This window comes from Hibiscus syriacus, unplaced genomic scaffold (assembly GCF_006381635.1).
Source record: "Hibiscus syriacus cultivar Baekdansim isolate YM2019G1 unplaced genomic scaffold, ASM638163v2 tig00117000_pilon, whole genome shotgun sequence".
In the NCBI taxonomy this organism is placed as follows: domain Eukaryota; kingdom Viridiplantae; phylum Streptophyta; class Magnoliopsida; order Malvales; family Malvaceae; genus Hibiscus; species Hibiscus syriacus.
This window is the reverse complement of record NW_024063516.1, coordinates 1596158-1668246: the sequence shown is the minus strand read 5'-3', so window position 1 is coordinate 1668246 and position 72089 is coordinate 1596158. Positions and strand designations below refer to the sequence as shown.

Genomic DNA, 72089 nt, shown 5'->3' with positions numbered 1-72089 from the left:
TGTTACTCTTGTCTATCGTACAAGATTTGTTCTTTCCATAATCAGTAAAAGTGTAGAACCTAGATAGTGTAAAAGTAATGGAAGATGTTGAGGCAAAATCAAGGACTGATTTGTTAACAGTCCCGTGGGTTGTTATATTTATATACACACACAATCTCGTGAAGGGTTACAGAGTATTATACAGAGTCAAGTTTGACTCTTGTAGTGAAGGTATATAGTAATATTTCTATCGTCACAATTACTTGCAATGCAGGATCTCAAGGAGTGAGGCTAGATTTTGCCATATATATATGCACTGAAATGTGTACAGCTTTTGCAATTTTTTATGCTAAAATGAGTTGAGCTTGCGCATGCCTGTCGGTTTCCCACAGTTTTTTTCTCCCATTTGTGCACTCCTTTATTGATTTTGGTTAAGAAATTACAGTTGAGGGGATAAATAGTAAATTTTGGATTTTTAAATTGAACAAATAATAATTAGAGATCCGTAATTTATTTTTTTATTAATTTAGAGTAAGTGTAAATAATATATGTTCAAAGATTATTTTCAATCATTTGATATTGAACGTTCATATTTTTTATATTCTTGATCTTCGAACTTAAGACTTCAAAAAATAACAATAACTTCTTTACTAGTAAGGTCACTCGATTCGTGAAAATATTAATTAATTCTCGTATTGCGAGCAATTTCAATAGGAGGTAAATAATTGGTCATGAACTTTTCAGATTACTCAATTTAATAATATTATTTAAAACATTGTGTTTCCCAGATTGTGAATTCACTGGGATATTGGTAAATTATCGTCAACATAAGTTTTGAAATTTAAATTTTCAAAACATTCCTTGTGTCTCGCTCTTCATAAAACGCGAGATACTCTTACCTCGCATCGGGGGCAGTGCTAGAGGACCACTATAAATAGTGCCTCCACACCACCCTAATTTCTCATACCATAAAAAAAAACTCTCACAAATATTTTCTCTCTCATATTATTATAGTGAGACTACCGATGATTGATCTTCCGCATGTATACACCTATTGGCAGGATAATTCGGCGATAATTTTTATTTATTGATTTGTTTTAAAATTTTAAATTATTTTGATTAATTAATTTATTTCTCTAATAATTTTGTTCAATTTATTTATTTATTTATTCATTTATTTAGAATCTATTTGTTTTTGACTTTTTTATTCATTCATTTATTTGTTATTCATTTTTTATTTTGAATTTATACATTTATTTATTTTGAAATTATTTATTTGTTTGTTTCAAATTTATTTATTTATTTATTTCGAATTTATTCATTTATTTATTTCGAATTTATTTATTTATTTGTTTCAAATTTATTTATTTATTTGAAGGGATATGAACGTTCGTTGATAAGTTTTATCAATCGTTTTCCGTCTCTTGATGACAATATTTATTCCATAGTTGCACGGAGCCGATTTTGGTTACATTGACACTATAATTGGTGGTACAAAGTTGCACCCTCAATTGATAAACACGTTGATTGAACAGTGGAGACAAGAGAAGCACACATTTCATTTTCCTTGTGAGGAGGAGATTATTACCCTTGAAAATGTTGCATACCATCTTGGGCTGCATGTTGATGGAAATCCTTGTAACACCCCAACCCGTACCCGACTCGGATACGAGTCTGAGCTGTCGTATTGACTTTTCAAACTCTGACTCTTGACGAAAATCAAGGAAATTTAAAACTTTCATTAAAATAACATTGTTATTTTACATAAGTTAACCACAACAAGACAAAATCGATCAGAACATTCGTAACTAACACTTTTCTTACATGCCAACCCACTATACACGATCAAAATACATACTTTCTTAGTTACTTCTGATATGATCTTCTAGCAATGATGTCGTTCTTGTCACCGCTATTTCTGCTCTTCTGAATTCTTGGTACCTACGTGTAAATCACTTACACGCTAAGTCACAGACTTAGTGAGACATAAAATAAACATACAACAATAATATCATGAATACACACTACTATTAATCCACTAAGACATTGCAATGCACCTGTAGATATCACACTATGACATATAAGTATGATATGCATGAATGAACAATTATGTTTTATAAGAGTTTTCCTTTAATTTATCTTTGAATGCCCATGTACATTATTGAGAACAGAAGGTACGCGAGTACACTGAGGTTGTGCACAATGCTGTCACCACAGCTCGAATAAAATCACACTAGGGGCACTGAATATTTGTCCCGAAGGACCACTATGTCCCAAATGACCACTGATAATCCCTCGACTCTTGGCATGCCAATTATACCTACAGCTCTCATATTAAATAACATGTGATTAATTACCAATACATTTCTTATTTCATATCTCTTTCATCACTGTCCATGTAAACACATAAGTTACTTCACATGATCATTTCCATTATTTCACATACCTGGAAGGATTCTCTGATAATGGCATTCATTCATATAATATCATGTTAAATCATGAATGAATTATGCATGGAATCACTATAACATTAACACGTATATATGTATGCATGTGCATGAATATGGAATCATAAATTCAATTATAAGAGATAGACTTATCGCAAGTCTTATCTTAATACAATTCTATCTAGGATATGCACTCACCTTAGCCTTGCTTGATTTGACTCGATCCTAATCCTTCGATTGTTCCAGAATAAGACTACGTTCACTATCTACATAATTATATATTTATACATATTAGTAATCCAATTGTATACTCTAGTCTTCCAATTCTTAAGCTTAAGGAAATGTAATTTCCATTCTCATTTATAATAGGTATCGACACCCCCATAGGGTATTGGTACCCCTACAACAATCTGAAAATTTCATCTTAAGGGGGGGTATCGATACCCCCTATAGGGTATCAATACCCTTATTGTATTATGTTATTTTTCGTTCAATGGGGGTATCGATACACCTTAATAGGGTACCGATATGCTCTGCCCAGAAATTACATTTTGAGCACGAAATTTACTTCATTTTTAGCTCAACACTTCATATTTCACCTCCTTTAATTTCTCTAACTTGCATACACCAACTTAAACTAATTTATACCCATTCAATACCTCTTAAACTTAAAAATCCAATCCTCCACATAGAATTCAAGAATCTCACTCAAATTCCAACATGTTCTAAATCTAATTCTAACACTTCATATTACTTAATCAAGTTGGTGACAAGTCAAATTCAACTTCCAACTCTCATTATGAACTTTATTTCAAAATTTCATTCAATAACTCTTAACCTTTAATTCTTCCTACTCCCTTCATCTTGTTGTTTTAAGATAAATTAAGCTTTCCTTAAGCTTAATTATTATCTAAGGATCAAAACCAAAACTTAATTTCAACTAATAAGCAACTAATAAGGATTCTTACCTTTAGCTTGGTTATCACGTAGGAAGGAAGATGAATAAGAGGAGAACTCTGGAAATTGTGTGTTTCCCTCTCCACTCCACGTGGGTTAATATAATCCATAACCAAATTTAATTATTTTCCTTGCAAATGACCATTCTATCATTCTATTCCTCATTCTTTTCAATTTGATCATACACCATATTTTTCATATAAGTCTTTAAACTATCTAATTATTCTACTTTAAGTACCAAATTCCATAACTTTACAATTTAGTCACTAACCCAACATTGAGGATGTTACAATCCTATTACCGGTATGGCTCATAGGGACTAGGAAAAGTTGTGTGGGGAACTGCTCGGAGTTACTCTAATAAAGGATGATTTGGATGGATGAAAGATCTACATTAAATTTTTGGACAATAATTTTAATCAGCTCCCCATCGACGCTGCTCTAGAGATTAAACATGTAATTTTTAAATCAATGTTTATTTATTGTAATTTATTTATTTATAATATTTAAATTTTGTTTTAGTTTATGTTAATGTATTTTTTTGACGATAAATTTTTAATGTATTCACACCATTTTTATTTTACAACAATTTACTCTTGCTCATATTTTACAAGTTATTGGGGGATCTTGATGCCTAATAAATCCCGAAACAAAGTGCATCTGATGTGATTTCCACTACTTAGGAGGTAATTACAAATAACATACATTTATATTTCTTACTACATGTTTTTTTTAGTTTTACAAATAATTATATTTTATTATATGAATGGTATGTGAGTCGTCACACTTAGTCATGGCCACCTACCAAAAAGTCTATATGATTTTAGATTATCGATCGATAAGATGACAGACGAGGTAATCAATTTTATAGTTTTAATTGTAAATTAAATATCAATTTTAATTTGGGTTTTTTCTAACATAGTTTAAAAATATTTGTATAGTTCATGTGGACGCCGTACAATGATGGTTCTATTACATTGTGTACTCCGGATGAGATACGCCACAGTTTGCATGTTTGGATGTTGGTGGTCCCGTTGATAATCTATGAGATCGTCGAGGCTGATCCCGTGTTGCGGTAATTTGGTCGTGTCCAAACAATTATGCCACCACCAATAACCTTGGACGATGCCTTACATCGCCTAATGCGACAGGGGAAGATTTTTTTTTTTGAAAATAACAACAGGGGAAGATGAATGTTAATTGAGAGGTGTATCATATGGATTGGGTTATGCAGTGGATGTCAAGGTTTGTTACGCAGCTCATTTCTAAACCCATCTTGGCCTATGTTGTTTCATATGATTACATGTCGTGGTACGAGCAAAATGAGATGTCGCATATACTGATCGAGGAGGAACAAGCATGAGAAATTTATAGGCCTACCCCAAACCGTCCACCCATGCAACGTCCCCCGACGCAACGCGGTGCAAGTCGGAGTAGACGAAAACATGCTCAAGCCTCATCATCGAGAACGACACAGGCACCTACAGAGCATTAGACATCGCTGACAGCACCTACATTGACTCATTCGACATTTCAATATATGGCGACTCCGTTATTTATTCAGAATATGACGCCACTGATGGAAGGTTTTTTCATCGATTCATTTCGTTCCTATATGGCGTTCGTTGTCCATTCTCATTGCCCTCCTGCACCAGCTGAACCATAGTATCCATCACCTCCGTGTGCATCTGTACGACCATTGCAATAGACTTCAAATCCAACAGTGTTGAGCAGACGTTGTCGTAAGGCATGTTCTACACCGGGCTTGGTCCCTTGGGCAATGGTTGTAACACCCCTAACTCATATTCGACCCGAATACAAGTCTGAGATGTCACATTGACTTTTCAAACTTTGATTCTTAAAGAAAAATCCCGGGAATTTAAAACTTTCATTAAAACAAAATACTTTAATTTACATAAAAAAGACCACTTAATACAAAATCGATAAGAGCATTCGTAATTAACCAATTATTACATACCAACACTTTATACACAACAAAATACCTACTTTGTCAATTACTTCTGATCTGATTTCTTAGTAATGTTGCTGTTCGTGCCACTGCTATTCTGAATCTTCTTATTTCTTAGTACCTACGTGTAAATCACTTACACGCTAAGTTATAGACTTAGTGAGGCAATAAATGAATATGCAACAATATCTTCATGAATATGCATTCTTACCATTTCCTTCATGACATTTCAATATGCATGTATCTATTACACAATAACATATATAATCATATCATGCATGTACAAAACTTACCTTCTTGTACCACTTTCACTTTGCTTTGTATTTCAATTGCCCATGTATATTATTGAGAATAGAGGTATGTGAGTGCATTGAGGTTGTGCGCTAATGCTATCACCACAACTCGTATCAATTCCCTCATGGGGCACCGAACCTTAGTTCAGTATTCGTCCCGAAGGACTGTCATATATGTCCCATAGGACCACTACATCCCGAAGGACTACGTCCCAAAGGACTATTATACCCTCGACTCTTGGCATGCCAATTACACATATAGCTCTCATATCGTATACTATGGGCATTATTCTTATATTTTATATGTTCATGTACTCATGTCATTTCTCTTGTGATCATGTAGTTCATGTCATTTCTCTTGTGATCATGTAGCTCATGTCATTTCTCTTGTGATCATGTAGCTCATGTCATTTCTCTTGTGATCATGTAGCTCATGTCATGTTCTCATATCACATGTGTATTTGAATCTATTCATATATATACATCATTTATCCAATCACATGAACATATATATGCCTTATGCATGTATTACAATAATTATCATGTATGCATGTTCACAACTATTGTACTATGAAAATCAATATAGGAATTAGACTTATCACAAGTCTTATTCCATTATACTATACATATAGTATGCACTCACCTTAGGTTTGCTTTGATTCGATTCTAATCCTTTGATCGTTCCGGAATAAGCTTACTTTTAGTATCTACATAATCACTTACACGCTAAGTGACATAATCACACATGTAAATCTTTATACTATTCATTCATTTTATTTTAACCACCAAATTTTGAGACTTTACAATTTAGTCACTAATCTGGTATTGAGGATGTTACAATGGTGGTACTGGCCATATAGATGATGATGATGATGATGTTGATGATGTTGATGGTGATGGTGGTGATGATTGTGGTAGTGGTGGTGATTATCAAAGTGTTGATGATGTCTCCGAATATAGATTTATTCGTAGAAATCCTCGTTAGACTCGTCATCTACCATAGTACAATATGGGTGGAAATAAGCATCATTAGTTGTTTAAATTTGTAACTTTTTTTAGTTATTCGAACTGCATTGTTTTAGTTATTCGAACTGCATTTTTTTAGTTAATCGAACTTCGTTTTCTTTCTTTTTAAAAAAAATAAATAAATAGTATTCCAAGCAAATATTGGAGTCTTGAAATGTTGCGGTGTGCACGGAAGCCTCGGTGCACACATCTCCAAGGTGATTAATGTGTTAGCTTGTAATGAAATTTTATTTTCCATGGAATGATCTCTGATTGCGGAAACAAATTAGGGATTTTCTGTCGGTTATTATAAACATAGTTAATTAGTTGTATAATTTCTAGTAGGCAGTTTACTTTTCCAAGCTTTGGCATATAAGGTGCAACGAATTTGATGAATAAGTAAAAGTAGTTGGATCCAAGTATGGGGTAAGGTGCCTTGATAACAGAACCAACAGTGTGCCTATGAATTTTACGTAGTTTATAGACAAAACGTTTTAGGTTATAAATGGGAAAAATAAATAAATAAATAAATCTAATCGATTAATATGCTAACTAATAGTCTACTTCTAGCCTGTAATCATTTATTTATTCAGAGCGTGTGTCATTGTTAGTTCACATACGTGTCTTTCTTGAAAGCTTCTCTGGAATCAATCTGGTTTATTATTCGAGGAACATTTAGGGATCAAGATTAAAATTTAATTATCTTGAGGATTAATTTCATTTCAACTAAGGTTTGTGAGATGCACACTGTTATGCAAAGCTGATAGGTGGCACAAAAACTTTTATATGTCAATTGTGACATTTGAAAATCAAGCCTGAGGTAGTTTGTTACGTTCTGTCTAAAGGAAAAGAATAAAAAAATTATAATTTTTTTTATAAGGGTTAGAAATGTTGTGTGAATGGTTCTATATGATTTGGAAAGTTGTATAAGTTTAGGGACCAATTCGAAAGTCTTGGGGAAAGTTAGTGATGAAATGGTAATAGTATAATGTTGAAGCACAAGTTTGGAAGTAATACGAGAGTGGTTAATTATGAGAGTGGCGCAAATAGCAAGGGACCATTTTGGAATATTTCGAAATGTTTGTTAGAAATTTTATACGAATACAAGTTTATTTCGTTAGTTAAAATACTAACATGTATTTAAAATTTTATGTTGGGTAAATTAATTTTCGGGTAGATAATGATCGATATCGATATCAAAGCGAATTGAAGGCGAAGAATCAAATATTAGAGTAAAGATATCAATTAAAAATGTTCGATAGTGAAACAAAGGTGAGTGCAATTTATTCATTTAATTATTATGATCGAGGAAGACTTGCGATAAGTCAATCTCATATTATTTTTCTTAAAATATGATTTTATTTTATTTATGGAATATTTCCATAATGTCGTATAAATGATTTGTGATTATTTTGGGTATGAAACTACCCAATATATTTTTAAATTATACTTTCTGAAAAGATATTCAAATGAATTTTTTAAAGTGATTTTAAAGAATGTTTTGGATATTTTTATGAATCAAATATTTCCTTAATGATTTCAGAAATGTTATTTAAATTATTTTGGGGTATGAATTGTCCAAGTTATGATTTTATGATGGTGAATGGAAAATGATTTTGATTTGGAAATAATTATGATTTGAAATGTATGATTAATAAATGAATATAATATGATACAGAAGCTCATTGTATGTTGCATTGAGAGTCGTATGTACAATTGACATACTATGAAGTTGGGTAAAGTTAAAGTAAAGTAATGTTGTGGTACATTCGTGTACTTTATGAAAGGCATCGTTGGTGCAAATAATAAGATAACACTTGGAGTGCATTTTATAATGATTATGATGATTGACACCGTAAAGTTCCTATTACACACATTATGTTTGACTAACGTGCATTGCATTCTCTTACATATACATTAAATTATTAAAGTAAATATGAAAAATGAATGTGAAAGAGCATGAAATGATTTTCATATTTGATATTGATTATAATGGTTTTTATAGAATCATGAGATGATGATTTTTAGGTTTCCGAAGAGGATAATGGCTTGAAATGTTCGGCTTAAAAGTTCAATGATTTTATTTAAATTTCATTTTTAATGTTTTGAAGTACTTATGATATTTTACGTTTGAATCTCACTGTAGTTGTGCTACTGCCTCACTAAGTTTTACTTTGCATGTGATAATTTTCATGCGTAGGTATTGGTAGAGATAATGACTTGAAGTGAGGAACATTTCAAGCATCTATCTCTTGTGAAAATCATACCGACTGCAGTATCAATAAGACATCTTTACTTATTAGTGTCATGTATATTATAAATGTTTTGATTATTCTTATAGAATTGTTTTAAAAGTTAATTGGTTGATTTTAAATTAGGAAATATTTTGGCAATTTTATATATGTTGAGAAACAAAATTGAACTGCCTAATTACTATCTAAAACCGGATTAAAACTTGACGATAAAATATTATTTTATGTTTTTTACGTGAGTGATTAATTGTGTTTTAAACGATAATGTGATTTTTAAATGAAACAAAATTTTATGGGTTTTTAAGTTTAATGTTATAAAAGTCAATGTGACATCTTTAACTTGTATTTAAGTACGTACACAGGTTAAGGGTGTTACAGATTTGTTACAAATCGATAACGTTAATGACCAATTTGTTACTTTTAAAATTTCAGTAGGAAAAACAAAAACTTACTTAAACATTAATAATCATTTGTGTAGTTTACCCTTTTTTTAAGTATTACGTGATAATTATATATTCCTTTGTATAATATTTTCTATGCAAAAGGGTACATGAGGCCCCCATATTTGTCCAAAAAAACCAATGTGGCCCTCGATTTTTTTTGCACTCAATGTGACCATCAAACTTATAAAAACAACCCAATGTGGCCCTTTGACTAACGATTTCCATCGTTGATCGTTATGATGTTGACGTGACATTTCACGATGCTAATGTGTCAATCTACAGTATTGATGTGACATTCCACAGTAATTGGTGACGTGAATGATAATGTGGCAGATGGGTTAATTTTTTTTTCAAGATTGAGGGTCAAATTGATTTTTTTTCAAAAGTTTAAGTATTTATTTGATTTTAAAAAAAATAAAAATATTTTAAATTTTAAATATAAAATATAAAATATTTAAAACCTTAAATATAATAATACCAAAAATAAAAATTAAATTACTAAAAAATTAAAAATATATATATATTATTACTTTTTTGCCTCGAATTTAACTTAACTTTTATTTATATAAATCTAAATTTGTTCTTCCTGCACAAATTTTATTTTATGTATTTACATCTAATTATCTTAAATTCTAAATTTCTTTTTAAATTCCATTTCACTAATTTTTTTAATAAAAATGAATTAAATAAATGTAACACCCTAAACTAGTACAACACATAGTCGATTGATTAGAATGCCACACGGAACTACCAGAGTGGCTAACCCAATTTTTTCTTATTTCTTAATCAAAACAATCATTTTAAAACCATTTTAATAAGGAAATCCATCCATAAAATATAATTGAAATTTTACATCGGGAGCTCCCAAAATAAATATATACATCAAAATATACATACCAACTTTTCAAATAAAGTTACGACTTGACTATACAATAGAGTCTATAAATATACATGCCCTTCAAGAAATAACTCGAGACGTACTCTGCTCTGCACTCGGTCTGGATCTCGGTTACTCAAATGCTCCTCGAATGCTCCACATACTAGTCTGCGTAAGAAAATAAATTCCAAACGTTGAACTAACTAGCCCAATGTCACACTAACAACTAAATCATACTAAAATTGAATCAATAAATGCTAAAGCTATCAAGTCTAATGCATCAGTGAGTATAATTGTATACTCACTCTCTACATATGATAGACATTATGGTGGGCTAAGGGTTCTGTATCTCAAAGCTCATACACCCCTCTAGTCTACCGAGGATGAGGCCCGAAACTCTACATCGGACACAACACCCTCGACTAACTCACCCCTCATGAGGATTGGGCCTCGACCCTAGTTAGTCAGTTTAAAGTGCCTCATACACTACCTAAGGATATCCAGACTGATTCTATTTCTCGATACTATTATAATATGCTAAAATGACTAAGGTATCCTGATCGTTTCACGAGCATTCAACAAAGCTAGTTTTATCTCACCCTAATTGATTTCGTTTCTAATGTAATTAGACATTTTTCTTGTTCTCACTTGTAGTCTTATTTGGAAGTAATTATAAAGTTTTTGGGAAACCTCGTCTCTTTTTAAAGTCCATGGAATTTCATGCCAAAAAATATACCTTGGTATCGATACCAAAGCCTCCCAATATCAATACAGTTCTTCGAGTATCGATACTCATCCCAGGCTATCGATACTCTACTACTATATTTTATTAAGGGGAAAAATGAGTAGCATCGATACTCGACCTTTGGTATTGATACTCCCTAGAGTACCGATACCAAAATTAAACACTGGAAAATGGGTTACGATACCAAACCCTTGGGTCTTGAAACCGGAACCTTAGTATCGATACTCCTTTAAAAGGTATTGATATTGCCCTTTAAAAACTCTTCGTTTTATGCCTTTAATAAGAACAATATCGATATTATTCTTACAGTGTCGATACTCACCCTTAAAAATGTCCTACTTGGGTATGCATTTGCCCCTCAATCTCCTCTAATTTGTTATCTTGAGGTTCCCATTTAGTATTTAAGTTTTATGTGATAAAAATGGATTATAAATAAGGCTTTGAAACATGCTAAAACACCATTACATAGAATCTACCTTGGAAATTTACTTAACATGCTTCAATCTCAACTCTCAAGCTAGAATGCATTTCTAGTGACCCACAAATGGTATGAAGAAGTCGTAAATGTGTTACCTTGCTTCCTTTGCTGCTAGAACCTCTCCCAAATCAACTAGGAGTCACATTCTCTTTCCCCCTTTCCTTAGAACTTTCTCCCACCTTTCTCACTAAACAAAGGTAAGAAAAATAATTACTAACTTATCTAAGGCTTGAATTAAAGTTAAAAAAACTCTACATGACTTAAATTCACTAGAAACAAGCTTGAATCCTTTGATTTCTTTAAACCTCCCTAAAACCCATTTTTGAAACTATACCCAAAACTTGAGATATAGGGCTTAAAATGAAGCTTGGAGGATGAGGATTAACATTCTTACATTGGTTGATCATACTTAAACTTGAAGTCCTTAAAGCTTTGATCTTTGGATATGAAGAAGAAGTGATGAAGGATGAAGAGGAAATAAGAGTATTTGGTAAGTTTAGGGTGGGAGTGGTTCACGTGAAAATCACTTAAATAATGGATTTTCATCCATTTTAGCCATAAATAGGTAAATTGCACTTTTGGTCCTTCTTCCTTTTCGGATTTTCATCCATTTTAGCCATAAATAGGTAAATTGCACTTTTGGTCCTTCTTCCTTTTCTCTCAAGTTAAAATCACCACCCAAATCTCAAACTCTTGGCCCAACCTAAGCTCAATCCAACTTAATTTAGTCCAAACTGTTTTTAAGAGGTCTATTGGGCTCAACTTAGGGGTCTCGGTTGACCCAAACTAATGACCTGAGATTCAGGATGTTATAATAAATATTATAAATTCTTATAAAAATGATTTAAAAATTATGAAATTTAAAGTTATTTACAAACTATCATGAAACTATATAATTAAAAAAATAAACAATATTTATCCGATTAAGAGAAACGTTTTTAGTGAATATAACATGATATAAGGAAGTAAACTTCACCTAAACTTGGTATTATGAAAAAGTGAGAATATCGACTTATGTCTCCAATTTCTATTAGATGGAACTCTATAAAATCAAAGTAGATATGAACTTCACGTGTTCGAGTTTTTTTTGTCACTCTAATATTTACTTTAAAAAAAAAGAAATAACAAATACGTCTCAACAAAATAAATATAAAATAAAATTCACATTAGAATTTAGAAACAATTCTTATATGAACTTTTGAATTTATTTAGTAATTTAATTTTTATTTTTGATATTATTATATTTAAGTTTTTGAATATTTTTATGTTTTGAATTTAAAATATTTTATTTTTTAAAACAAAATCAAATAAGCCTTTGAACTTTTGAAAAAAATCAATTTGACCCTCTAACTTGAAAAAAAATCAATTTATCCAATTTGTCACATCGTCAGTCACATCATTAGTCATCGTGGATTATCACGTCAGTATTATAGATCTCCACATCAGCATCGTGAAGTGTTACATCAGCATCGTGAAGTGTTATATCAGCATCATAACGATCAACGACGAAAATCGTTAGTCAAAGAGTCTCATTAGGTCCTTTTTATAAGTTCGATGTCACATTGAGTGTAAAAAAATGTTCGAAGGCCACATTGATTTTTTTAGAGAAGTGCAAAAACCTCATGTACCCTTTTGCCTATTTCTACTTGTATAATAAATGTGATGAAATCTATTAATTATTAAATTTATTTAATACGTTATTCCTGATAAGTAACCTTGTTAACGATATAAACCAAATGCGCTAAACCATCGCTTTTGCAGTGTCCAAAAGCAACAACACTGAGACTTGTGCAGGTAAACAAGAAGAAAAAGAAAGGGCTTAGTTTAGTGGCATTCACGTGTTCTTCGGTTTGCTAAGCTTCATCAGATGCAGCTCGGTTGGCATTAAAAGAAATCTGGCTAAAGATTTTGGGAATTGATGATTGCTGCTTCAAAATATTTCTTTATAACTTTCATAAGGAAAGCAATAATTTAATGAATTTAATTTTCACTGCATTTTCTAAATTTATTTATCACTATTGAATGGTGGCTAATAAGTTCAATGACTTATAGTTTTGTATAGTGAAAGAAGACGATCAACATCGGAGAAACTAAACAATCCCAGTAATGGAATATAAGCAATCCCCAAAAGATTATGAGCACGTGGCATGTTACAATTTGACGTCTCAAGTCCTGGTTGAGATTCATTCTGTTCCAATCTATGGTTCTTCCTACATCCCCACTCGGTATCTCACCCTTACCCGAACTAAGAGCCTCTAAAAGCTTCTTTTACTACTTCAAAAACATTGATGGATCTTTATAACATGGTTTGTCATGGGCTATTTTTGTCTACAACCGAACTGTCAGAACAAACATTTGAGGTCGTATCCCACCGTGGATTAACTAATATTCCAAGTTTTGGCCCTCATCAATCCTCTACAAATCATATCCCACCGTAGGATTAACTAATAATCCAAGTTTGGCCGTCATCAATCCTTTACAAATCGTTTTAAAACTGTAGTCCTTCTATGGCTGAGATTCTAGGGTCTGTTGGTGCTGGGTTTTATCATCACTCTGCTCACTTCCATTCTCTCTTTCGTTTCTGTATAATTTCAAGTTTTGTTTTTTTTCCTGTTAAGAATTATTTTGGATGTGCAGGGTTGTTGAGAGGGATCAGAGTTATTGAATGTATCAGCTAGCTGTAGATCTCAGTGAAGCAAAAAATCTCCATAGAAGCAAAACTTCAACTATAAACTTTCTATTTCGTGTTCTGTCAATTTATCCATGGAAGTGTCTTTGCAATTGCAGAGACCATTGAGATACCAATCTCTGCTTAACCACAGGACTGATTGTTTCCAGATCAACTCCTTGCCTTTTGCGAGAACTGTACTGGTAAAATTTCTATCTATTTCTTCTTCTTTTGCTTGTTGTGTTTGATTCTGAGTACAAGGGTTGGGTTTGTAGGTGTATCTGTTCGTTGGTTTCTTTCCTTAATTCAAATGATAAGTTGATAAGTGGTACTAATTAATAATTATTCGTCTTTGGTGGTTTTGTTCACTAGGTCGGGTTATTACATTTCTATTTTGTTTCATATACAAAATGATTGTTCTCCCATTGTGTTCAGCTGAGCATTTTATTTCCAGTTTATTATTATTATCCGTAGAAATCTCGTTTCTTTTTCATAGTACGCCTGGTTCTGTAGTGTTATGTCTGTTGTTGGCATTTATCGGAGAGTATAATTTCAAGTGGAACTGTATTGGGGTCTTTTTTTACGTCGTATGCTTGTTTTTGTAATGATTGATTTCAGTTCACTCCTTGGCGAAGGGAGTGCCTAGCTGGAAGGGTTCCACATAAAGTTACTGTTAATGCAGCAGGTTAGTTGTTGCCAAGTGATGTGCTGTGGGTTCAAGTTGACATTTTCTGACAATCAATCTTTGATTTATTTTTATTGAAAATTTTGGGACTTTCTACAGATTTTTCAAAGAGGAGACAAAGAAAATTGTCTTCCGGTTCATCTCCAAAGGGCTTCACCCCGAAAACACAAGCAGGAACAAGTGACAAGAAGAGGGATCAAAAGAATAATGACGAGGAGGAGGATTCAAGCATTCCGACATCGAGAGTGTCTGAAAAGCCCAACAAGACAGAAATTGAATCAAAAGTTGACGAAGAATTGACCATTGGATATGTAACATCAACTGGAAAAGAGCTAGCTGTTGCCGAAAGCAATTTGAATGCAGAAAGTGGAAGAGTAAGTAAGTTTGTTGAAGGTGTTGCGGGGTTACAGAAGAAAGAAGTAATTTTGGAAAATGATACTGTGAGTACATCAAGAGATATAACTTCTGAAGGAACGCAATTGTATGGCACAATAACTGATGACACTTTCATTGAAGGAAAGCATTTTGATGGTACAATAATTGATGACACTGCTGCTGAAGGGAAGCATTTGGATGGTGCAATAGCTGATGATACTGTTACTGGAGGAGTCTATTTGGATGGTAAAAAAACTGATGACAATGATATTCTAAAGGATGAAAGTGTTGAGCCTGATGAAAAAACAGTTGAAGATCTTTCGGCAAAAATGAAGTTGGAGATGGAAGAAAACTTGCGTAAACAGGAAATTGAGGGGCTTGCAGATGAAAACTTCTTGAAGGGGAACAAAATTTTTGTTTATCCACAGATTGTAAGGCCTGATGAAGAAATAGAAGTGTTCTTTAATAGGAGTTTATCCCTTTAAATGATGAGCCAAATATTCTAATCATGGGAGCCTTCAATAGCTGGCGATGGAGATCCTTCACTATAAGGTTGAATAAGACTTATCTCAAACCGGATTGGTGGTCTTGCCAGATTCATGTTCCGAAGGAAGCTTACAAGATGGATTTTGTATTCTTTAATGGGCAGAATTTATACGACAATAATGATAAAAAAGATTTCTGCATTACCGTGGAGGGTGGAATGGATGAGTTTGCATTTGAAGATTTCTTGCTTGAGGAGAAGAGAAGGGGACTAGAGAAACTTGCAAAGAGCAAGAAGAAAAGAGAAAACAGGAAGAAGAGCAAAGAAGAATAGAAGTAGAGAAGGCAGCAAACGAAGAAGACAGAGCACAAGCAAAGGCGGCGGTTCAAAAGAGGCGAGAAATATTGGAACGATTGATGAAAAATGCTGTAAGATATGTTGATAACATTTGGTTCATAGAGCCTAATGATTTCAAAGGGGCAGACAAGGTCAAGTTATATTATAACAAAACTTCAGGTGCTCTTGCTCATGCCAATGAACTTTGGATTCATGGAGGGCATAATAATTGGAGTGATGGATTAACAATTGTTGAAAAGCTTTTCAGATCAGAGAGAGAGGGAGGTGATTGGTGGTACGCAGAAGGTATGTTTGACAATTTATCTTCTGTTTAAATTTTAGTTAGTACTTGCGTATGATATTAAAGGTGATCTCCTTTAAGTCTAAAATTTAGAATCAATCTCGACATTTGGTATTTCTTTTATCTGGACACTTTTCCAGTATTTATAAAAAAAAATGCTATGGAACGTTGCTTGATGTAGAAGATATTGGATATCTATGCTTTCGGGGACAAAGTTATTGTTATGGCTATGAACATGCTTGCTTGATTGCTTTTTTTTTTTTTTTTTTTTGGGGGGGGGGGGTTTGTTTGCAGTAAATCACGTAATGCTTGCTGCTTCTATTTTGGATTTCTTTTATGTCTTGATTTGATTGGCTAGAGAACCATTTAATTCCTTCTAAAATGTAGTTGTTTATCAGTCACTGATTGGTCTTGCTGCATTGTTGATTGGGATCATACATTGTAATTAGAGGGACATTCCTGGGCTGTTTATCGTGTGATTGAGATTGAATTTTTCTGCAGTTGTTATTCCTGATCGAGCCCTCGTGTTAGATTGGGTATTTGCTAATGGACCACCAAAGGTTGCCACTATATATGATAACAACAATCGTCAAGATTTCCATGCTATTGTCCCCAAAAACATTCCTGAGGAGCTGTTCTGGGTCGAGGAAGAACACCAAATTTTTAGGAAGCTTCAAGCAGAGAGGAAACTAAGAGAGGAGGCCATATGTGCAAAGGTTAGTTTCCATAAAATGATATTCTGAATAATAATAGTCAATTTCAGCAGTATAGAATGCAGTTAATACTCAAATATTACTCTATTAAAGGTTTAATTTTCATGGCAAGATGCAGAAAGGTTAGGGTAGTCAAATTTAAAAACATTGTAGTGAAAGATCAAGGTTTTTGTTCATCAACTATGATGGCAGAGGCAGATCTTATTGGATGAGTTATTTGCTGCTGGCTTCTTTTTGACGTTATTTTGTTTGCCTTGTGACAAAAATGTATATAAAGATCAAGGTTTTTGTTCATTGACTATGATGGAAGAGACAGAGATATGATTGCTTGGATTCTTTATTGCTGGCTTCTTTTTTCCGCATTTTTTTCTCTTTTGACAACAATTTTGTATTTTGGACCATTGTCAGAATGCAAAGGTTGCTACTGGAAATGCATTTCCAGCATATTAATTGACTGATATGCATTTATTTAATTCATTGATCTCGGTTGTATTTACTGATTTATTTTTGTTTTCTTCTCGTCTTAGGCCGAAAAAACAGCACGTTTGAAAGCTGAAATGAAGGAAAGAACATTGAAGAGATTTCTGCTTTCTCAAAAACATATAGTTTATACCGAGCCTCTTGATGTTCATGCAGGAAGCACCATTATAGTTTTCTACAATCCTGCAAATACTGTACTTAATGGAAGACAAGAAGTATGGTTCAGATGTTCGTTTAATCGTTGGACTCACCGTATGGGTCCATTACCACCTAAGAGAATGTTGCCTGCAGAAAATAGTTCTCATTTAAAAGCAATTGGTAAGTGTAGTCAACTCTCTTGGGATTTTGAATGCAGATCTGCTTTCAATTCCAGTTATAGCTTTCTCTATTTAACATGGAGAATGAAGCCTGTCTCTGCGTGTCTTTGCAGTCAAGGTTCCATTGGATGCATATATGATGGACTTTGTATTCTCTGAGAGGGAAGATGGTGGATCTTTTGACAACAAAGAGGGTATGGATTACCATATACCTGTTTTGGGAGGAATTGTGAAAGAGCCACCTATGCACATTGTGCATATTGCTGTTGAGATGGCCCCCATTGCAAAGGTAACTTTTGGACACTGAGGGAGTGGACACTTTATGAAAAAATTTCATTGCCCTGATTTGTCAAGGTTTTTCTAGATTTTTTTGGCTTGTGAATCCATCCAAATTCTCTCATAATGAAGAGAATATTCTTTAAAGACAACATGCACTGTTGAAAAAGTATTCCAGAAGTGAGCCTGTTAAGTGTTAAGGGAGAGGATGCTGCACCTCTTACAGAAATAGGACAATGCATTTATCTGGGCTTTTGACCTGATAAAAGCCATATAACTGATTTTAATAGAGCGTTTCATATGTGAATTTTGTAGAGTATTAATCTCCATTTGTGGTCATATCTGTAGTAAAAATCTCAGTTACTTCCCTCAATAACATTGCAGGTTGGAGGCCTTGGTGATGTTGTTACTAGTCTCTCTCGTGCTGTTCAAGATTTAAACCACAACGTGAACATCATTCTTCCAAAGTATGACTGCTTGAAACTTAGCCATGTAAGCTTCATTGCTGTTTCTTTAACAAGGTTTTTTTTTTCTTTCTTTCTTGATTGTTTTCATTGGAGGTGCTGCCTGGATTTCCTTAAATTATGGATTTCTGGTTTTAATTGTTGCTTACTTGGCATGTGGCTTGTTCGCTTGCACGTTGCGTTAGCAATTGTCCATTAGCTGTCTGAGGTGCACTTTTCCTTTAATAAGATATTGGTGCAAAATTGTAGCATGCATCGCTCTTTTTGTATTTTTAAAAAAAATGAGTGGACGCTATTTAAAAATGTTTTGTATCATTTAATCTGCTTCTCATTGTTATTCGTATCTTAATAATTAGAAAAGGGAAAAAAAGAAAAAAAGCATTCATTCTTTTCATTTTTTTTTATCGAAGTCGTCTTTTAGTAATTTCAGATCTGTCAAATGGATATTTTATGATACAGGTGAAGGACTTACATTACCAAAGAAGTTATTCTTGGGGTGGCACTGAAGTTAAAGTTTGGTTTGGTAAAGTGGAAGGCCTTTCAGTCTATTTTCTGGAGCCACAAAATGGGTAATTTTAATATCCCTATGCACCTTTAAGAATTAAATGGTTCATTTTAATAAGCAAACTACAGCCATATGAATGCTTTGGTGTATTATTGCCTGCAGAATTGTCTGGAAAGGTTGTGTTTATGGTTGCAATAATGATGCAGAGAGGTTTGGCTTCTTTTGTCATTCTGCTCTCGAATTTCTACATCAAGGTGGACTTCAGCCTGTAAGTTTAGATTTAACTTATATTTATGCTTAAATTTTTTGTTTTGGTACATTGGATAATTTGGGGATGGGGTGTTGATGCTTGGGTTTGAAAGCTCTAATGCTTCACAAGTTTCTTGCCACTGGGCCAACATTTTTATTGCATTTTGCTTAACTAGTTAAATGCCCATTCATGGCAGTATATCATGCAAACCTCCTACATGCATGCCAGTATTTTTTTTTAGCTATTATCAATGCCCATCTTGTTTTCCTGTTCATCTCTATAGGCCCAACAATTCATTCATAGAAGAATGTTATGGGTACACCATTCTCTTAAAAGACTGTCTTTCTTGAATGTGTGGACTAAAAAGTAATTCCAAGGATTAACCATTTTAGTGTGATTTACCTTTGGCAGGATATCATCCATTGTCACGACTGGTCTAGTGCCCCCGTTGCGTGGCTATTTAAAGACCAATACATGCATTATGGTCTTAGCAAAACTCGAGTTGTCTTCACCATACATAACCTTGAATTTGGAGCACACTTTATTGGGAAAGCTATGCAGTATGCAGACAAGGCTACAACTGTATGTACCTAAATTTCCTTGTGTCTAATTTAGTTTATTTAATGTAGTAGCTCTATACATGTATAGATATATTCTTATAAATAGTGTATTTATGATCAATTACACATGGGTTTTTGACTATATTTTGGTTCTTTTGGTTGTCTTGTTTCTCTTTATTTAATTTAAATGTTTTGAAGGTATATAGTTTGGTCAATTTAGGACCATGTCCTTGGTTGCACTTCCATACCGATATGCATTAGCTTTCTCCATTTTCTTTTGAAGAGATATAACTAATTGCTAGGTGGTTCATGAATTTAATCTTTTTTTCAAAGAAAAGTTCTGTCGTCTTTACTTTTCTATCTGAATTTGAATTGTTTTTGTAAAGATGATTGAGTTTGATTCACTAGATTTGGAATATATTGATCTAGCGATGCATCTGTAATAACCTTTTTTCCGATGCTTCCAATCCATTCAGATTATAATTTTCTATACTACATTGTATCAATTCATGCTTGGTATCTCAGACAAGATATTTGATGGTCTTTTACCTTCCATGTTTCTATGATGGTGTCTTAGAGTTTATTCACATTATGCAGGTATCACACACCTACGCAAAGGAGGTTGCAGGAAATCCTGCAGTTGCTCCTAATCTTCACAAGTTCCATGGAATATTAAATGGAATTGACTTAGATATTTGGGATCCGTACAACGATAAGTTCCTTCCTGTAAGTAAATATACCATTATTTGATAAATAAATCTCCTATGAGCTTTTGTCCTATTTTTGCAATTATTATTGTTCTTAATGTGAGATGCTGGTTGTTCCAGATACCTTACACTTCAGAAAATGTTGTTGAAGGCAAACGAGCTGCCAAGGAAGCTTTGCAGCAAAGGCTTGGTTTGAAGAAATCTGATCTTCCCGTGGTTGGAATTATTTCTCGCTTAACTCACCAGAAAGGAATCCATCTTATCAAGCATGCCATTTTGCGCACCTTAGAACGCAACGGACAGGTTCCCTCCTGCCCTCCTTTTACCATCTCCTGCATGATCTCATGTATGATTACACACTATTTAGTCTTTATCAGCCTGAGTTTCATGGTAGTGACATTGATGTGATACTCCATAGGACATTCCTTGGCCATCCTTTTTCTTGCATTCTTGAAATGAATGTGCTTGCATAATGCAGTTCAGAGATCATTGTCTGATGTATTCTGATAACAAGGAAGTTTAGTGCCTCTCGTGGGCCTCCTTGACTGTATACTTGTACTTAATGCATCTTAGTAAGTGCTTGATGGAATTTTTGGTGGCAGGTTGTACTACTTGGCTCAGCTCCCGATCCTCGCATCCAAAACGATTTCGTGAATTTGGCCAATCAGCTGCATTCAAGTCATTGGGATCGAGCTCGCCTTGTTTTGACCTATGATGAACCTCTCTCTCACTTGGTTTGCACTATCAAAGTCTACTTCATTTATTATTATTCTTTGAAGGAGAATACCTATATTTTGCTTTGCAATATGACCTCAGCAGTTTAAACCTGTTCTTTAATTTTTATTTTCTTGTTTGACTATTTTTAACAGATATATGCTGGTGCTGATTTCGTTCTGGTTCCCTCTATTTTTGAGCCTTGTGGACTGACACAACTGACAGCAATGAGATATGGTTCCATACCCGTTGTTCGTAAAACAGGAGGTGCGTACTATCTTACATCCATAATTCTGATACCTCTGAATGATAATCTTCTACGTTTTGATTATGGAGGCTGTTGGATGAACTATTACGGTGGGCATTGCAGCTTGTAGCCAATATGAATTACAGACATAAAGATTTCCTTTATGTTCTACAATTTCATTTAGTTTTTCTTTTCTCTTGGATGGAAAATGGAGATGTTATATTATATGAGTCTTGTTTAGCCTCTGTTCTTGGAAATTAGACCATGTCGGAGAGTATTGACCTTGTGTTTCCTTTACTTCTGTTTCAAGGACTGTATGATACTGTATTTGATGTTGACCACGATAAAGCTAGAGCTGAAGCACAAGGTCTTGAGCCCAATGGATTCAATTTCGACGGAGCTGATAGTGGTGGAGTCGATTATGCCCTCAATAGGTGAGGTTATCAGCACCGTTGGAAATGCACTTGTTCATCCATTCCTTCGCTGTCATTTAGTTTCCGGAGTTCCCATAATTCACATGGAGACATAACTTTTGCTGCAGCTGTTTTCTCATTTCCTCCTGTTCATACTCATGATTGATTCGAGTTGTTCATTTTATCACTGAATCATATAGGGCAATCTCTGCTTGGTACGATGGTCGGGACTGGTTTTACTCATTGTGCAAGAGAGTGATGGAGCAGGACTGGTCATGGAATCGGCCTGCGCTTGATTATATGGAGCTGTACCATGCGGCAAAGAAGTACTAAAGCAAAGATGCAAATGATTAGTATCTCCAATAGCGTGTGCATTGTTTAGTGATCCTATCTTTCACTTCCATAGTTTATCTTTCACTTCCATAGTTTATCTTTCACTTCCATAGTTTTAGTCCTTCAAATACCGTTGCATCCATTTTTGTGTATCATAAGCAATAGGTTTTTTTTTTGTATATAAGAACTAATTTTATTTAAAATAAAAAATATCCCAAATTACAGTAAAGATTTCATTTAAAACTAGTAACATAAAATCATATAAATATCATATCATATCAGGTAATATTAAATTTAACTAAGAAATTCGAATAAAGATAGATATAAACAAATCTGATTGTATCGACAAATAAACCATAAAAAGAGATCAAATTATTGAAAGGTTATTAACAAATTATAAATTAGACTCGAGCGACGTGAAAAGTTATTTACGAACGTAAATTTGGCATTTAAATCTAGTTTGAGGGTAAAAAGCAAGAAAGAACATAAAATATTATATAAGTATTATTTTAATAGGTTATAACGATGTCAAATCAACTTTTAAGAAAAAGATAAATAAAAAACGGTTAAAGAATAAAAAAAAATGCTAAAAAAACATAAGAAAACATACCATAAAAGTCGATGAAAACATATCATAAAAGTCGATGAAAACGTGCAACAAATGTATACTTATTGAAAATAAAAAAAATAAAAGAAAATAAATATACAATATAAAAAATAGAAAATAAAGAATATAGGTGATCGATAATTAACATTAAAATTGGTGTTATCGCCGATAAGTAAAGATGAAAAAAAAGAATTGAGTAGTTGGTGTTACTGTCGATCAACAAAGACGAAAAAAAAATTGAATAACACACCAACGAGAAAATAAACTAGGTTTAACAACAAATTCCTTTTTACGGTTGTTAATTATGTTCTATGAAATGATAAAATAACGGAAAATAGTAGAAAAAACACAAATATGATTGAATAACTAATGGCTATTAATATGTAATTTTATGGTGATGATTAACAACAAAGTGGTTAAACACTATTTAACAAATTGTATTTTTATATAAAAATATTATAGATTATATAAAAATTGTATTTTTTTATATAGATATATTATAGATTATAGATAAATAATTATCGCATTACAATTAAGATATTTATTTTTAAATATTTTAATAAATGATGTAACACTGACAATCTTGGTTTCGTGTTGAGCTCCAATTCAGGTAGTAGACCCTTAGAAGGTTTCTTGCTGCCTTCCTTCTATAAATTTTAATTTTTCTCATAAATTTCTTAGCTTGAAATCGATCCTTTAATCAAGTGTTTCTTAATTGAAACCCTAATTTCTCAAAGCCTCTCCTTTCTTGTCCGGTATTCATTTTTCTTCTAATGTTTTTTTGGACAGATTTTATTATGATATGTTCTCTCTTTTTATTCTCTCCAATTTAGAAAAAAAAAATTATTTTCAGTTGATATTTAAATGTTTGAAATTCGCAGTAGCTAATCAGAGACCGAGTCATGCATGGCGAAAAGTTCCTTCAAGCTTGAGCATCCATTGGGTTAGCTTCGATGATCCCCTTTTTTTTTCCTGGTCTCTTTGTCTCTTCATTTTTCGTATAAGAACTTTTGTTGAAAATTGTGTTTGGTTGAATTTTTGTTGTGTTAAAAATCAATTTGGGCGTTTTGTGTTTTTCTTTTTGGGGGATTAAATATCCGATCCGTTTCTTCATTGTTTAGACTTAATTTGTTTATTAAACCATGGTTCAATTGAGATCACCTCTTTGTTAAATCAATAATATATTACATCGTCTCAACATACCTTAAAGGGTACTCTATTGAAAAGAGCAAGACATGCAAGTTGTCTGTGATCCATTTCCATATTCTGCTGTGTCTTCTTGTTTTGCATTTCTATGTTGCAGTTTCTGTCATTGCTTGTAATGCTATTTGATTGCAAAATGTTGTTGCTTTTAAAATTCCTAATTTTCAGAAAAGAGGCAGGATGAAGTTGCTCGAATAAGGGCCAAATATCCTGACAGAATTCCCGTAAGAATATTTAAGTTATACCATCCTCCTTTCTTTTGAACATTCTTTTATCCTGCATTGTTCTTCTAAAATTCATCTTTGCTTATGGGCAACCATGCAGATTATTGTTGAGAAGGCTGGAAAGAGTGACGTTCCTGATATTGATAAAAAAGAAGTTAGTTGCATTTTCCCTGTTTAAAGTTGTCTTCGTAGATTTTTGTTCTCCGGAAGCTATTATTCTAAAGTGAATTGATTTATATTGAACATGGAAACATCAATGCTTCACCATTCGAGTTATTCGATCTATTACTTGCCAAGCTTGCCCTGGTAATCTGTTTATGTCCTTTTTCTTAAAATTCTTTTTTATTGTGGCTTTAGGTATCTCGTTCCTGCTGATTTGACTGTCGGACAATTTGTTTATGTTGTCCGTAAAAGGATTAAGCTTAAGCTTAGTGCCGAAAAAGCTATATTTGTCTTTGTGAACAACACCCTCCCTCCTACTGGTGAGGGATGATATATTATCTTTAAGTGTTATTAACCTTTCACAGTCTGCCTGAAGACGTCAAAGAGAGAGAGCTACAGAATCTACTTAGATGGCTTCCAGGTTATGAAGATTCGCAATTAAACTTCAAGGGAGAAAAGCCTAAGGGTTTCGCTCTCTTCTCAAATGCAAAATTTGCAGTTGCTACCAAGGATGCCCTTCAGAAAATGGTTTTTGATTTTAAGTTGAAGTCCCTTTTGCATATTGAGATGGAAAGGAAGAATCTTGTTGTTAAAAGAGGATTAGTTACCGATTCTGATGCTTTTGACAAGAATGGACGTTTTCCTGTTCCTCCAGTACTGCCATTTCCAAATCCAGCTTCTCTAAGATCTCTTAGAACTCATGTGCCTGTTAAAACTGGGTGTTGCGTTAAAAAGTCTACAGTAGATGGTGTCCACGAGAGAATCGGAGAGTCCACCACAAAGGGGTGCAGTAATGATAAGTCTGGATGTTACACGTTATTTATTGAGAATTTACCAGAGAAGATCTATTGGAAGAGGTTTGAATCTTTATTTTGCTCTCACGGTCGGGTACTTGATGCTTTTATTCCAAATAAAAGAAATTCAAAAGTAGTTCACTTTGGTTTCATTCGCTTCGCATCAATCGAAGAAGCAAGGAGAGCGATCTCAAAAATGAATGGCTATCATATCGACGGCAGCAAAATTGGTGTTTCTTTCGCTAAATTTAAACCTCGACATTCCTATTGGAGAAAGTCCTCGACAAGTGTTCTTCATAAGTCCGAGATGGAAGATGATTCGAGGAAGAATCATTATAAAGCTGAAGGCGTTATAGATGAAGAAAAACTTCAGGTGTTGAGCAATTGTCTAGTGGGGTAGTGCAAAGAATTTATCAAAATCGGTCATCTTGCTAGACAAATGCATGCAAAGGGCCTCACTGGCTTCTCCTTAAGGAGAGCTGCTGGTAATGCGGCATTAATGATTTTCGAAGACTCTGCTTTATTGAGAAGTGTGAAGAACGATAAATCAAAGACTCTCGCAGAGTGGTTCTCCATAGTCAAAGCTTGGTTAGAGAGTTTGGTAATGGAGTGTCGCCGAGTATAGTTAGTTTTCGAGGGTGTTCCGTTTCACGTATGGAATTGGGATACTTTCAAGAACATTGCTGATTGTTGGGGTCAGTTACTAGCAATCGATGAAAGCTGTAAGCCACCATCATCCTTTGATCGGGCAAAAATTCAAGTCCTCGCAAAGGCTGGTGCGAGAATTGATGCGACGTTGGAATTGAAGGTTGGTGACAACTCCTTCAAGATCATGGTGCATGAGATAGAGCCTTCATTCAAGCCAAACTCTTGGACTCCTGAAGAAGACGAATCTCATTAGATCTCGTCTCTCTAATTGTGTTTTGATTTAGTTTATATGGTTGCAGGTGTTGCGTCTCTTTTGTATTATGTTCTGTTGCGTTGTTTTAATTCTATTGCTGGAGGTGTATTTAGAAATAAAGTGATTCGATTGTGACTTTGGATGAGGTTTTATGAGCTTAAGGTGTTTGTTGTAATGGTGAATGACATCATAAGAGAGGATATTCCGTGTTATCTTTTGTATTGGGTATTATTATTAATAAACTTTGAGGTACTATTTTCTTCCTTCCAATGTTCGTTAACATACTTCTTAGTATGTGAACGAATACGAAGGGAGTTTTTAATGAGACCTCCAACTTCTATAAAAAAAAAATTTGGTTACAGCTGCCTTGATGTCTGCAATTTATGAGGAAAACAAGGATGAAGATGGTTTTCTTTATATGACTTACAGTGGAGAGAACACATTTGGTTCCTCTTGAAGCATAATGTTTTCAATCTATTTGAATAGCTAAGAAGGTGTAAATTCTCAGTGGTACCCCACCCAATTAGGCTAATGCTTTGTTCTTGACAATGACAGTTCTATAACTGTCTGAATTTCCTACTTTTTATTTTCTATAGTTTGAATCTCAGAATCCGACTTTATCAGTGATTTCCAGTTGTAAATTTACATTTGTTTCAAGTATTATTCATGAATTCTTATGAAAGTTCTTAAATGTTAGGAGGCAAATAAATTGTTTGATATGATTCTTTCATCTCCAATGAACGTTATCCGGTCATTTTCCCTACCCAATAATCACCATCTTTTATGCTTTAACGTTGCCATTCGATTGGAGAATACAAGTCCCTCAAATGAATTTGAGGAATACATCAAAATTCAAAGCCTTGGCAAGTACATATCTGTTCTAGTGGATTTTTTTAAGTTTCATTTGGAGGAACTCTTTTTCTGGTATTTACTCTTTACCCATGTTATGCCCTTGGATACCCCAAGCTTGAAGTTGGCTCCCTTCAAAGCCGCTGTTTTAAAGCCACCTTTCCCTTTGGGCTTCTTGGTGTCGTTCTCTTTCTTAGCTGTGGCGTCCTCTTCTTCCATGGCACCAATTCCTCCAGCACCCCATTGATCAGCCCAGCTTGGTGCCTTGCTCGCCATAGATCCTTGTTATCCTTTGAAGTCATAGCAAAAACAAGTTTGTGAAACCAATACCCAATGGTCATAACCTTGTTTTAATTCCAACAAAGCAGAAGAAAAATATGAAACCACTGCCAGCCAAATCTATGATTGAAACATAGATCCTTTGTTGGAGGACCATGAAATCGTGACTTCGAGAGGTTCTTTATCTTTTCGTGTATATCAAGCTTATCCTATATCATTTATGCTATCATACTTTGATACGAAAAAATAATAAGTGCTTAAGAACAGTGTATATAAATGGGATAAAAAACAAGCAATTGCAGAGGTAGGTTATCCTCCCTATGGAAGCTAAGAAGGATCTATGATGTAGAAGAAATGAGATTTAGTTCGAGTACTTGTTATGCATAGCGTAAATGATAAAGAGCAAAAAAGTAAAACGGAGAGAAGGGTATGAAGGAGATTAGTACGCACCTGGTGATGATTAACAATGGTTGCTGTGGCCGAGAACAAATGATAACAGCAGCAGATGAACAATAATGGGATTTCTCTGCTCAAGAACCTTTAAAAACGTAAGAGAGAAAGGACCACTGAGGGATGGCTTTGTTCCCTTTATTTTTTGAAAGGACTTGCCAACTCACTTGTTCCCATCGTCTGAAGCAAACTCCTTACAGCATCTTCATTCCTGTTTCTTCTTTGAGAGGTGATATTTAAATCTTAACATTTGTATCCCCTTCTATTAATTATTTGAAGCCAATGTTTTATGTTCATTATTTTACCCAAGAATGGCATCTAAAAAGAGTATGTAGGCAATGAAGTATTGGGACGGTGCTTTTCTTTTTTTCCGGCCATTTTCTCCTTACTAGAAAATTCCAATCTCTATTTGACCTCCCTTTTATATATTTGTTAAGATATTTTCTTAGTTATGTCATTAATCAAAACTTATAATAATCATAATATATTATAATTTTAGGATGATGATGTTATTTGATATTGAAATTTTGTATTTTTATTTTTAATAAGATTCTTAAAGTATCTCAAGTGAAAAAAAACATGGTCTGTAAAGCGTGTTAACTTACCTCAAAACATTATAGTTATTGTGTGCAGAATCAAATGAAAGGTATAAAGATTTGAAGGAATAAACCAGAGATATTACAGAATTTGGAGGATTGAGGTTCGTCCATTCCTCTAAATTTCCAAATCGTTCAATTGAATCCATCACAACAGTGGATGCTCGAGATAAGTTGTGGACTGTAATTTTCTTATTAGAGGCATTTTGTTGATCCTCTCAAAAGTTGAAAAATATATATCTTTTGATTTTGATTAAAAAAATCCGATCAAATGTTTTTTTTAACAATATTAATCGTTAATCATGATACAATGATTACAAGTTGCTTGATACCCACGGCTTAAAAAGGAAAAAGCAAAGGAAGAAGCTCCCTTCTAAACATCACCACAATGGAACACCGTAATTGTTTTTCAATAACAATAGAAATTAGCAGTTGTTTGACACCGGATGAAACATTTCAAGATTGGTACAGGGCCATTTTCAAGAGTAGAAAATAGTTGGGTAAAGTATCCCGCTAGTTTGGCAGCTAACTTCATTTATCTGCCCTGCCCAGCTAAGTGCTCTATGACTTTGTTACATCTAATTGCCATGAATTGCTGGCTTTATTAAATCCTGCTCCTCTAGTTGCCGATGGAAATCATACATAAAGCGAGGCGTGGCACTGCCACAAATATATTCAAGGTACATATAGTACACTGGAATTCTGCATCTACCTTATAGTTGTGTTTACCTATCTTACAGTACTTTAAAATAGTTCTTTGCTAAAGGTTTATCGACAGGGAAAAGGTTAAACTTGGATCAGAATTAGTAAGAGAAAGGGTTCAGTTGGTTTTCTTGAAGATAAATAAACATCAAAATCTGATTTATTTCTTTATCATCCAAGCAAAACTAAATTTGCTTGTGAAATCATTTTCAAAGCATGCTCTTAGGTTACTTGTTATATAAGATATGCTCATTATTACCATTATACAAAGATGATCATTAAAAATATGGAGATCAAAGGTTAGGATTATAGCAAAATAAACACAAGTTCTGAACAAATCCAGTCCAAAGCGGATGCCAAATATCTCGAACGATAATTTTTCCAAATGTATCATTTTATCTTACTTTGATTTCTTCAATTGACTAGGCTTGTCATCAACGGTTGTCCAAGTATAACCACTAGGAATACCAAAAGGATGTGCAAGGTGTGCCGCTGAAGAAGAATCACTTTGCTGCTGCTGATGTTTGCTCACCGACACCGATCAACTATTGCTTCACCTTAACCATGCAGTCGACGACCACGATGAAGACATTGACACAGATGATGGATTACGTTTATTATCTGATTTCAGGCCCTCCGCCGCTTGGGACAAAGGACCAGGACTTGAGAGCGGAGTGTAGACTTGATCAGTTGATTGGCAACAAATCTTGTGAAGGTAATCACCACCCTTACTGTTGGGACGACCGGAATTGCAAGCTGCCCCACGCCAAACAAATAATTCATCATATTTTAGCCAAAATGCTAAACCAATGAAAAGAAAGCTACTAAGATCCACCTTGTCCGAAAATCACTCAAGCCAAAGAGTGAAAAAAAATGTCCCTATTCTAAAACGGAGATTAGACGGTTAAACGGTTGAAGTTGAACTACACATATATACAGGTTCCGCCTGATCCATTGGACATCCGTGATACTGACACCTCATCATTCATGGTCACGTCTAAGGATGCACAAAGTCGGATTTAAATCCGATCCGGACCGGATAAAAATCGATCCGGTTTTTTCACCTAATCAAAAAATCGGATTTTAAAAAATCCGGTTCGGAGGGCCGGATGGTGTAACCGGTTTCGATTTGAAAAAAACCGATTTTTAATCCGGTAAAAAAACCGGTCGTCTAATTTTTTCCCAAACCGGTTATACTATCCGATTTTAAAATATCCGATCCGGTTAAAAAAATAGTTTTTCTCAAATCCAATTTTAGATATTTTTTTTACGTAAAATCAAATATTCAAATTTTTTTTATGCAGGCCACGTCCAAATGATCTAACCAGAAAAGGATTTTAAAAAAAGACCCACGAAGCAAGCCTTGTTGTCTGTGGAGAAAAAGAAACCTCGGAGATGTGGGTCTCTTATATAGGGGAATCACCGTTGGATCTGAAAAAGCACCGCTGAAGAAGTCCACGTCGGTGAATCCGACCAATGAGACAAGACAACCAAAGCAAAGCAAAAGCACCGCACAGAACTTAAAACACACTTTTGTTTCCTTTAGTCTTTAGAAATGGTGCTGCAGCAGAGGCCAGGCCGTTGCTTGCTTGCCTAGCGCATTAAAAGACACAAAAGAGACACCATCCTGGGGAAGAGAGAGAGAGAGAGATAGAGAGAGAGAGACATCCACGTGGACCCCGTATTTTGTAAAAACAAAAAATATATATTATACTTACTTTGACCGGAAATGTTCCCGGCGGGAATTTGGTGGTCAACAGCTCTCGCATCCTTCGAACACCTTTCACCTTGTTAGCCAAAATGTCAAGTAATGGTAATAACTCTTCTGTCTTTAATGGGAACTGTTCCGTTAACCAAACGGACGGTCGTAAACTTCACACATATTTTTTCTCCTTCGTTTGAGGAGGTGGCACTGGCGTTATCATCGAAAAATTCACCGATCTTCTGGGAGGCGGAGCTGAAGAAGGAAAACAACATCCACACTTTTACGACCAACTAAAATCCACTCTCTGTCTTCTCTGACAAAGTTACCGTGCCTTCTCCTATCAGGCATACCGAAATTTGGATTTTCACAAACCAGAAAACCGTCCTCGTTTTCGTCAAGCTCTAAAGGTAACATTTGTTCACTTCCCGCGTAACGTTTTCGGAACTTGCGACTTTTCTTGATCTGAAGCTGAAAATCGCATTATGTAGTTCGAAAACTTTAGCTTCTCATTCACCGACACTCTCTATTTTCTCTTGGCGTCTCCAGTTAGTTCTTCCTACGAGTTCCGCTCTGGTTATGTCTATCCCGGGTCGGTACACGCTTGTTTGGGAACAAAACCCCGTAATATCGGATTCGCACATCGGAACTCCGGCATTTTCGAATGCGTCGAAGATTTTACAGTCGTCATGGTTTAGTACTAGCAATGAACCGCAGGGGATGTTGTGATTATGATCGCCGTCGCCGAGAAATAGAAAGCTTTGATCAGCTCGTTGGATTTTTAAGCCGTCGAAGCCGGCCAATGACGTATCGGCTCGGAGGTTGCCGTCGCGTTTCCAGATCTTATAGGTATCTGAAGGTGCGATTTCCCGACGAACGGAATTACGGAGCTTTCAAAGTGGAATGAGATTTCCATGTAGAAGTCCCGCATTCGGCGTAGGACGGCAATTCCGCGAGGTAATCGGCTGCGCCATTTGCACCAGGGCAATGTCAGAGCTCTGGCGACAGAGAGCTCCCTGGAGTGGATTCCAAGCTGCAGCGTTCTGGAGCGACACGTCAGCGCCAGCAGCTGCGAGTGTTCGGGCTGCTACGGAGTCGTTTAAGAGGACTGCAAGGTGGAGAGGAATTTCACTGAAGGGGACGTCACGCCGGTCTATAACAGCGGAAATCTGGTCGGCTATGCGCTCTTGACTCAATGAGTCGCATTCGGAGTGGATGTGAGCAGGATTAGCTAGCTTTGGAAGAGTGGAAACCAGACGAGTCAAAGTAAAATTATCTCCCAAAACGACTGCGTAATGGATTGGGCTGTGCTTGTAGTCCTTTGGTTTGGTAGATGGAAACGGCGTCATCATGGACGCCGATGATGATCTGGACATTTGGCGTTCCAATCTTCTTCACTGCACCTATTGGTTTAGCAAAATTTATTTTTTCTGGAGCCTTTTTCTGAATTGAGTAAACGAAGAAAGTTGAAAATGTGCAAGGCAATGGCAAAATGGTGTCGGGATTGAGAGTAAACTTGGGTTTCTGTTAAGGGCAAAATGATTTTATGGGGGCAGCTTGCAAAGAGACGGAATAGGACCGATTACACGCAATCTAGGACCAACTTCCCTTGCTTTTTAATGATCGTGCAGTCGCAGTGCTAGATAGTTGGATAGACGGAGGGGTTAGATGGCCGCTGCCGTTGGAGAGAAGTAGGATTTATGTCAATAAAAGTAGTTTTGGAACAAATAATTACTATATATATTCTAACCCTCTATACTTTTATTATATTCAACATTTAGGTCTCTTATATTTATTTTTAGAAATTTAATATCTATATTTTTTATATTTAAAAATTCAAATCTAATGATTAAATCAATAAATTTAATAATATGAATATATGAACTTCAAATTTTTAGAATTGAAAAACAAAGTACTAAATTTTCAAAAATAGAAAATATGAAGATTAATTTTTAAATGTATAAGCCTTAAAATCATATATATAACCTGTATTTTTTATTTGAGGGAGACGCACAATAATTTCACATGGTGAAATATTGCTGTCACCATGCGGACATTTTCCGTTCTCCATTTTTTTTCATCTTTTTTCCCTATCAAGAAAGCTACTAATAAGTTTTCTCTTAATATATCTTACCTTTTTTTTATTTGATTTTTGGCCACACTAATTGTAATATTAATTGTCGAGATTATTATTTTTTTATTCTTTTTTCATATTATATATTTTTTTCTTGAGTTTTTTTCCCAAATTTTAATAAGAATCTTTGTTCTTGTGACACACTTTTCTCTGCTTTTGTGGCGTACTTTTTTTTACTCATGTGACGTATTCCTTATAGTTTTTGGTACTTTTTTGCATACTTTTTGTGGTCGTGTTGGTGCTCGCACAAAGACTGTAACACCCCAACCCGTACCCAATCCGAATACGAGTCTGATGTGTCATATTGACTTTTCAAACCTTGACACTTAAAGAAAAACCCCGGGGAATTTAAAACTTGGTTTAAAACAAAATACTTTAATTTACATAAAAGAGTCCACAAAATACAAACTCGATCAGAGTGCTCATAATTAACGACTTATTACATGCCAACACTCTATACACAACAAAATACATACTTTGTCGATTACTTCTGATATGATCTTCTAGTAATAATATTGTCCTTGCCACTTCTATTCTTGCTCTTCACGTTTCTTGGTACCTACGTGTAAATCATTTACACGCTAAGTCATAGACTTAGTGAGGCAATAAATAAACATGTAACAGTAGATCATGAAAATGCATTCTTACCATTTGATCATGATATTTCAATATGCATGGATATATTTCCTATGACATATATAATCAAGTCATGCACACATGAAACTTACCTTTTTGCATCACTTTCACTTTAATTTATATTTTAATTGCTGTTGTTGTTGCCCATGTATATTACTGAGAATAGAGGTATGTGAGTACATTGAGGTTGTGCACTAATGCTGTCACCACAGCTCGTATAAATTCCCTCATGGGCACCGAACATTGTTCAGTATTCGTCCCGAAGGACTACGTCCCGAAGGACTACAATACCCTCGACTATTGGCATGCCAACTATACCTATACTCTCGTATCATATACTATGGGCATTTATTATGAATATATTTCTCATCACTTGTTCTTTCTCTTCTGTCACATACCACATGTATGTGTAACCATATATTTCATATCATATCACATATTGCATATTCATATGTCATTTCATATATTCACATAGCTTATTTTCATTTCACATTGGTCATATCTCATAGCATATATCACATATGCATATAATCATGTATATCATATCATATATCTTATGTTTCATGCTCTTATGTTTATGCATATCATGTATTCATGTACATATAAGAATCACATATCAAATAACATTTTAGGAGTCACTTCTTACCATAGTAACTCCATCATTGGCTCATCGCAAGCCAATGTTCGTTCAATAATATAAGTACAAATAAAATTGCACTCACCTTAGCATTGCTTTGATTCAATTATAATCCTTTGATTATTCTGGAACTTGTTTAGGCTCAATATCTACATAAATATATCATTTCAAAACAACTATTAGAAGCCTAAACTTTAAACTTGATGTTAATAACTTAAATCGGTTTAATGAATCAAATTCCATTTTTTCATTTAGGGGGGGAATCGATACCCCCCAGGGGGAATCTGTTCTCGGGGAATCGATACCCCCAGGGGGGAATCTGTTCCCCTGCACATACTGGAATTTTCGTCCAAGAGGGGGAATCGATTCCCATTCATAGGGTATCGGTTCCCTCTACCCAGAACTTATATTTTAACCCCGAAAAGCATCAATTCTTCACTTAATTCTTCTATTTTAAACCCCTATCATGTCATTAAACTCAACTACCATTACTTAAACCAACTTATATCCATGAAAATCATCTATAACTTCAAAATCCTATCCTTCATATGTAATTCAAGAATCATACTCAAATTTCAATATGTTCTAAATACAATTCTAACACTTCATATTCCTTAATTAGCATGATGACAAGTCAAATTTAACTTCAAATTCAACTTATCAACTCTTTTCCATGATTTCATATAAAAACTCGTTTTCTTAAATCTTTTATAACTTCTTCATCTTTTGATTATAAGACAACTTAAGCTTAGTTATCATCTAATGATCAAAACCTAACCTTTAATTTAACAAATAACCAACAAATCAGAAAACCCTTACCTTTGCCTAGTTTCCACGGTTGGGAGAAGAAGGAAGGAAGAAGAAAGAGTTTTCAGATAACTCTTTCCCCCACCCCTACGTGATTCATTCATAATATTGGGAAAAAATATCTTTCATGCTAAATGACCATTTTGCCCTTTAATTCCTTTGATAATTACTAACAATCCTTCCAGATAAATCATTGAATTATCCAATTATTCTACTTTAATCACCAAATTCTGAAGTTTTATAATTTAGTCACTAACCTGTATTTTGGGGTGTTACAAATCTCTCCCCTTAAGAAAATTCGTCCTCGAATTTTTATTGTACAAAGAGATGGGGATATTGAATCTTCATGTTCTCTTCACGTTCCCACGTCGTTTCTTCCACCTTGTGATTTCTCCACAACATTTTGACTAATGGAATAATCTTGTTCCTTAATTGCTTGACTGCGTGAGCCAACACTTGAACAGGTTCTTCCTCATAAGTCAAATCTGATTGAACTTCGATATCTTCGGTAGTCACAAGATGAGATAGATCGGATCGATATTTCCTAAGTATGGAGACATGAAAGACGTTGTGGATTTCTCCATTTCAGGTGGCAATGCCAATTGATATGCCACTGGTCCTACTCTCTTAACGATTTCATATGATCCAATAAACCGATGACTCAAATTTCCTTTACGTCCAAATCTCAATACTTTCTTCTACGGAGACACTTTCAAGAACACTTTATCTCCGATTTGAAACTCAATTTCTTTCCTTTTTAAATCAGCATATGATTTCTGTCTATCAGCTGCAGCTTTCAGATTATTCTGAATGCCTTGGACTTTTTCTTCCATTTCCTGAATCAACTCAGGACCAATAACTTCTCGATCTTTAAGTTCATACCAATTCAAGGGTGTACGAAATCTTCTCCCATATAAAGCTTCATAGGGAGCCATTTTGATGCTTGACTGATAACTATTTTTGTATGCAAATTCAGCAAGTAGCAAATATTTTTCCCACGATCCTTTAAATTCAATAACACAAGCTCTTAACATATCCTCCAGAATTTGGATAGTTCGCTCAGATTGACCATCTGTCTGAGGATGAAACGCTGTGCTAAAATTCAGTCTTGTGCCCAATGATCCATGTAAAGACTTCCAAAATCGTGACGTGAATCTAGGATCCCGATCAGAAACTATAGAAACAGGTACACCATGTAACCGTATAATCTCTCATATTGAATAAAATAAGCTGACTTAGTCAACCTGTCTACAATCACCCATATTGAATCTCTTTTGTTCGGAGTTAAAGGCAACCCCGTCACAAAATCCATTGTTACATTCTCCCATTTCCATTGAGGAATTGAAATTGATTGTAACAGTCCCGACGGAACCTGATGCTCAGCCTTAACTTGCTGAAAAATCAAACATTTTGATACAAATTCCGTAATGTCTTTCTTCATTCCCAGCTACCAATATCGACTCTTGAGGTCCATATACATTTTGTTTCCTCCTGGATGCATCGTCAATGGACTACAGTGAGCTTCCATTAATAAATCATTCTTTAATTCATTAACATCTGGAATTACTAGCCTCCCTTGATAATATAAGTTCCCATTAGTTTTCATCTCATAATCTGTACATTCTCCATTCTTTATTTGCTGCAACTTCTTTGAACACTTTTCATCTTTAGCTTGCAATTATTTAATTCGATCTAACCATGATGGTTTGATAGTCAATTCCGCAAAAATTGCACCATCTCCACCTAATGATAGCTTAGCATCCATAGCTCGTAAGGTTACAAACGTCTTTCGGCTTAAGGCATCCGCTACCACATTTGCCTTTTAGGGATGGAAATCAATCACAACATCATAATCCTTGAGAAATTTCACCCATCATCTCTGTCTTAAATTTAACTTTTTCTGAGTCATCAAGTACTTTAAACTTTTGTGATCCGTATACAAGTAGCATTTTTCACCATACAAGTAGTGACGCTAGATCTTAAGAGCAAACACTACTACAGCCATCTCCAGATCGTGTGTCGGATAATTCTTCTCATGCGGTTTTAATTGTCTCGAAGCATAGGCCACCACATTGCTTTCTTGCATTAATACACATCCCAAGCCATTATGAGACGCATCACTATACACTACAAAGTCCTTGCCAGACTCAGGTTGGACTAACACTGGAGCTTCTATCAAAATCTTCTTTAACTTTTCAAAACTCTCTTGACATTCTTGAGTCCAAACAAATTTTACTTCCTTTTTCAACAGTTTAGTTAGGGGTAATGCTATGATCGAAAAGTTTTTAACGAACCTTCGATAATAACCAGCTAACCCCAGAAAACTTCGAACTTCTATCACATTCTTTGGAACTTCCCACTCCAGAATAGCTTTAATCTTTTGAGGATCCACTCGAACCCCTTCTGCAGAAATTACATGTCCAAGAAATGCCACTTCATTCAACCAGAATTCACATTTAGAGAATTTAGCATAAAGCTTCTTATCTCGTAAATTCTGCAAGACAATCCTCAAATGAGAACTATGCTCTTCCTTTGACTTTAAATATATTAAAATATCATCAATGAAAACCACTACGAACTGATCAAAATAGGGTTGAAAAATTATGTTCATTAAATCTATGAAAGCAGCTGGTGCATTCGTAACTCCAAACGGCATTACAATAAACTCATAGTGACCATATCTTGTTCTAAACGCCGTCTTTGGAACATCTTTCTCTTGAATCTTTAATTGATGATAACCCGAACGTAGATCAATTTTTGAGAACACTGAAGCTCCCTTTAAATGATCAAATAAATTGTCAATTTAGGGAAGTGGATACTTGTTCTTGATGGTCACTTTATTGAGTTGTCTGTAGTCAATGCAGAGACGCATTGAACAGTCATTCTTCTTAACAAATAAAACTGGAGCTCCCCAAGGTGATACACTTGGTCTAATAAAACCTTTGTCTAACAATTCTTTTTGGAGCCATCTTGTATGATGCCATTGCAATGGGCGCTGTTCCCGGCATTATCTCAATCTGAAATTCTACCTCTCTGTCCGGAGGTAAACCTGGCAATTCTGCAGGAAATACATCAGATAACTCTCTAACGATAGGAATTTCTTCAATATCTTTGTCTTTGGCTCTTTTATCCAACACACTAGCAATGAACCCTTGACATCCTTGTAACAGTAACTTCTTTGCCGTTATCACTGAGATCACATTTGCCAATGGATTCCACCTTTCACTAAACACCACGATTTTTATCTTTTCTGGACTTCTCAACGTTACTCTTTTCAGTCTACAGTCGACATTAGCATAATTAACGATATAACCAATCCATTCCAGTATCACTTCAAATTCTTCAAAAGGTAATTCCATCAAATTAGCAGGGAATTCAATTCCCTGAATTCGTATGGGACACCCTCGACTCTCCATATTTATCCGAGCACTGTGTCCTAACACATTGGTCACTATCACCTCATTGTTAGTAGCTTCTAATTGAATGTTCAATTCTCTCACTAACTTACTAGTAATGTATGAATATGTAGAACTCGTATCAATCAATATCATAACCCGTTTATCAAACAATAGAAAGGTACCTGTTATAATCTCAGGGTCATCCCGATCCTCATTGGTCCTGAGATTATACACTCGAGCAGTGGAACGTATCTCTTGTTGAGCAGAGGATTCTGACTGATTTCTTCCTCTGCCTCTACCTCTTCCCCTTTGGCCTGTAGAAATAGACCTCTCTGGCTGTTCAGATTCATCGACTACTCTAAGACAATCCCGAACAAAATGTCCGGTCTCCCCACATCTAAAGCAAGCTCCAGAAATCCTTCTACATATCCCAGAATGATTCTTTCCACAATGTTGGCATTGTCTGTCTTGACTCTGGTTAAATCTCCCAGCTCCAGATCCTGCTGATTGAGTTTGTCTGCCTCTCATCGGATTTGATCCTCTAGCTGATGATACCACTGACTCTGATCTAGCTTGTGGTCGAGAACCAGCATCTCTGCCTCTTTTTGACAGTGCAAAACTCAAAGAAGCACCCATTCTCTTGACTATTTGAGACTTTGAATTTTCAAATCTCTCATTATGAGCTCTTTCTAAACCTTTGGCACGATTGACTACCTCTTGAAACGAGAATAGATTCAATACAATCAACATATCCTTCAACCGAGGACGTAACCCCTCTACGAACCACTCACAAGCATCATTCTCAGTAGGAACAAGCTCGGCAGCAAAGCGACTCAACTTATTGAATTCACACTCGTACTCATATACAGTGTGATTTCATTGCTTCAGATTCATGAACTCTTGCTTCATTTGACGAAAAAATTGATCTCCGATGTACTTATGTTTGAATTCTTCTAAAAACAATGACCAAGTTACTTGTGCTTTAGTCATCCTTAATGTAACATTGGTCCACCAGATCCTTGTTTGTCCTCTCAACAAGGAAATTACTCCATCTAGCTTCTCAGCTTTGGAACAATAAAGTCCTGTAAGCATGACCTTCACGTCATTAAGCCAAAGGTCCGCAGTAACAGGACCTTCATCGAATTCCCCTCTAAACTCTGGAGCTCCTAATCCCTTCAACTCTTTCGCAACATTCATTTTTGGAGTGGAAGTAACAGGAGGTTGAAAACGCATCAATACTGCGTCTAAAGTTCTAAAGAATACATCTTGATCATTCACATGCACTCCAGAGGGTGTCTGTTCTTCACTCTGCCTGGGCAGCGCATGTGAATTACTGCTTTCAGCTGGTATATCATCTCCCACTTCATTTCTTGAACTACCTTGTCCGGACATCTATAAAAATACAATTATATAGTTCTATTAGCACAAAAGTATACTTAGTCTTCCATCAGATCAGAGGTTTTCACTATTTTGTTGCCATGTATACCTTATAAAACACTCAAGACTCTGATGTCATTAACTGTAACACCCCAACCCGTGCCCAAAACGAATACGAGTCTGAGGTTTCACATTGACTTTTCAAACCTTGACACTTAAAGAAAACCCTGGGGAATTTAAAACTTGGTTTAAAACAAAATACTTTAATTTACATAAAAGAGTCCACAAAATACAAACTCGATCAGAGTGCTCATAATTAACGACTTATTACATGCCAACACTCTATACACAACTAAATATATACTTTGTCGATTACTTTGATCTGATCTTCTAGTAATAATACTGTCCTTGCCACTTCCTTGCCACTTCAATAAATCACTTACACGCTAAGTCATAGACTTAGTGAGGCAATAAATAAACATGTAACAGTAGATTCATGAAAATACATTCTTACCATTTGATCATGATATTTCAATATGCATGGATATATTTCCTATGACATATATAATCAAGTCATGCACACATGAATCTTACCTTTTAGCATCACTTTCACTTTAATTTATATTTCAATTGCTGTTGTTGTTGCCCATGTATATTATTGAGAATAGAGGTATGTGAGTACATTGAGGTTGTGCACTAATGCTGTCACCACAGCTCGTATAAATTCTCTCATGGGGTACCGAACATTTGTTCAATATCTTCCGAAGGACTGCTATATATGTCCTGAAGGACTACGTCCCGAAGGACTACAATACCCTCGACTCTTGGCATGCTATACCTAGGGCATATACTATATGAATATATTTCTCATCACTTGTTCTTTCTCTTCTGTCACATACCAAATGTATGTGTAACCATATATTTCATATCATATCACATATTGCATATTCATATGCCATTTCATATATTCACATAGCTTATTTCATTTCACATTGGTCATATATCATAACATATATCACATATGCATATAATCATGTATATCATCATATATCTTATGTTTCATGCTCTTATGTTTATGCATATCATGTATTCATGTACATATAAGAATCACATATCAAATAACATTTTAGGAGTCACTTCTTACCATAGTAACTCCATCATTGGCTCATCGCAAGCCAATGTTCGTTCAATAATATAAGTACAATTAAAATTGCACTCACCTTAGGCTTGCTTTGATTCGATTATAATCCTTTGATTATTCCGGAACTTGTTTAGGCTCAATATCTACATAAATATATCATTTCAAAACAACTATCAGAAGCCTAAACTTTAAACTTGATGTTAATAACTTAAATCGGTTTAATGAATCAAATTCCATTTTTTCATTTAAGGGGGAATCGATACCCCCCAGGGGGAATCTGTTCCCGGGGAATCGATACCCCCCAGGGGGGAATCTGTTCCCCTGCAAATACTGGAATTTTCGTCCAAGAGGGGGAATCGATTCTCATTCATAGGGTATTGGTTCCCTCTACCCAGAAATTATATTTTAACCCCGAAAATCATCAATTCTTCACTTAATTCTTCTATTTTAAACCCCTATCATGTCATTAAACTCAACTACCATTACTTAAACCAGCTTATATCCATGAAAATCATCTATAACTTCAAAATCCTATCCTTCATATGTAATTCAAGAATCATACTCAAATTTCAATATGTTCTAAATACAATTCTAACACTTCATATTCCTTAATTAGCATGATGACAAGTCAAATTTAACTTCAAATTCAACTTATCAACTCTTTTCCATGATTTCATATAAAACTCGTTTCTTAAATCTCTTATAACTTCTTCATTTGATTATAAGACAACTTAAGCTTTCCTTAAGCTTAGTTATCATCTAATGATCAAAACTTAACCTTTAATTTAACAAATAACCAACAAATCAGAAAACCCTTACTTTTGCCTAGCTTCCACGGTTGGAAGAAGAAGGAAGGAAGAAGAAAGAGTTTTCAGATAACTCTTTCCCCCACTCCCACGTGATTCATTCATAATATTGGGAAAAAATATCCTTCATGCTAAATGACTATTTTGCCCTTTAATTCCTTTAATAATTATTAATAATCCTTCCAGATAAATCATTGAATTATCCAATTATTCTACTTTAATCACCAAATTCTGAAGTTTTACAATTTAGTCACTAACATGTATTTTGGGGTGTTACAAATCTCTCATCTTAAGAAAATTCGTCCTCGAATTTTCATTGTACAAAGAGATGGGGATATTGAATCTTCATGTCCTCTTCACGTTCCCACGTCGCTTCTTCCACCTTGTGATTTCTCCACAACACTTTGACTAATGGAATAGTCTTGTTCATTAATTGCTTGATTCGTGAGCCAACACTTGAACATGTTCTTTCTCATAAGTCAAATCTGATTGAACTTCGATATCTTCGGTAGTCACAATATAAGATGGATCGGATCGATATTTCCTAAGCATGGAGACATGAAAGACGTTGTGGATTTCTCCATTTTAGGTGGCAGAGCCAATTGATATGCCACTGGTCCTACTCTCTTAACGATTTCATATGGTCCAATAAACCAAGGACTCAATTTTGCTTTACGTCCAAATCTCAATACTTTCTTCCACTGAGACACTTTCAAGAACACTTTATCTCCGATTTGAAACTCAATTTCTTTCCTTTTTAAATCAGCATATGATTTATGTCTATCAGCTGTAGCTTTCAGATTATTCTGAATGCCTTGGACTTTCTCTTCCATTTCCTGAATCATCTCATCACCAATAAATTCTCGATCTTTAAGTTCATACCAATTCAAGGGTGTACGACATCTTCTCCCATATAAAGCTTCATAGGGAGCCATTTTGATGCTTGACTGATAACTATTGTTGTATGCAAATTCAGCAAGTGGCAAATATTTTTCCCACGATCCTTTAAATTCAATAACACAAGCTCTTAACATATCCTCCAGAATTTGGTTAGTTCGCTCAGATTGACCATCTGTCTGAGGATGAAACGCTGTGCTAAAATTTAGTCTTGTGCCCAATTATCCATGTAAAGACTTCCAAAATTGTGACATGAATCTAGGATCCCGATCAGAAACTATGGAAACAGGTACACCATGTAACCGTATAATCTCTCTGATATACAACTCATCATATTTTATCCATAGAGAAATCAATTCGTACCGGAATAAAATGAGCTGACTTAGTCAACCTGTCTACAATCACCCATATTGAATCTCTTTTGTTCGGAGTTAAAGGCAACCCTGTCACAAAATCCATTGTTACATTCTCCCATTTCCATTGAGGAATTGAAATTAATTGTAACAGTCCCGACGAAACCTGATGCTCAGCCTTAACTTGCTGACAAATCAAACATTTTGATACAAATTCCGTAATGTCTTTCTTCATTCCCAGCCACCAATATCGACTCTTGAAGTCCATATACATTTTGTTTCCTCCTGGATGTATCGTCAATGGACTACAGTGAGCTTCCATTAATAAATCATTCTTTAATTCATTAACATCTGGAATTACTAGCCTCCCTTGATAATATAAGTTCCCATTAGTTTTCATCTCATAATCTGTACATTCTCCATTCTTTATTTGCTGCAACTTCTTTGAACACTTTTCATCTTTAGCTTGTAATTCTTTAATTCGATCTAACCATGATGGTTTGATAGTTAATTTCACACAAATTGCACCATCTCCACCTAATGATAGTTTAGCATCCATAGCTCGTAAGGCTACAAACGTCTTTCAGCTTAAGGCATCCGCTACCACATTTGCCTTTTCGGGATGGAAATCAATCACAACATCATAATCCTTGAGAAATTCCACCCATCTTCTCTCTATCTTAAATTTAACTCTTTTTGAGTTATCAAGTACTTTAAACTTTTGTGATCCGTATACAAGTAGTATTTTTCACCATACAAGTAGTGACGCCAGATCTTAAGAGCAAACACTACTGCAACCATCTCCAGATCGTGTGTCGGATAATTCTTCTCATACGATTTTAATTGTCTCGAAGCATAGGCCACCACCTTGATTTCTTGCATTAATACACATCCCAAGCCATTATGAGACGCATCACTATACACTACAAAGTCCTTGCCAGACTCAGGTTGGACTAACACTAGTGCTTCTGTCAAAATCTTCTTTAATTTTTCAAAACTCTCTTGACATTCTTGAGTCCAAACAAATTTTACTTCCTTTTTCAACAGTTTAGTTAGGGGTAATGCTATGATCGAAAAGTTTTTAACGAACCTTCGATAATAACCAGCTAACCCCAGAAAACTTCAAACTTCTGTCACATTCTTTGGAACTTCCCACTCCAGAATAGCTTTAATCTTTTGAGGATCCACTCGAACTCCTTCTGTAAAAATTACATGTCCAAGAAATGTCACTTCATTCAACCAGAATTCACATTTAGAGAATTTAGCATAAAGCTTATTGTCTCGTAAATTCTATAAGACAATCCTCAAATGAGAACTATGCTCTTCCTCTGACTTTAAATATATTAAAATATCATCAATGAAAACCACCACGAACTGATCCAAATAGGGTTAAAAAATTATGTTCATTAAATCTATGAAAGCAGCTGGTGTATTCGTAACTCCAAACGACATTACAATAAACTCATAGTGACCATATCTTGTTCTAAACGCCGTCTTTGGAACATCTTTCTCTTGAATCTTTAATTGATGATAACCCAAACGTAGATCGATTTTTGAGAACACTGAAGCTCCCTTTAATTGATCAAATAAATCGTCAATTCAGGGAAGTAGATACTTGTTCTTGATGGTCACTTTATTTAGTTATCTGTAGTCAATGCAGAGACGCATTGAACCGTCATTCTTCTTAACAAATAAAACTGGAGCTCCCCAAGGTGATACACTTGGTCTAATAAAACCTTTGTCCAACAATTCTTTTTTGGAGCCATCCTGTATGGTGCCATTGCAATGGGCGCTGTTCCCGATATTATCTCAATCTGAAATTCTACCTCTCTGTCCGGAGGTAAACCTGGCAATTCTGCAGGAAATACATCAGAGAACTCTCAAACGATAGGAATTTCTTCAATCTCTTTGTCTTTGGCTCTTCCATCCAACACACTAGCAATGAACCCTTGACATCCTTGTAACAGTAACTTCTTTGCTGTCATCACTGAGATCACATTTGCCAATGGATTCCACCTTTCACTAAACACCACGATTTCTATCTCTTCTGGACTTCTCAACGTTACTCTTTTCAGTCTACAGTCGACATTAGCATAATAACGATATAACCAATCCATTCCCAATATCACTTCAAATTCTTCAAAAGGTAATTCCATCAAATTAGCAGGGAATTCAATTCCTTGAATTCGTATGGGACACCCTCGACTCACCATATTTACCCGAGCACTGTGTCCTAACGGATTTGTCACAATCACCTCATTGTTAGTAGCTTCTAATTGAATGTTCAATTCTCTCACTAACTTACTAGTAATGTATGAATATGTAGAACCCGTATCAATCAATATCATAACCTGTTTATCAAACAACAGAAAGGTACCTGTTATAATCTCTGGGTCATCCCGATCCTCATTGGTCCTGAGATTATACACTCGAGCAGTGGAACGTATCTCTTGTTGAGCAGAGGATTCTGACTGATTTCTTCCTCTGCCTCTACCTCTTCCCCTTTGGCCTGTAGAAATAGACCTCTCTGGCTGTTCAGATTCATCAACTACTCTAAGACAATCCCGAACAAAATGTCCGGTCTCCCCACATCTAAAGCAAGCTCCAGAAATCCTTATACATATCCCAGAATGATTCTTTCCACAATGTTGGCATTGTCTGTCTTGACTCTGGTTAAATCTCCTAGCTCTAGATCCTGCTGATTGAGTTTGTCTGCCTCTCATCGGATTTGATCCTCTAGCTGAGGATACCACTGACTCCGATCTAGCTTGAGGTCGATAACCAGCATCTCTACCTCTTTTTGACAGTGCGAAACTCAAAGAAGACCTATTATCTTGACTGTTTGAGTCCTTGAATTTTCAAATCTCTCATTTTGAGCTCTTTCTAAAGATTTGGCATGATTGACTACCTCTTGAAACGAGGATAGATTCAATACAATCAACATCTCCTTCAACCGAGGACGTAAGCCCTCTACGAACCACTTACGAGAATCCTTCTCAGTAGGAACAAGCTCGGCAGCAAAGCGACTCAACTTATTGAATTCACACTCGTACTCATATACAGTGTGATTCCATTGCTTCAGATTCATGAACTCTTGCTTCATTTGACGAACAAATTGATCTTTGATGTACTTATGTTTGAATTCTTCTAAAAACAATGACCAAGTTACTTGGGCGTTAGTCATCCTCAATGTAATATTGGTCCACCAGATCCTTGCTTGTCCTTTCAACAAGGAAATTACTCCATCTAGCTTCTCAGCATCGGAACAATAAAGTCCTGTAAGCATGACCTTCACATCATTAAGCCAAAGGTCCGCAGTAACAGGACCTTCATCGGCTTCCCTCTAAACTCTGGAGCTCCTAATCGCTTCAAATCTTTCGCAACATTCATTTTGGAGTGGAAGTAACAGGAGGTTGAAATACGTCAATACCGCATCTAAAGTTCTAAAGAATACATCTTGATCACATGCACTCCAGAGGGGTATCTTCTTCACTCTGCTGGCCAGGGCAGGTGATTACTGCTTCAGCGGGTATATCATCTCCCACTTCATTTTTTGAACTACCTTGTCCAGACATCTATAAAAATACAATCATATAGTTCTATTAGCACAACAGTATACTTACTATTCCATCACATCAGAAGTTTTCACTATTTTGTTGGCATGTATACCTTATAAAACACTCAAGACTCCGGTTTATGCCGAGAATCGACTAAACCTTAGCTCTGATGTCATTAACTATAACACCCCAACCCGTACCCAATCCGAATACGAGTCTGAGGTGTCACATTGACTTTTCAAACCTTGACACTTAAAGAAAAACCCCGGGGAATTTAAAAAATTGGTTTAAAACAAAATACTTTAATTTACATAAAAGAGTCACAAATACAAACTCGATCAGAGTGCTCATAATTAACGACTTATTACATGCCAACACTCTATACACAACAAAATACATACTTTGTCAATTACTTCTGATCTGATCTTCTAGTAATAATACTGTTCTTGCCACTTCTATTCTTGCTCTTCGTATTTCTTGGTACCTACATGTAAATCACTTACACGCTATGTCATAGACTTAGTGAGGCAATAAATAAACATGTAACAGTAGATTCATGAAAATTCATTCTTATCATTTGATCATGATATTTCAATATGCATGGATATATTTCCTATGACATATATAATCAAGTCATGCACATATGAAACTTACCTTTTTGCATCACTTTCACTTTAATTTATACTTCAATTGCTGTTGTTGTTGCCCATGTATATTATTGAGAATAGAGGTATGTGAGTACATTGAGGTTGTACACTAATGCTGTCACCACAGCTCGTATAAATTCCCTCATGGGGCACCGAACATTTGTTCGGTATTCGTTCCGAATGACTACATCCCGAAGGACTACATACCCTCAACTTTGGCATGCCAACTATACCTATAGCTCTCGTATCATACTATGGGCATTATTATGAATTATTTCTCATCACTTGTTCTTTCTCTTTTGTCACATACCACATGTATGTGTAACCATATATTTCATATCATATCACATATTGCATTCATATGTCATTTCATATATTCACATAGCTTATTTCATTTCACATTGGTCATATCTCATAGCATATCACATATGCATATAATCATGCATATCATGTCATATATCTTATGTTTCATGCTCTTATGTTTATGCATATCATGTATTCATGTACATATAAGAATCACATATCAAATAACATTTTAGGAGTCACTTCTTACCATAGTAACTCCATCTTGGCTCATCGCAAGCCAATGTTCGTTCAATAATATAAGTACAATTAAATTGCACTCACCTTAGCCTTGCTTTGATTCGATTATAATCCTTTGATTATTCCGGAACTTGTTTAGGCTCAATATCTACATAAATATCATTTCAAAACAACTATCAGAAGCCTAGACTTTAAACTTGATGTTAATAACTTAAATCGGTTTAATGAATCAAATTCTATTTTTCATTTAGGGGGAATCTGTTCCCTGCACATACTGGAATTTTCGTTCCAAGAGGGGGAATCGATTCCCATTCATAGGGTATCGGTTCCCTTTACCCGGAAATTGTATTTTAACCCCGAAAATCATCAATTCTTCACTTAATTCTTCTATTTTAAACCCCTATCATGTCATTAAACTCAACTACCATTACTTAAACCAACTTATATCCATGAAAATCATCTATAACTTCAAAATCCTATCCTTCATATGTAATTCAAGAATCATACTCAAATTTCAATATGTTCTAAATACAATTCTAACACTTCATATTCCTTAATTAGCATGATGACAAGTCAAATTTAATTTCAAATTCAACTTATCAACTCTTTTCCATGATTTAATATAAAAACTCGTTTTCTTAAATCTCTATAACTTCTTCATCTTTTGATATAAGACAACTTAAGCTTTCCTTAAGCTTAGTATATCTAATGATCAAAACCTAACCTTTAATTTAACAAATAACCAACAAATCAGAAAAACCTTACCTTTGCCTAGCTTCCACGGTTGGGAGAAGAAGGAAGGAAGAAGAAAAGTTTTCAGAAACTCTTTCCCCCACCCCCACGTGATTCATTCATATATTGGGGAAAAATATCTTTCATGCTAATGACCATTTTGCCCTTTAATTCCTTTAATAATTACTAATAATCCTTCCAGATAAATCATTGAATTATCCAATTACTCTACTTTAATCAAATTCTGAAGTTTTACAATTTAGTCACTAACCCGTATTTTGGGGTGTTACAAAGACCCTCACGATATTTATTTTCTGATAGTTTGTCAATGGTCACGTATTGTTAGATCCCCTCTTTGACAAAGATAGCTTGTCGTATAATTAGAATGTGTAGCAAAGGTTACTGAGTTCTTTTGAGGTTAGACGTTATTCTCAATGGAATGTTTCATTTTTCTGTGTATCTTTGGGTTTAATATTTTGTTTATGTATGCATTTTTTGACAATTGTCTCTAATTTTCTTTTGAGTGAGTTGTAAGCTTAATTCCTTCTATTATTTTTATTAATGAAATCCAATTACCATTGTTAAAAAAACACCACTAACCATACGATTGGAACAAATTTTAGTGGCAAAACAAGAATGGAGAACCTATAATTGGAAGAATATTCATATAATCAAAAAGGAAAAGAAGAACATTGAAGAACATTCAGGGATTCTTATGCTTTCCGGGAAAACAATGCACGGGGGAATCTGAAACTTGAAAGTCGAAATTAAAAAAAGGATGAGGTTTACACGTGGTTAATGACCTCGTAGAAATATGAAAATGTTGAAAGCAAACAAAGAATTGGCTCAAAAGCTCAAGTTGAGCTCCCGCAGATAATAACTTCAATTTTGTTCATCATGTACCATGTTACCATGTTTACATAAATTAAAAAGGCTGGTATGGCGCCCTCTGGCCCGGCCACAGAGGAGAGCGTTTCGTGGGATGAGCAATTCGTCTCTCCATGAATTTGAAGGTGAGTAAACCCTGAGATAAAACTGCTGCCCTAGATATTATCTGCCCCAGTTCTCAGGTCTTATATTCCACATCCCCACTTTGTCCAGAGCAACGTAGATGGCGGTCCACGACCTCGGATACACCTGCAAATGCATTCATCGTGTTTCAAGCACATCGATGGAAACACAACAATCTGTATATCGCATTTGCATACCTGAGTAGTGCAGCGGGATACCGTGTCTCTCAAATTGTAGCTTTTTCTACTGTCAGGTGTCCATTGGCCTCCTTCCATCCTGTTTCATCCAACATTTTTTTTAACAAATTTGATCATACATAGAAACATGAACCTAGAGAACAAGTAATAAAATGAACTTTACCCTACAACAAAGAAGGAATAACCATCGATATGCCATGACTGCACGGTGTCCTCCCAGTTTTGAAACAAAATTTCAACATATTCTGGGAGTTGGCTGTCATGTCAGAAGTCTGCAAGTAGGCATTATTTCCTGAATTAGGCCAGGTAGGAATGCTTCCAAGGTTGAAGACTCCTGGAATATTGAAGTAATCTGCTAGTTTTAATGGAGTATCTGCTGGAACATGCGAGACGCCATTGACAGCATACCTCTGCTTTCCATTAATATAAGGAGCAGAGTTTGCGAGCATGATGGTGCGGCTTGGGGTGATCATTCCGTAGTTGTAGGAGCCTTGGGGATTAGGTCTAGGTCCACTCGCTGTTAGGTTCCGTCTGGTAGAAGGAAAAAAAATTATCAGCTAAATGTTTATAGATTATATTACAGCTTCAAGAAAGGACATAATTAATAAAGTACCGTATTGGATCTAGCCTGCATGACCGATGGAGCAATTTGAATCGTGGGAGCCCCAGGAACTGAACCAGAAACTCCCTTTTTAGAATTGCTGAGAAGGAAAAAAAAATTATCAGCTAAATGTTTATAGATTATATTACAGCTTCAAGAAAGGATAATTAATAAAGTACCGTATTGGATCTAGCCTGCATGACCGATGGAGCAATTTGATCGTGGGAGCCCCAGGAACTGAACCAGAAAACTCCCTTTTAGAATTGCTGTAGTGAAGAATGGCTATTGTTGTGACCACGCGACGAGTGAAGCGGGAAGAGACCACAACATAGTAATCCTGTGTGTGCTTGATCGGCTGACCAAGAAAGAACACGACTGTCCAAGATGGATATCGAAAGAACTGTGGATGTTCTGAATTGTATGAGATCCTTCTACTCAGGGCGGACCCAGGACAAAAATTCAGGGATTGCACAAAAAAATTCTTATAAATTTTTTAAGGGTTGCACAATATTAAAGGTGACACTTGTATAATTAAAAATTAGAAAAAATTAACACTACTAAGTAGACAATTTTGTTGTAATAAATTATTTTTTCTAAGAATTTATCTGAAATATAGGGATTCTACTAAAATCACAAAATATATATAAAAAATACTAAAATAATATCATTTGATCAATGTTCCTCCAATTTGAGGGGTTGCCCGGGCTACCCCTGGCAACCCCCCGAGTCCGCCCTACTTCTACTTCTATGAGCTTCTTGTGCCCTGGATCCTGAAGTTAAATGAAGTTGCGATCCCAACATTCGATACCTAAATCTGTATCCTACCAACAGGCGGGCCCCATACTGTGCCATGGGCTTAGCCCAGGCAACAATTTTGAGGCATCAATTTGCACATATATTTGACTATATTCTTTGGCTCCACAAAGAAGCCTGGTCTTGCAGTCCAGGTTTTTCTCTTTTTAGTTTTAATTTTTATTAAAAAAAATAATCATTGGATTTTCGTTGGAGTTTTTGGACAAAATGAGTTAAAAGTATTCTTTGTATGATGTTACTAGCCTGAAAAAAAGTTGTATTCTTTTTCTTTGGGTGAAAAGTATTGAGATTACATCAATCTGGGTTATTTGGGTGATGGGTTTTTCTTTTGAATATTCGAAGCATGCCTCTTTTGTTTCTTTATTATTCAATGGCTTTTGATATTTGCATTCTTATTCAGGGAAATTAAGGTAAAATAGAAATGGATTTCTGCAATGTAGTTTTAGTTGTTTAAAAACGTAAAACTTAGGCATAAAATGTATTAAGTTCTCATTCATCTCGAATCAAAGCTTTATGAGATTGGTTCACTTTGTTTAACAAATCTAGTGCTTTGTTTGTTTGAATTTTGATTGTAGTGGCAAACTTAGTTTGATGGAAAAAAAAACAGTGGCTAAATATTTTGTTCAATACATTTTTAGAGTGATTTCTTATGATTATTTTGATTCATCATTAATTTTCCAGATCAGTTGATTGTGATAAGAACAAGTCAACAACATAAACTTCGGTCACAGTCAGGTTGTATCTTTCTTGCTAATATATCTGTTTTTTATTTACTTGCTACTATTTGTTTATTGATTACTTTAAATATTACCTCAAAACAACAATCGGATGTCTAAAATAGAAAAAAAAAAACAAAAACAAGAAATACGGTATAAATATAGGGACATAAAATTATTATCACTCAAGCATTAAAATTCATTAGACCAACCTGCCTGTCAGGATAAACCCATTCCACCCTCACTATTAATAATAAGCCCGTCAGGGAAGGGAAGGTTATGTCCACTGTCCAAGAAACGTCTCAATACCTGAAGAGATAAAAGATCAATTACACAGTATTCGAAGTCAAGATTAAGGTTCAATAACTCCGTTCGGATACAGATTTCTACATAGTGATTTTGTTATACCAGTCCCCAGCCAGTACCATGAAATCACAGCAGGGTCTGGATAAGGTACCGGGATCTTAGGGCGGCTCCAGATTCTGATGCTACCATATGTCCATATCCTCCAGCAGCCTTATGGAGTAAAAGTGATGGGAAGTAGAAAAAGCTACCAATCTGATCTCTCACTTTGAGAATATAAGTGAAGTTTTTTTCCCGGACGAATTGGACAATTCGTGCCTAACGCTCCATCCTGCCATGAGTTCCTCCACTGCCACACTCCATTCCTCAAGAAACAAAAACAGGAGACGACAGCAAATTTCAAATCAATTGCAGCATCTAGAAGCTCTTCCTGTTTATGCCATTGACACAAAACATATACGTACTAAAGTAGGTTGGAGTCCAAAAATATTAACCCATTCTGAGAACTAGGTCGAAAGCCCGTAGTTTAATGCTGGCCTGCCTATATATGCTCAAGAGGCAGCAGGCCACTTTTTCTCTCTCTTTCTAATGGTGGCCAAGCACATGCTTTTAAATACTTAATTGTAACCACGCAGACATATTTAATATTTTAGGTATGAACATCCAAAGATGAAATAGGTAGTGGTTAAAGTTATCTTTGGCATTCTTGGTGAGATCTAAATATAGAAAATAGTAATCACACACGAATATTAAAAAATGAAAATCCGAAACAACATAGTTAGCACACTCAACTAGCTTGCAATATAAATTGTGTTGATTTCATATTTCCTTTAAATCCTTAAAGAGCTGTTAGTCAGAAAAGGTGAGATTTTTAATTATTTAACCATGCTCGGGCCACATTGTTGGAGTTATTTTAAGAGACATGTAAGCCAAAATGTGAAAAGTAACAACGCTTCTTCGACCCCACTCTATGGACTTCCAAACAAAAGGATTATGGATAAGGAATACGGATACGCTCAGCCGTTCACATCCTAAATTACACACGTAGCCCAATGTTATGAAGAAACATCTGATCTGATGCATTGGTAAGTCGAGTTGTATTTTCAAGGAAAAAAATTACAAACATAGATTCAAATACGATGCACGATAATATAAAAAAAAATAGCCCAATATCTCATTTTCATGAAAGAACTGGGTTTATCTTCCTGAAGATAAAGGTTTAGTACACGTTTTTTCAACCAATGGAAAAAAAGGCATTTACTTGGAACAGTAAGCATCATATCGAGCAAACGTCAAGTTTCCAATGTTTCACACTTAATTCGTTCCTTGTAAACGCTGAAGTAAAATAAAGAGAAGAAAGGAAGCAAATTTACCAAGAAATGAGGAATGGTTCATTTAAGTAGTTATAAACATTGATAATGAGGTTATCATTAGTAACTGCATCGATGTGAGGCCCTGGAAACTGCCCATTTATTAAGATCCCCTGCATCACATTTGACAAAAATCAAGCATTTCACAAATGCTAAATCAAAGAAAGTAAAAAAAAAAAAAAAAGTATACTGCTTAGAACAAAAACCAGAACGAGGGGAAAAAGGGTACCAGTTGCTTAACACCAAGGGGGTAAACATCGCCGTACGTGGCTTTCCAGGTGAAAAACCGGTAAGGGTTTTCTCCATGACGCCAAGAAACAAAATGCAAGCAATGAAACAGCAAACAAGAAGTTTGGTGTCTTCCTTTTCCTTTTCTACTTGAGAATACACAAACAGGGAGCAGGAATTGTTTTGAGAAATGTTGTATAACAAACAAAGATCTGGAAAAAGTCGGTCTTTAAGGCACCGTTTTACCTTTCTCTAAATCTGTTTTTCCCCTCTCTTTTTACTTCTAGTATGGAGGGGGGAGAGATTACATTGCATTTACATATGCAAAGGGAAGGATGAATAGATTTTAGAAGATTACATTGCATTTACATATTAGGCATTAGCTGTCATTGGGTACCAACGAAATACGGTCGAAACGCGTGGTCCCCAGTTCAATCAGACTTTAATCTTCACGTCGGTCCAAGTTGAAGTGCTGCGACCGGTCGTAGGCTTGATTTTAGTATTGAGAACTGATGATATGCAAACCTGGAGGAAATAATCATATGCAAATATTGTAAGTAAAGCCTGTCAAGCCACATGACACGTGTCAACCTAAAACTTTCATGTGACACCTGTCCGAATTTCCCAGCAATGATTTCTCACCCATCTCCCATTTTCCACAGACTACGGCCAAAACAAATCCTAATCATTCTTACTAATTAGACTCAAAAATAACTTTCCGCATACACAGTATCATTGGACGTCTTAATGCTTGGAAAGCTACCCGATTCTACAGAATCTTCATTTACCACATTTAGGGGGTAAACGAACCAAGTATTGCTGAGCTTTACTCGACTCGAAAATTATGAAATGGAACTCGAATCGGCTCAAAAACTCGAGAGCTTAAAATTTCTTAAAATCCTAAACTGAACCTCGTGAGCAGCTCGAAAAGGCTCGAAATAAAAAAAAATTCTTAAACTTAACTAGATTAAAGCATCAAACTCAAATATGAACCTTAAATACATGAAAGCCTTACTGTATTTTTAAAAAAATTAACACATAAATGTTAATTATTAATAATTATTTAAAAAAAAAAATCTTAATATTATATTTTCGAACTGCTCACGAGCTTTTCGAGTCGAGTATCAAGTAGCTCGTTTCGGCTCGTTAAGAACGAGTCGAACTCGAATCCATTCGATCCGAATATTTATTGAGCCTTGACCGAGTCGATCTCGAGTAGCTCGCGATCTTTCACGTCTTATTTATAGTCCTAACCACATTGGGGTCTACTCTTACTACCAATGCCTGAAAACAGGCCCCATGGACTGGAGTGAGATTAACGAAAAATAATAACACCATTTCGAATATTAAGATTGTTAGTTTTCACTTTTCCGCCGTTGGTATGGTACAATGTACGTCTGGCCCACAGACAGCAGCCACATGTGCGCAGAATGAGATTGTCATGCTTAGTGCACCATCCAGGACCGGCAATTCTAACTGATGAGGCGCTGCTTCATGGTGCTAAACATTACTCTTTCTATTACTTTTCAACAGTGACAAGCATAAAAACCTACTACGACTGACCTGAAAGCAATGTTATAAAAAATAAGACAACATAATACAACATCGCTACGGAGAATAATCTTCTCCATCAATGAGGTCACTTTATAAGTTCATATAAATCAAATTTTTTAATCTAAATAATAGTTTCAAACAACATAATACAACATTAATTGTCACATTATATTATTACCTATTATACACCCTTAATCATTTATTTATTTTTATTTTTCTTTTTACATAGAATGGTTTACTGTATCACTTAAATATAGTAATGGGTTTATTGGACTCATTACAAACCATGGGGCATGGGCTGATTACAATATTAATGGGTTAAGTACAAGCCATCAGATATTGGTCTCATGGGCTACTGCTTTAAATTGAATATGAACCATCTGTAATTGGGGTTTGATTTCAAGCGACAAAGCACTACAACGCGAAAACATTGCCCAAAATGGGGTTATAAATATTCATCTCTTGATCTTGGCCATAAAAATTGCCTGAAACTGATCCCATTTCAACTACTTGATGATTGCATGGTGCAGACTAATCACACTTCTTGCACTGATTACTACAAACAATATCAGCTCATGAATAGTTTTTTATTTTCCTCCTCACCGAACCTTCACAAAAGAATGAATAACAAAATACATAATGCTAGAGTCGTTGAACTTATTTGGCAGCTGTGGAAATGGTTGAACTTTAACCTCTCAGCTGCACCGCTTGCTTCGGTCGAGTTTGAAACCGTTCTCGTCTTATTGCTTACCACCTTACTGAAAATAGAAATTAAGAGTTCTGCGTTAGGAAATAGGTAAGCTTATGTATTTTGTTGCAACTACATAATGCTTCAACAACATTAATAGACTAAAAGGGAAGGTTGTTAAGAACAAAACGTCTCACCTTCCTGGAAATATACAGCTCCCGTGACCTGCAAATACACCGCGCAAATTTAGGAAAGAGAAAACTTCTCAGATTTCTAGTATCGGTAAATAAATGGAAGGGGAAAGAAAAGAGAATCGAGGAATAAGGCAATGGTAGAAGATGACTGAAAGAATAAAGAAAAGTCTCATTTTTCTTAGGTAATCTAAACATAATGTTGTGCATTGGGGCACACTACGAACCAGTGTCCAAACTGAAATAATAATTCCCAGCTTGAGCAATTCCAACCTTCAAATCACGAAAAGAACCCATGGCCATGTGACTCTGCCAGGTAGAAACTGCACACCCCTTCTTTCTTAGAAGTAACCTCCCCCCCCCCCCCAAATTGATTCATTGAGTATCCTACATGCATGGCGTGTAACTTGGAGGTCCAGTATTCCCACAACTTTACTTTCTGATAAATGGGCTTTATTTTTTAAAACCCAACTACTTAATGCTTAAGCAACAGATTAGCAGTAAGGAGGATTAAGTTGAAAAATTAGGCCTTGGGACTATGGTAATGCACAATAGCTGGGGACTAAAGTATCTGATCCTTGCACCTAAGGAACTAGATCATGGGAAAACACAAACAAAACTAATGCTGAATGTTAAATATCCTCATTTCCAATTCTTCATCAAAAATAGTTTGATCAGAAGATAAGCTGAGCACTTGGATTACTAACCACTTACAATGGCTACGAGAACAAATTGAACTCTATTGAGGGACAATGTCAAGCTAAACACAAATGTTGGTTTAAGGGATGGGTGTGGTAATACTTACTTGGGTCAGTGGTAGTTATCGTGGCCACACCCTTGAAGTCACAGGACCCAGAAGCTCTCCCTTCCTTCTGATAGTAGCTATCAATGCATAAGAAGAACGGTTCTTCACATTATTCGGCTGGTAGCAGCTCTCCCCTGGTTGAATCTCACTGCAATTTGCCCTCCCAGGACCACAAGCCCAGTTCAAAGCCGTCTGCAATGTCTTCGAATCAACTCCATCCATTGCAACACAAAAGGTCTGGTTAGTTGTATCATTTGCCAAAAAGGTCCCACTTCCTGTTACATGAAGCAAATACACTGGGGTTGAATTCAAATAAAACAATCCCCAATTTGCCTCAGATTGGGGGTGACCTCAAGTCCTCGTTGAACAACTCATAGATATACACACTGGAAGTGAGTTCTGGATGCAAAGGGGTTCCGCTACAGTCTAAGACATGCTTAATAAGATTCGAATTATAGGTATCTGCATTATCTTTAGTAGCATAAGGCTCTTTCGAATCCCCCTTCGAAGGCCACCCACTCTCAGTAACAAGCCATAACATCGGTAACGTTTAAATTTTTCATAGAAACAAACATAAGCAGCATCAATCATGGCATCCAGCACATTAGTGTAATGCAGCAAAGTGTTGGGATCAACCATTTCTTTAGACGGTGTCAATGGCTTAAATAAGGAATATCCAAGGTAACCACACCTTTATTCTCCATAAACACAATAAGGATAAAGATTCATCATTAAAGGAGACCCAGTTCTTGACAAAAACTGAAGCAAAGGAACCATAACAGCAGTCAAGCTTTGGTTAAAGTAAGCATGAGAAGGAGGAAAGGTATCAAGAACAATGGAAGCTGCATGTGGGGCTGAAACCTTGATTAGAGTATGCAAATTTGCAGTCACCAAAGCACTGTAAAGAGATTGAATTGCAGGAAGCAGCAAAGGAGTCGAGGATGGTACGGTCGTCAAGACCTCATCTCCAACTGCAATACCGGTGATGAGCGTTTCCGGGTAGTAAGCGACGACGTTTCGACCGACCCAAGAAGCCGCCGTGGTGTTGGATGACCCAATGGCCAAAAGCTGGTTATTCGGTAGACTGATAATGACCCGGCTCTTTGTCTTCGCCAATGCTTTGAGTATATCGGGGTTTGCATCATACAGTCGAATGTGATAAATTTTCTGCACTAGCAAGAATGAAACCAAGTCCGTTAGTGAAAGCAGATCAGAGACATCCTTTCCTATGGGATAAACTCTCGATATAATGCACTCAAAATAAATAATTCACGAAATAACGTTCTCCCAAGATTATTTGTTGAAATAGGGCGAAATCAACAGTGTGGCCGTAGGTCGCCATGCCTTCCGGGCGACCTACGACGTGGCTTGCTTCTGTGCATGGGACATGCACAACCCAACCATAGGTCGCCATGCACTCCCAGCGACCTCCTAGGTCGCCATGTACGCCCGGCGACCAAGGAGGTCGCCATGCACTTGAGGCGACCAAGGATTCATGCATGGGGAGATCGTGCCATGCACTCGGGGCTCGGTTCATGCATGGGGCACTCGAGGCGACCAAGGATGACCAAGGATCGGTTCATGCATGGGGCACTCGGGGCGACCAAGGATCGGTTCATGCATGAGGCACTCGGGGCGACCAAGGATCGGTTCATGCATGGGAAGAATGGTGAGATCGTGCATGTGTAGGTCGTCATGGAGTTCCGGCAAGGTCGCGAGCAGGCGAGCATGCAGCAAGGGATGTCGCCGTGAGTGCATGGCGACCTCCTTAGTCGCCGGGCGTGCATGGCGACCTAGGAGGTCGTTGGGAGTGCATGGCGACCTACGACTACTGTTGATTTCGTCCTATTTCAGCAAATAATATTGGGAGAACGTTATTTCGTGAATTATTTATTTTGAGTGCATTATATCGTGAGTTTAGCCCTTTCCTATGTTAACACTCACAAACGGTTCTTTATCTTGCTCTTGAGTTTGCTGCTTGATTTCTGGGGCTAAAGCTGATGACTTTGCTGCAAAAATTTGTAATTTAAAAAAAAAGTATATTATGAAAATTGAACCTCTATTGGTTTTGTGATTTCTAGTAAGCTAATTTCTACTGGGGTTTTTGAGACATTACCTGTTGAAGGAACTGTAAAGCAGAACAAAATGATGATGATAAAATAAGAGGTAAACTCAGAGTTCGCCATTGAAGAGGAGCTTCAGCTTTATTTCCGCATCCTCCGCTTCAGTCTTTGCTAGAAATTCTAGCATTATCTTCGCAAGCTCTCCCTTCTTTCTAATGGAAGTGACTGGATTTAGTTAACCTTTGGGATTTATATCGGTTATGCTTGGGATTGACTTGAAGGTCGACACCACAATAAGAAGGAAGAAAAAGTACTGACATCTATCAAAAGATTAGCAAATTCAAAGTCTTTTGGGGGGCTTAACTGGTTTTCTCTGCTTCCCCAAGGATGGTTTTTCTTTCTGGTACAGTCCGCAATTCAATTTCTAGCGACATAATTACCACAATACCCCTTTGTGCCGACAAGTGAAAAAATGTTTTCTTTTTTACGAACGTGTTCTGAGAGTTTTGCCCACACGACCATCTACGACACTTTCTAGTTGTTTAAAAAAATATGGGATTCTAGTACTAATATTAAAAATAATTGTTTAAAGATTCGATCTGATAAAGATGGATAAGTTGATAAATTAAAATGTTACCTATCGGCTATCCCCTTGAACCTTCTATAGATAGATATGGATCAGGACTGTTACTCGCACAAGTATTGAAATACATGAGAGAGTCGCTGAACCAAGCAAATGGTTTTGGTTTATGAATTCAGTCTCTTTAATTAAGATTAAATTAAAACTAATTAACTTTATGTTAAATTTTAATTTGGAATTTAGAATGTCCCATTTTAGTACTAGAATGTCGTATATTTATTTAATGAAAATTACGTTATCAATTTACAATGACCTTTTACTTCTGACATCGTTAGAAAACACTTCTCTGATTTATTATTAATGCTTCGCTTAACAAACATTACGATTTCAAATCAGGTCAGCTAACTGAAGTTTTGGAGCGAAGAGAAGGGGATAAATCATAACACACAAGACTTGTGTAAATGACTCATCAACTTCATATGCTGATGTCCAAAGTAGGCCCAAACAAGGAATACTGTGCCTAAATATACAAAAACAGATAAGCTTATTTTGATGCTATGGGTGTTAGAACAAAATCCGGGATCATGAGTTGGTTTCCGATAATGAAAACCAGGACGAACCACCCCACCTCAACATTTGAGTATTGCCAATCCGACATTATTTCTGAACCCATCATCGAAGGGCATTAACAAAGGCCAACAATGAATCGACATCCCTCTTCTCTGAGGCATACTTGATTGGTTTAGCCGAGTGTTTGGGGAAGAAGAGTATGGTGGGGAAGCTTCCCAACTGCAACTCTTTCTGCGCGTACTCCTTATATTCACCATCGCCTCTGAATTTTGCAACCTTCACCCCAGAACCTGCCAGTTTCTCAGCCAATGCAACATACGATTCTTCCATTGCCTGTTTGAAATTTGTAAATTGATCCGTAAGATTAAAAGCCAAAGAGAACAACATTTTTCAATCTAATTCTGCTTAGTATGAAGCAGGGGATTACCTGGCAGTAAGGGCACCAAGGGGCATAGACTACAACAATCCATGGCTCTTTCCGGTTCTCCAATCTCCAAATTCTCAATTCCCGCCCTACTCAATGTGACCAAGCTCTGGCTACCAAAAATGTCAGCATGAGCAGCAGAGCCATTTCCATTTCCGTTACCATTAAGTTGGGGAGAACTGTCTTCTTTCAAGTTCCCTTTATGAAGACCACACTCCTTGGCCTTGGCATCTTCCCACCACCACCTTCCTTCCCTTTCATGTTGTCCTGGTAATACTGGTCTAGTGCAAGGTTCGCATCCGATGGACACAAATCCTTGGGAATGCAAAGAATTGACAGGCACATTCATCACCCGGAGGAAGTTCCAAATGTCTGTACCATCGACATTGGCAACAGGGTTCCATTTCACCAAGCTACCCACTCCACCATCCAAACCTTCAAAAACAGGATCAACCTGAACAACAGGAACCTCCGAACGTGTTCCCGGAGACTGATCTTTCCTTTGACCGGTGATCCAGGCACGCAACCCCTTGAGAGCTCTCCTCAAGGGCCTCACTTTCCTAACACGGCAGCATTCTTGGTGCCCATCCTCGTAAAATGAGAACAACCCTTTGCTCCTAACCAAGGCCTGAACTTCAACAGCATCCGGAAACATATACTCGATACGAATCCCATAATGCTTCTCAACCTCATCAAAGAATCGGTAGGTTTCAGGGTTCAGCCTGCCAGTATCAAGGCTAAAAACCCTGAATGGTCTACCTGTCAAGTTTGCATACTCAATCAAAGCAACATCCTCCGCCCCACTGCAGTAAGAAGAAGAAGAAGAAGAAGAAGAATTAATTAATTAATCAATTACTGATTAACACTCAAATTTACCATCACAGAAAATGAATCTAGTGATTTGAAAAGTAACAGCAGCACCAACACATTAAAGCCGTTTTTAATTTACAGATTAGATACTACTGTGAAAAATATTCGATGAAATTGCTTAGACCATATAAGTTAATGAAGCTAATACATTCAGTCTCAGAGGTAAGGGTATACCTGAAAGCGATGGCGATGTCGCTTCCAAACTTCTCTAAAGCCTTATCCATGATTTCAAGTGGAGAAGCATTGTCAAGTTCTTTGGCCAATTGCTCAAAATCCTCCACCTCAACTATTTCCGAAACTTCTGTAAATCCATAAATGGTTAATCCCGATCAAATCTCTCTATTCAACATTAAATTGACAATTTGGAAAAAATTAAAAAAATAATTTTTTTTACCAGAAGCAGAGATGCTTGCAGCCTGAGGAAGCAGGGAATAATTCCTTTTTGGCTCTGCATTCACGGGCTTCACAGCGCAACATTTTTTAGATTGATTCACCGTTGCATGGCGATCCGCTAGCCGGAGTGAACTAAATTGCGCAACTGGAAACCCCAAACAAAAAACATCAATAAAAGTAATTGAGATTTGAGCCCCCAACCCCAAACACCTTTTTTTTTCCTTAAAATGAATTTAAAGTACCTTTGATGACTGAGAAAGATGTAGAACGAGAAAAGCTGGAACCGGAAATTGCAGCCGAAGAAGAATAAGTAACAGTAAACGCCATTTCCGAAAATTATTCCTTTGTTTACGGGAAACAGAGAAAAACTTTGGCTTTCCCTGAGATTCTGTTATTCTTTTCCCGTGTTCAGCGTTTGTGAGGGAAGGAACGAGGGGGTAAAGGATTAAATAATAGTCTGGTTAAAGACGGGGTTACCAGGTTCATTGAACGTGGACGTAATCTCGGATAAAATAAATTGCTTACGTGGCTGATTTTTGTTGGTTGAATATTAATATAGTTGGATCATGGCTTTCGTCACGTGGCGTGCACAAGGGTGCGTGGTCAATGTGAAGACGGCTAAGTTTGTATTTGGAGGTTGGGTGAGCAACACTCCTTTCCATTTGAAAAATCATTTTTTTTATTTTTGAATTATTCTAATCAAATAATTTAATTCAAATCAAATTATAAATACGATTTTTTGAGTTTAAGTTGAGTTGAAATTTTGAATTTTCTAATTACTTAAAAAATTGAGAAATTGATCCAGTAATTTGACAGTTTTACGATTTAGTATATAATTTCATTATTTCTTCAAATTCTCTTTCATTTTAAGCTCATTTTTTTACTAAATTTGAACCACATGCTTCTAAATCATACTAGAATACATGTGTACTTTCAATTCATTTTTTTGATAACAATTTTTTTTTCAATTTAATCATTTAATTTTTCATAATCTCTTTATTTCTTCAATTCATCATTTATTTTAAGTCTCTTTTTTTACTAAATTTGAGTCACATGCTCCTAAACCACAATATAATACATGTGTACTTTCAATTAATCTTTTTGATAACAAATTTTTTATTTTTCAATTTAGTCTTCAATTTTTCATAATCTCCTTATGCCTTCAATTTGTGATTATTTTAAGTCATTTTACCAAATTTGAATCACATGATCATATACTACAATAAAATACATATGTAACTTAATTGTTATTTTTTAACTAAAGATAACTATCTTTTTATTTAGTTCATAAACTTTTCATTTACTCAATTTGGTCTTTAAACTACAATTGTTTGTAAATTTTTCTTCTTATCAATTCCTTTACTCATTTATACTCTCATCAATATTTTACCCTCAAAATATTTTCTTTAAAATATAATATTATGAATATATTTCATAATTTTATATTATATTTGATATATTAAATAACATTATAATATGAAAGAATAATATATATATATATATATATTATAGTCGGATAAAGTCAAAAAACTGGAAAATCATCAAATACAAAAACAAAAACTCGAAAACTCAATTCGAATCGAAAAAATTTCAAATAACTCAATAAAATAACTCATACTCGAATAACATAATTTTTTACTTGAATCGATAGAATGTTCACCCTATTTGGAGGTGGGAAAACGGTCCTATTATCTTCTTAGATTCTTCCCATTTTATCCTTTTTTTTCTTTCAATTTTCTGGTTATCCTAATATATATTTTTCAAATTTGAGAGAGACAGAATAAGTTGTGGTTTAGAGTGTGCAATTTATTGTGACCTCAGCTCGGAAGAATCATTCGGTTCACTCGGGGTGGTCCACGCCATAAACAAAGGTCCAATATTTTCCTTTAAAATATTACCCCTTTTTCAATAAATGGTGTGGAAATATCTTATTTCATTTGTTTTCTCTGTTTTACATTATACATGTAAGATAAATAAAATGAATCAAACTATCATTAAATAATATTAAAGTGATATTTTATTATTATTAAAATTTTAATAATTATAAAATAAATATTAAATATAATAAAATAATAATAAATTTAAGAAATATTTTATATCAGTTTGTTAAATTTTAATAATCTTGATATTAATTTGATAAAAAAAGTAACGATTATTAGATAACAATTCGTAAGTTTAATAGTTATTTTATAATTATAAAAACTTTAAAGATTAAAAAATATTTTAATATAATTTAATAATCATTTATATATTTAATCTAATAAAACAAAAATACTTATAAAAAAACTCCCACCCCTGAAGCTTCTTTAGCCTTTACTCCATCTTCATTCAAAGATTAAGAAGCACACGAAATGGAACCTAAATATGTGGTCGTCGTTACGAATATAGCGTGAATAAACTTTTTCGATGTCAACTTCAAAATTAATTTATTTTTAATTGAAAATGTCAAAAGTGTAAATATTTAGTATTAAATGGTTAAAATTTATTTTTAAACATATATTATTTTGTGCTTATCCTAATTAATAAAATGAAACATCGTCAAAATCTGTTGAAGAATGCATAAGACTAATCAAATATATATCATGCATCTTGAATGTGTATTGATCATGTATAGAATTTATATAATTCTGGTTGAAATGAAACCTATATTTAGTTTACTCCATTCGAACACATTATAGGCTGGATGTGCGTGGGGACCTGGTGGCTGGTGCTGCTTTCAAGGGACACTTAAATGTGTTGTGGCTAGCTGGTCGTCCATTTTATGAAATTCTTTACATAAAGTTATGTGTTACATCGTATATGTAGTGCCTGTATTTTTGTTTGTATTCCAAAATTATATTCAAAGTAACATCGAATATTATTTTTATTAATTTATAATGATTACAAAGAATATTTTTTTACTATTTTTAACAATTTAATAATAAAAACTCAACATCTAAACATTTAAAGTTCTTCTCATTAAACTATATTAATAAATTTTTATACATTCCGAAAAACTACCATTAAACTATATTAAAACCCTAGTTGTTTTCTTCTTCTTTTTTCTTTACAACTTTTTATCAATTTTATTGATTAATACAATTTTTTTCTTCTTTAATTTTATTTAACTGGCGGCGATATCGATTTTGATATTGGTTGTCGTCTGCTGTTATGTTTTTTTAGTTTTTTTTAGTTTTTTAATAAGAATAATTATGTCTTTGTAATATGTTTCTTTGCCTTTATGACACGTATATCTCTGTATTTGTAGCACGTTTTTCTCTGATTTTTGGTAGCTTATTTTTTTTTGTTTTTTTGTTTATATTTTTTCTCAGGGTTAGATTTGACATCACCACGACTTATCAAGATGGTGTTTATTTGTTATTATGATGATATTTTCTGCTTTGGACCTTCGGATTGATTTGAATATGCGTTTTGTATTCGATGATAGTTTTTTCACGTCGCTTGACTCTGATTTACGATTTGTCGGTGGCCTTCAGTAGCTTTATCCCATTTTATGGTTCGTTTGCCGATACAATCAGATTTGTTCGTATTTTTATTTTGTTCGAGCTTTTTGGTTAGATTTTTTAACATTTTCCTTATTTGGTCATTGTGTGATATAGGTGACTAGTTTTGTGTCAATAGTTATAGAAAAATTTCCTAATTATAATTTTGTTACTTTTACATTATTTTTTTAAATATTTTAAATATTTAATAAAACTAGTGGCTTTCTGTCAACAAAATTATGTTTAAATACCCTAATTTTTTTTTCAAAACACCATATAAATATTTTATGTGACACAACAATATAAATATAAAAATATTTTTAAACAATAAATTACAACAATTATATCATAATTTTAATAATATCAATTCTAATTATATGATTATATAAGTTAAAGTTTTAAAATGATATTATTAGTTATTATTTTAAAAACTCTAACGTGAAAATAATTGATATACTTGTCGACAATTCTCTTCGTAATATTTTATTTCAATTCTATATATTAATGAAAATTATGAAGAATTATCAACATGATATTTTATTATTATTTTTAAATAATTTAAAGAGATTTTAAGATAATATATGTTTAAAATTTTAATTATAAATTTTAAATATAATTGTAATCCTATCTAAAGGGAAAATAAATGAAAAACTCTAAAAAAAAATACTTTTAATAGATCTAAGATTATTATCTAAAAGAATATTAAAAAACAAAGATGAACGATTTATATAAATATAATGTCGCAATCATTTTGACTAATAAATGTTAAATGATAATTAAGTGGCACCATTTTATCCTGGAAATTCCACGAATCTTACCTTTGTTGTGGCAACTAAAACCTTCTTGACCTTTGGGGTTATTAAAAGGAAGCATGCATCTTTCACAAATTACTATTGATTAATTAAATTAATTAGAGTTAGGCAGTGACATATCAAGATTTTATGTTGAGAGTGAATTTAAATTTAAGAGGATAAACTAAAATCTTAAGCGAATAAATTAAAATTTTAACGAACGAAATAAATTTTTAATAAAAAATACATAATTTTTTTTAAAAAATATATAATAATTTTAAAATTTAAAGAGAACGACTGCTCCACCTATCCACTCCGTCCATTCTTGGAGCTAGGGTACCCAACTTATTGGATGTGACTAAAGATGCCCCTCCTGCTTTTAACTTTAATGGTAGAGACAGAATATTAAATTTGTTGTTCTAGTAAGTATATATATATATTATATAACGAAATGTTCGCTTTCTCACCCACTTTCTTTGTTACTTATAAATGGTCTTTCCAGCAGCCTTATTATATTGTATTGGTTGAATATATTTGATTTATTCTACTACGTAGTTGTATAATCAGATATAAAAATATTATAAAATAGCATAAAAGATATTTTTTTATAAATAATAAACATTATAATAGATATACAATATACTTTGAGTAGCTTAAACATATAATATTTGAGGTTTGATAGTTTAAGATGATTTCTACCACAGGGTGTTAAGAGACAGCAAGGTCCAAGTGTATGGGTGGTTCTCGGAAAGAAGAAAATAGGAGAAGGGGATATTGCGATTTTCGTAAAAAGGTTGAAGGAAATAGTCTAATTAACTTAAAAACATGACACATAAATATAAGGAAGATGCCAGGTAGCCGCTTTGTGTTTGATTTCTTTTTTCTTATTAGGTTGTTGTACGTTAAATCTACTTTTTAGATCACCCTGGATATGCAAGGCAGTAAAAACAGTGACCTTTTAAAGAAAAAACAAAAGAATCGTTGTAGTGGTGCACTGCATTTTTTAATAATTTAGAGAATTTTAGGCTTTCATGTTGCAAACACTGAAAAACAGGACGGCGATAATGAAGTGTGCAGCATTGACTATAGAGGGCCACGCCCACCGTGGAATTTTTTATTTTTCTTTATATCTTTTGTTCATATGGCAACGTACGCCACTTATGCCGTCACTCCCACTGAGACATCATAATAAGGTATCGCAGAATACATGAAACAGCAATACTAATATTATTTTCTGTATTCGTTTCGACATGCCAACAGTAGTATTTAGCCTTGAAGAAATAGGGACAAAGCAATTTGCATATACGTGTACGGAGATCCAAACATGGTGCAGGAAAACAAACAAGATTAAAAACACAATATAAGGGAAGATCTTCCCGACGTTACAGCCTATATGGACTTAACTGTAGAGTGGACACTTGAGTGTAGGCAAATGTGCATTTTCGGGCCTTACGTTGCTGTGAGATAGCAACGAGACAGAGAACAAAAAAATTCATGGTTAAAACACTTAACCAGCAGGATTGATCAAATGAATTTTAATGCCTTAGGCGAGATAATAATTTTATGCCCCTATACTTGTACCGTATTTCTTATTCTTGTTTTTTTCGTTTTCTATTTTGGGCACCCGATGATTGTTTTTAAGGTAACATAATTAAAAGTAATCAATAAAACAAATATAGTAGCAAGTAAATAATAAAACAAATATATTAGCAAGAAAAGATACAACCTAACCGGTGACCGAAGTTTATGTTGTTGACTTGTTCTTTCTCACAATCAACTGATCTGAAAAATTAATGATGAAATTAAAATAATCAGAAGGAATTACTCTAAAAAATGTTTTGAACGAAAATATTTAACCACTGTTTTTTTTCATCAAACTAAGTTTGCCACTACACAATCAAAATTCAAACAATCAAATTATAAGCACTAGATTTGTTAAACAAAGTGAACCAAACTCATAAAGCTTTGACTCGAGATGAAATGGGAACTTAATACATTTTATGCCTAAGTTTTATGTTTTTTCTACAACTCAAACTATATTGCAGAAAACCATTTCTATTTTACCTTAATTTCTCTTAATAAAGAAATGCAAATAGAAATCAAAAGCTATTGATGTAAATAAAAAAAGAAAAGATGCATGCTTTTGAATATTCAAAAAAAAAAAAAACCAATCACCCAAATAACCCAGATTGGTGTAATCTCAATACTTTTCACCCAAAAAAAAAGAATGTAACTTTTTTTTTTCAAGCTAGTAACATCATCCAAAGAATACCCATTAACTCATTTTATCCAAAAACTCTAACGAAAACCTAATGATTATATTTATAAAAAAAAACTTAAACTAGAAAGAGAGAAAGAAACCTGGATGTGGATAATCCTTTACAGAATTCAGTGCTGCAAGACAAGACTCCTTTGTGGAGCCAAGAATATGGCCAAATATTGCCGGCCCTGTTAACCAGAAGTAACTAAAAGTTCAACCTCATCGTAGTATTCAGTTATGTCAGTTTTCTCATATTTCTTTGATTATTTTATATTAGGATCTATATCATACTTTTAGTTTATATTCTACAATCTGCACCACCTACCTTAATGTGTTTTTTTTCCTTGCAATAATAATATATTTTTTCTAATTGAATACAAGATAAAATTTAGGTTTAGTTCAAGATCCTTATTCAGAGTCAGGTGAAATGCAAAGCGATCCCTCGCCAGTCACCATGGTGACATCTGTGGCAGGGAAGGCGGAAGAAATGAATATAGGCAGCAAAAGACTACGCACGACTCCAAGCATCGATCAGGAAGGAGAGAATGCTACTCAAAGGTCCTGGGAGATACGATTGCAGATTCTCCCTTCTTTACAGGGATGTTCAATAGTGCAGCAAGAATCGAAGTTGAAGATGTTGAATCGGAAGAAGAAAACGAGCTTGAAGTTGATGACATTCCTACAATCAAGATTGATAAAGAAGTTAAGGACAGAATCCGAAAACCATGGAGGAAAGCTCTCATAATAAAATTAATGGGAAGAATGGTTGCCTACAAGACGTTAATTAGTCGGATCACTGCATCATGGAAACTGGAAAGTGACTTTGATTGTATTGATTTGGGAAACAATACCGTAAAATTTCAGAGTCAAATGGATAGAATGAAGGTCTTGACTGAGGGGCCACGGAAGATTATGGATCACTACTTGACGGTGCAGAAATAGAAACCTAACTTCTTGGCTGAAAAGACAATTGTGTCTGTCATCTATGGCAGTTTGGGTGCATATCCCGGGTTTACCGATTGAATACTTCGATGAAAGTGTTATAGTCTAGATCGGGAAAGCTATTGGGATACCACTAAAACTAGATTACATATCAGGTTGGAAAACAAGGGGAAGATTCGCAAGAGTATGCGTCTTAATCGACCTTAACAAACCCATTCTTCCCAAAGAAAGAGTTGGTAACACTACCTTCAACATTAAATATAAAGGTTTACATTCTACATGTTTCTATTGTAGCTTAGTCGGGCACAATACGGAACAATGTTCGGTGAGAATTATCAATAAAAGTTAAAAAGAAAAAGCTCAAAACGGAACTTCAGCTCAAGAAACACAAGATACCCAGAATATTCTATACCTGATAACCAAAAAGAGGAAAATTCAACGAAGATGAGAAGAACTATGGCCCATGGATGTTGGTGTAAAGAAGACAGAGAGGGGGAAAAGGAAATATGAAAACCGTGAACAAGAACTCTCAAGATCACAGAAATGGAAATAAGTTTCAAGCCCTAAAGGATGAAATGGAAAACCCGAGTAATGGGGGAGAGCAAAATGAGGCCAGTATAATTGTGGAGGAAGTTCAAATCAAAGACAACATCACACCTAGAGCTGAAGGATTTGAGACTCAAAACTATAGATACATAAAAAAAGGGGAAAAGGAAAATTGAAAGAGAATACGAACACATGAATTAATATGGAAGGCACTAGTAAAAACTACGAACCAAAGAGCAGGGAGCAGAATCCTGTGAGACAAACTAAAACTGATCGATTGTATAATGCAACATAAAGTACCAATCCCGAACCCAAGCAAACTAGAGTTGATGATATGGAAATCGAAAAACAACAGGGTACAAATAATGGAACGACTGATTCACATATATTTTTGAATGAATACCCTAGTACTGGCACTCTCCCAAGCACTCAAAGAGTTGCAAATCTTGACAACAAACTGTGCTCAACAGAACCTCCTGAATTTCAGGAAAAAAATTACAAGGCTAAGGTCCAATGAAGTTTATCTCGTGGAATTGTAGAGGGGTGGGAAACCAAGAATTTATCAGAACATGCAAAGACCTGCTGATTAGCGAAAATCCTGAAATCATTTGTTTGATAGAAACAAAAGCTGCGACTAGTATGGGTAATGACATTAAAAGAAAGTTGAAATTTGAGAACAACTTTGAAGTTCCTCCTTAAGGTATGCGTGGGGGCCTCATTGTTTTATGGAACTCGAGTATGACCAATTTGAAAATTCTGTCTAGCACAGACCAAACAATCCAATGTGAATGCCAAGAGAACAACAAAACCTGGAATACTACCTGTGTACACTCAACCCCATCCTCAAAAGAAAACGGAGTGCTATGAGGATTTGGAATTTTTTTCAAGAAATGCTAACGATCTGTGGATAGTACTAGGTGATTTTAACGATATTGCAAATATTGAGGAAAGAGAAAGAAGCAACACAAATTTTCTTGACAGAATTATCCTGTTCAGGGAAAGATGGGATAAATGTTTCCTTATGGATGCAGGCTGTACGGGTATGAAATTCACTTGGATGAGAAGGGTTCAAGGCCAGGTGATTTTACAAGAAAGGTTAGACCGGGTTCTCCACAATATTGACTCCATAGAAACCTTCCCTAACTTTTATGTAAGGAATCTCCCAAGGACCTATTCTGACGCCGGATAGAATAATGATTATCTTGCAGGCGCTCCAATAGATGATTCACAAGAGAAAATTCGCCCAAAAAACCAGAGAAAAAAGTCTCTAGGGTTTAGTAAAATATTATAAAATCAAACAATGCCAAAAATAAGTCCACAAGCCGGACTCTTATAGTCAAAAATCATCTTTATTCGAATTTTGCCAAAAATAGCAAAATCCCAAAAATCACTCTAAATTAAAATTCGAAATAAAATAAGCAATCTCCAAAAAAAAACCCGGCCTAAATCGAATTTAAATTGACTTCCTAATTGACAATCGAAATATTACCATAAATAGTAAAAAATATCTAAATCTAGTGATTCGGAGGGGAAAATGGCAGAATTTGAGGTTGAAAAAAGGCCACATGGCTCCATGTGGAGAGCGTGCGCGTCGAAAAAAGCTTTCCGGATTGGGGTCTTATGCGCAATTCTGACACATGTAGCCAAAGTTATGGCCAAAAGACTGAAACATACTCAAAACGACCCCAATGAGGAACATGTCACAATCAATTCCCGCCTTTGCGCTGATCTGCCAATTCATGGTATCTCAGCGCCATCAAGGTGCAATCTGACAGCTCAGCATCATCTGTCTCGGATCCCCCTGCATCAGTCTATTCCGATCACAACCCTATTCTTTTAAATACTAACAAGATCATCAACATGGATAGAGAGAATATACCTTTTAGGTTTGAGGCTTTGTGACTCAATTATCCTGATTTCAACATAGTTTTCAATGAAGCCTAGAAGAAAAAGAAGGATAATATTGTGAAGGCCATAGCTGAAACTGAAAAAGAGATAAAGTCTTGGAGGGAGACTACTGTAGATGATATTTTTAAGAAAAAACAAAGACTTCAAAATCGTTTAAAAGGTATTCAGATTTCTCCTAATTATTTCTATTCCAAGTATCTCCTGGAGGATTGCTTCTTGGTTATTAGCTAAGTTTAAAGATTTTTCTATTCTTAAGAATTCTCAAATCAGTGACCCTTTTCTTGGGGATTTTTGTTTCCCCCATAACAAATCGATCATCACTAAGCTCTCTTGGTCCTCTCCTCCTAAGGGCTTTGTCAAATTGAATGTGGATACAA

At 35.1% G+C, this 72089-nt stretch overlaps 1 long non-coding RNA gene and 5 pseudogenes across 1 annotated transcript; 2 read left to right on the top strand and 4 right to left on the bottom strand.

The window, feature by feature from the left end:
• Positions 1 to 13782: 13782 nt before the first annotated feature.
• On the top strand, positions 13783 to 22338 carry LOC120194765 (annotated as a pseudogene).
• A 1135-nt stretch (positions 22339 to 23473) lies between these two features.
• On the top strand, positions 23474 to 26804 carry LOC120194662. Its single transcript, XR_005522994.1, has 5 exons — positions 23474 to 23634; positions 23761 to 23822; positions 24251 to 24306; positions 24407 to 24788; positions 26526 to 26804. It is a non-coding gene; the product is annotated as an uncharacterized LOC120194662 (long non-coding RNA).
• A 2635-nt stretch (positions 26805 to 29439) lies between these two features.
• Positions 29440 to 32117, bottom strand: LOC120194677 (annotated as a pseudogene).
• A 9989-nt stretch (positions 32118 to 42106) lies between these two features.
• LOC120194752 lies at positions 42107 to 55088 on the bottom strand (annotated as a pseudogene).
• Positions 55089 to 55809: 721 nt separating this feature from the next.
• LOC120194749 lies at positions 55810 to 59310 on the bottom strand (annotated as a pseudogene).
• A 639-nt stretch (positions 59311 to 59949) lies between these two features.
• LOC120194592 lies at positions 59950 to 62213 on the bottom strand (annotated as a pseudogene).
• Between the last annotated feature and the right edge of the window lie 9876 nt (positions 62214 to 72089).